The following is a 72,089-nucleotide window of genomic DNA, read 5'->3' as shown; positions in this document are numbered from 1 at the left end:
AGGGGCGGATAAAACCCGTGTATAGAGTCAACAATTGTGCAGGGGTAAAGAAGGAATGGAGTCGGCTTAGCACACCTAATCTCTTAGAAGCAGATTTTACAAGAGATGTAATATGATCTTTCCAAGACAAGTCCCGAGTAAATGAAACCCCAATCAAGTTCGAGGATGGTGCAGGATTAAGCTGAATATTATTAAACATTAGTGGGTACACCTGTGGAAGATTTTGTCGGGTTGATAGGTGTAAGAACTGATAGGTGTGGAGAGTTATAATAATGTTAATAATAATAATAACAATAATGATAATGATGATAATAATAATAATAATAATAATAATAATAATAATAATAATAATGAGGGTAATAACTAGAAAACGGAAGTTGCCAATATCTTTAGCAATAACTCACCACATGACAGGTCATCCGTCTTGTGCATGTAACCTCAGTACCTGATAAGTAAACAAATCTTGAACTTTGACCTTGGCTATGACCTTGAGTTTTGTGTCAGGGTCATTCATACCTGGTAGGGATGCATAGCATCCCATGTTCTATAAATGTTCCATGTTTGGTGATTGTAACTGAATTTTATCTTGATTTTTTAAATTGCTACTTTCAATTGACCCCTGGGCGATCTCAGAAATTACTAGCCCAGATGGGTTCAAATCATTTCAGACCTGCTTCCCTATGTTGGCTATGTTACACAAAACTTTCAAGTCTGGTATCTTTAGTGGCTTCTAAAACCCACGAAAACACTATTTTTATAGGTTTTTGGATGTAACTGGAAAACCAGTACTGGGAACTGGATGATCTATTTATCTATCTATACACCCAGGCTGCTTCCCCAAGGAAAAGGAGGTAGCCGAGACAGGACGACACACTCCCAATTTACTCATCCACTCAAACACATTCATTCGCATCTTAGCCCCAAAGGGGAGAAGGGAAAAGTCCTCACTGCACAACATCGCACGAGGGTCAACTGCGCAGTGCAGTCAGTGACATCCGCAGCAGTGCCTGACAGCAGAGCTGGTTTACCCCTGCCACGTCATAATAGACCCATCCCCTAACCCCTTACTGGATGATACTGGGTCATATGAAGCCGATAGCTGAGGTACTCAGATGGCCAAGTATGGTGGCTGTAGCTTTGAAATTGAATGAATAATAATAATAATAATAATGATAATAATAATAATAATAATAATAATAAAAATAATAATAATTTTGACAAAATATAACCGACCACTCGTGTGGTGAGTTATAATAATAATGGTAATAATAATAATAATAATAATATTAATAATAATCTATCTATCTGCCTATCTATTGCCAGACGCCTCAATCCCGTTCGGGGTGGCCACAAACAAATTGCCTCCACGTCGCCCTGTCCCCCACCATTTCACTGCCCCGCTCCCAACTCACCCCCCCCCCTCTCTTATATACCTCTCCACCCCATCCTTCCATCTCATCCTCGGCCTCCCCCTCCCTCTTCCCCCTTCCACCTCACTCACATACACTCTCTTCGTCAGTCTTTCACCCTCCATCCTCTCCACATGGCCAAACCACCTCAGTGTATTCCTCCTAACGCTTCCTGTCACATCTACATCCACACCACAACTCTCCTTTATATCCTCATTTGCCAGCCTGTCTCTCCATGTGACTCCACAGGCTCCTCTTAAATAACTTATTTCCACTGCTCTTACTCTTGACTTGTGTCCTTCCAGCAACGTCCAAGCTTCACTTCCATACGTTAGAGTTGGTATCACAATACTGTCATGTAGTAACTTTTTCACTTCCATGATCACTTCCCTACTTCTTATCACTGCTTCCAAGGAACCAGCAACCTTTCGTCCCTGCTGTACCCTTTCAAGCACTTCACCCTCCAAACCTTCATCCTTACTCATCACACTGCCAAAATACCTAAACGTACTCACATTTTCCAATTCCTCACCATCCAACCTCGCTGTACATTCACTGACTTCACCTCTCTCAAAGACCATCACTTTACTCTTCCTTACATTCACCTTTAGGTTCCGTTTCTTACACACTCTCCCAAACTCATCCACCAAGCCTTGCAGCTCTCCATCGTCTTCACTCAACAACACAGTATCATCTGCAAACAACAGTACAGGGAGTATCCAAACACTACCCTCTCTCACCAGGGCCACTCCAACATCCACTACCCTACCTTGTACCTCTTTTGTTACCCCATCCATGTACAGATTGAACAACCATGGAGAGATGACACATCCCTGTTTCAACCCAACCTTCAAAGAGAAAAATTCACTCAGTTCACCATCCACATGCACTGCAGCCTTAGCACCATCATACATACTCTTCACAGCATTCAACAACTTCTCATCTACTCCATATAATCTTAATATTTTCCACAATTCTTGTCTATCCACCCTGTCATATGCTTTCTTTCAAATCCATGAAAGCCGCATACAACTTCTTTCCCTTCTCTAGAAACTTTTCCACTAAAGATCTAAGAATGAACATCTGATCTACACAACTTCTTCCCTTCCTAAAGCCTCCCTGTTCTTCTCCAACTAATTCCTCTGTTCTTTCTCTAACTCTGTCAATAAGTATCCTACCATACACTTTTCCTATTATACTAAGAAGACAAATGCCCCTATGATTACAACACACTTCTTTTTCCCCTTTTCCTTTGTACAAGGGAATAATTATACCTGACTTCCAATCCTCCAGGACTCTACCTCCCTCCCAGGCCAATCTGCACATTTTCCACATCCATTTTACTACTATCTCTCCCTCATGCTTCAGCATTTTACCACCCACTCCATCAGTTCCTGGGTCTTTCCCCAATTTAACTTTCTTCACTGCTTCCACAACTTCTGTCCTACTGATTTCTTCCTGTCTTCTCACCTCCCTCCTTCTCCCAGCCATTCCCCAGCCACTTATACTTGCATTACTTCCATCCTCTATGTTCAACAATTCCTTAAAGTGATCTCTCCATCTGCTCACTTTTTCTCCCTTCTCCACTAGTAATCTACCATTTTTATCTTTCACTCCCCTGCTAACTTCACTTCCACCCTGTCTTACTGTTTTCACCTCTTTCCAGAACATTTTCTTACAATCCTTCCACTTTACACTCAAGTTCCTTCCAAATTCCTCATCCGTTCTCTTCTTACTCTCTCTTACTAATCTTTTCACCTCTCTCTTTCTTTCTGCATATAACTCTCTCTTCCGCCTTTCAACTTCTTCCACGCCCCTATTTCTCATCCATTCATTGTATGGCTTCTTCTTTTGTGCCACAGCCTATCTCACCTCTTCATTCCACCACGCTGTTCCTTGCACATCCCTCCGTCTTCTCTTCATCCCACACACCACATCACATGCTGCACATATTTCATCTATGAATATCCTGCACACACCTTCCACGTCCCCCATCTGCTCCAATTCATATTTGCCCAATCGTTCCTCCACTTCTCTCTTATATTCTGCCTTTTTCTCATCCCCTTGTAACCTTTCCACTCTCCTTACAGATACTTCTTCTTCCCGTCCTTCCCTTCTTCTATTTCTCCATCTTAATTGGATCTTGATTTTGGCCACCATCAAGTAGTGGTCAGAAAGTCCACTCCCCCAACCTCTATAAGCTCTTGCATCCATTACACATTTTCGCATCCTTTTAATCACACACACATAATCAATCATTGCCTTCCTTTCATTCAGTTCACCACCCACCCATCTCATCACTCGCCATGTATACCTGTGGATCATTTTGTGCCTGAAGAGGGTATTGGCTATCACCAACCCCCTCCCAGCACAAATGTCCACTAACACACCGCCATTCTCATCGATCTCAGCATGCACACCCCACTCACTAACTGTTCCATCCACCTTCACATTCCCTACTTTACCATTCATATCACCGATCAAAAACACTCATTCCTTCCCAACTTTTCTGTGCACACTTCCACATTTGTCCAGAACTCTTCTCTCACTCTGCTTGCATGATCTTGCGTTGGCGCATACATACACACAATCGCCCACATTTGTATTTCAACTTTCAATCTTATCCACACAATCCTTGACCCAACTGATCCATACTCTCTTATGCTCTTCTTCTTTCTTTTACTCACAGCTATACATACTCCTTCTTTTGACCTCTCATTCTCACCTACTCCTGCACATATACCCCATCCATAGTCCAATTCTCTCACACTCTCACCTTTCCATTTAGTTTCAGTTATTCCGCATACATCAACTTTTGCACCCTCATGCACCTGGACAATCTCTCTCTCTCTTTCACCTCATCATTCGCTCCCCTTACATTCCATGTTCCGATTATCATGTCCTTTGTCCGGTACTTGGTCGTCATCTTTTGGTCAGTCCTTGTCCGAGGCTTATTGTTTGTCTTTTTAGTTAGTTGTTTTCCGGGGAGGGGCACTAACCCTCCGCCAACCCTTTTAGTCGCCTTTTACGACAAGCAGGGATACTGGGGGAGTATTCTTGAAAATAAACCCTACCCCCAGGGGGTATAATAATAATAATAATAATAATAATAATAATGATAATATAATAACTAGTAATATTTATTATTATTATTATTATTATTATTAATGTTATTAGTATTAGTATTATAAAAACATAACTCACCACTGGTGTTGTGAGTCATAACTAGAAAACGGAAATTACTTCTGCAACCTTACATTTGACCACACACATACTCCCCACCTCCCTGCACACCTAACCAAGCGTATAACGGCCCTCACCCCGCCACCCCTTTATATAATGCAGAGACATTAAGACTTAATGAGATCAGTGATATGGAATAGGCAAGTGTGACAGGAATTTAAAAAAAAAACACCACCATTATCATCACCACAACCACCACCACAATCATCACTACCATCACCCTCACCATCATCACCACCATCATCATCACCACCACCAACATCACTGCCACCACCATCGTCATATCATCACCACCACCACCACCACTACTTCCTCCCACGGTGATCAAACGGGATTTTTAAGTACCCAAGGATATATATTGTACATGTACTATATCTTGAGTGATGTGCTTCAAAGATAGAACATAATCCTTCGGTTATCCAACGTAACAGAGCCATTGGCATGTCCGGATACGGACGAAATCCTAATATGGAGCAATACCCTACCTACCCATAAGTACAGTACCCCTCCTGATTGTGGCAGTGTTCTTCGGTTTTTCAGTTATTTCGACATCAAATCACACATGGAAATATCCAGTATAATGCTAGACATTAAGAAACCAATGCATAAATCACAAAAATCCACAAATGCCCTTCCTATAAATGCAATATCCCCTCTAATTGTTTCAGTGTTCGGTCTTTCTTTCAGTTGTTTAGACATCAAAACACATTTGGGAATACCTAATATAACTCTAGACACTCAGAAAACACCGCATAAACAACAAGAATCCACAAATAAATAAATGAAGAAGACAAAGATTGCAATGAAAATTTTAATAAAGTGCAGTACTTACCACCCACTGAACGGCGCATATGCGTCGTTAACTCGCTAGCCTCTAGTTGGTGTACAACAATCTCGTGTGGTCTAGTGGCTAAAGTAATCGCTAGTAGGCAATGTATTGATTCCAAACTATTGATACTTTTGATATTAACTGTTTATCTGCAAGCATCGTTACTGATGGCTAGGTATCAATTGCTCTTGAGTCCTAAAATAGACAATAATTAATTGAAAACATAGTGTTAAGAGGCAGGATTTGCCAGTTACAGTATGTAGTCGTTCTCACCGGTTTCCGATGTTTACCGTAGTTCCAGTACGAGTCAGAATTGCCAATTTGCCTGCTCTTTGTGAACGTAGTTGTTTCGTAAGCTATGAATAAATTTTTGTGCTCTTTTTCTTTATAATGTTTTATTTATGTGATCGTGTGTTAAATTATGCAATTTAATTTAAGTTTGTATGCTAAATAATTTTGAGTGTTATGCAGTTTAGGTGAACTCCAGATGTTTTGATATCTCCTAGCTGGTAACTGTTTTAATTGTTGCCTCATCAAGTGGGTGCTAGAAGTTTCTAGGGTATTGTAAAACTATATAAAGGTGGGTAAGAGACTAGAGCAAGTTCAGCCGGTCGAATTTCAGTTCACCGTGAGTGAAGTTCAGTGTTAGTGCAGTGTCAGTGAAATTTGTATATTTTCGGTACTTGTGAAAACAGTGAAGAGTTGTCATGCACGAAGTGTAATTACAGTTAGTAAAGTTTATATAGCTCCAATGCTTGTGAGAATAGTGGAGTGAAGTTGGAAAGGATTCAGTGTAATTATCTGGAAAATAAAGAAAGTGAACTTAAGAAGCCAGTGTTTATTTACAATGTCTCAGCTGAACTTGTGTACTATACACCTGAAGATTGACCACAGGAAGAACAGCTCACTGGGCAACGTCCTTCCTATACTGAACTATTGCTGTTGGAACCTGTGGCAGTGTGGGACAGGGACGTAATAATATTTTCAAAAATACCATTTCATTGTGAAGCGATGATTTTAAGTTTTCTTAGTGCACTGAATGGCAGTTTTGGTGCTCACATTCCCCTAAAACAGTGGACATATAACTATTTCAGCCCGGACTGAGTCCCCTGTGAGTAATTTTGTTAAATTCTTAGGTAGTTGAGTGTAGTGGAAAGGTATAAATTACGAAACTACATAGGTATCGGTATTTGTAACCGATACCACCGATACTGGGCAACATAGTTATCGGTGTCATATATAAATTTAATCACTGGTATCGCCCATAACTACTGATCACTTATGAAATGTCAGAAAATTCCTTCTCCAACCGTTGGAGCTATAGGCAATGAGTGGGGATGTGTAGTAACTGCCACTGAACACAACATTGCCGTGTCTCTCCTGGCCGGCCAGGGAACTTTGACCATTTGGTAAGGAGGAGGACAGCCATTTCTGCCTAGCTAGTGGGTTACGTTCTTTTACCAACATGCAGCCCAGAACAAGAGGCCGGTCAAGCGATTTTGATCATTCGGTAGGGAGGTGGATGGCCATTTCTCCTCGGATGGTGGGTTACGTTCTTTTACCAGTGCACGGCTCGGCTCAAGAGGTCAACAAGGTGACTTCGATCATTCGCTAGGGAGGTGGACGGCAATTTTTGCTCTGCTTGTGGGTTAGGGTCTGTATTATGCATGCGTGGCCGTTAGTATCCAAGTGATCTGGGCAACCGGGGGGCTTTGACCGTTCAGTGAGAGGGCGGACGGTCATTTTCACTCAGCTAGTAGGTTGCGGTCTACTACCAGAGTGCAGCTAGAGAGGCTGGCTGTCCCCCAGACCGATTTTTGAATTTGTAGGCCACCCATCGATGCTGGAAATTTTATATTCGAATACAGACAAAGAAATCAGGATACAGTCATAACAGAGCCAAGGCCTAACATTCACGTAGAGAGCATGTCTGGATATGACACGTCTAGATAATTGAGTGATTATTGTATATGTGTGTATTAATCCTCCTGTAGGTTAGTGCATACAGATACAGAGCATGTCTGGATATGATGCGTCTAGATAATTGAGTGATTATTTCATATGTATGTACTAATCCACATGTGGGTTAAGAATATTTGGGCAGGGTGCATTCAAATCTCTGGGAAACAAATTTTGACCTTTAACCTTGGCTGTGACCTTGACTTTTGGGTCACGGTCATTCAACATTGGTAGTCATGCACGACATATCAAGTTCTATAAAATGTATCAGTATTGGTGATTGTAATTCCATTCTATCTTGTGACTTTAATTTGTGCACTCAATGACCCAAAACTATTTTCCATTGACCCATCAGCAATCTCAGAAACTACTGGCAAAAATGGGCCAATAGTCATTTTAAACCTGCTTATCGACCTTGGCTATGTCCGAAAAAAAAAAAAAAAATCAAGTTTGTACCTTTAGCAGTTTCTGGGAATCCGTGAACAGACTGCTTTGTATAGGTTTTAGGATGTAACTGGAGAACCAGGACTGGGATGTGGTTGATACTGGACCACATGAAAACGCCAGCTGGGGGACACTGATGGCCAAGTATGAATGCCGAAGCTTTCTAATTGAGGGAATACAAACAATTTGCTTCTTCATAAAAGAGAATAATAATAATAATAATAATAATAATAATAATAAAAATAATTATAATCATGATTATAATAATAATAATAATAATAATAATAATAATAATGACAAAATTAATAAAACTCACAGCTGTGGTGAGCTATAATAATAATGACAAGAACAATATAACTCACCAATGGTGTGATGAGTTATAATAATAATAATAATAATAATAATAATAATAATAATTAGAAGAAGAAAAAAAAAAAATATATATATAACACCACTTATATGGTGAGTTATAATACTAATAATTGTTATTATTATTATTATTATTATTATTATTATTATTATGATGATGATGATGATGATTATTATTACTATTATTATTATCATCATCATCATTATTATTATTATTATTATTATTATTATTATTATTATTATTGTTACTATTATTATCATTATTATTATTATTATTATTATTATTATTATTATTATTATTATTATCATCACTGAGGTATGCAAGATGAAGCTGAGAGGAGTGGGGTGGACTAGAAGAGAGTGCAGCAGTCAGGGAGAAAGACTGAGAGTCGAGAAGCTGAGGATCAAAGAAGTGGCGAATGAATATAGGACCAAGGTAGGGAAGGAGTTAGAATCAGTGAATTGGAATGAAATGGATCCGGACAGCCTGTGGAATACATATAGGGATTACTTATTCAGGAATGCTAAAGGAGTGTGTGGTATGGCAAGAGTAACAACAAAGAAGAAAGGTACAGCATGATGGGATGAAGAGGTTAAGAGAGCAGTGGAGGAAAAGAAGAAGAGTTAGAGCTGTTAAAGGACAGGGGTTCACCTGAAATAACTGAATAATATGAGAGGAAGATGCACGTAAAGAGACAAGTGGAGAGGAAAAAGAAGGAGGTAAATGATGATCTAGGAAGAAAAAAGAATGCAAATTACTCTGATAATAGAAAGTTATTCTGGAAAGAGGCGCAGAAACGTAGAAGTGACTGCAGAAAGAAATGTAAAAATGTAAAGGATGTAATTAGTAGATTATTAACCCATGGGGATGAAGTAAGGACCTGATGGAAAGAATATTTTGAATGCCTGGTGAATGGGAACAGAGAGAGCAGAGCGGCTGAAACATGATTGGTTTTGGAGGTGTGCAGAGAAGCAATGCAGTGCCAGGAAACGTGACACTCTCGTAGGTGAAGAACGATGTGAAGTGGCTGAAAAATAGGAAAGCAGCTGGGGTTGATGAGGTGTATGCAGAGATGATTAACCGATTGGAGCCCGGTGTCCGGCATACTGGACAGAAGTGGGACTTTTCAAGTCCTCATAAAAGCAGGGATCCTCCGGGTAGGGACCTATGAGCTTTGGGACTGTGAGCCGATAGGCGGAGGGCGGTACGCTTAATACCCACCCAGTGACATGCCTCGCCCAGCACCTCTGGGATCCAATGGGTTAATGACTGGCCAACCTATCAGTCTCTATTAACCCACTGGAGCCCGGTGTCCAGCATACTGGACAGAAGTGGAACTTTTCAAGTCCTCATAAAAGTAGGGAGCCCCCGGGTAGGAACCTATAAGCTTCACGACTGTGAGCCGATAGGCGGAGGGCGGTACGCTTAGTACCCACCCAGTGCCATGCCTCGCCCAACACCCCTGGGATCCAATGGGTTAAGTGTAGTGAAGAGAGCGGAATGAAGTGCTTGTTTGAAATATGTAAGAAGGCATGGATGAGTGAAACTATGCCAGCAGAGTGGGAAAAGGCTGTGATTGTACCCCTGTACAAATATAAAGATGATTGAAATGAGTGCAAGAATTATCGTGGCAAAGTTTTTTGAGTGTGAGGAACGTATATGGAAGGTATATTGAGTGTGAGGAAGGTATATGGAAGAATTATTATAGAAAACGCAAGAGAGATATCAGAAGTCCTAGTGAGTGATGAACAGGGTGGCTTTAGAAGTGGTAGAGGACGTGTGGATCAAGTATTTGCAGTCAGACAGATAGTGGAGAAGGCTTGTGAGAAGGATCATAAGGTGTTTAGGCATTTATGGATCTGGAAAAAGTATACGAGAAAGCGGACAGAGAAGGATTTTGGAAGGTTCTGCGCATGTACAGTGTGGATGGTAAGCAGGTAGGTGCCGTGTAGAGTTTTTATAATGGCAGTGAAGCATATGTAGGGGTAAATGGGCATCTAAGTGAATGGTTCACGATCGATGTGGGCGTGCAACAAGGTTGCGTGATGTCCCTATGGTTGTTCAATATATCTGTGGATGGGGTGATGAGAGAAGTAAAGACACGAGTAATGGAGAGAGGGATGGCGTTGGTAATGAATGGTGATGGATGGAAGATCTTAAATTTGTATGCTGATGATGCAGTACTATACCTCATACCAATTAATCTGGCCAGGCATGTAAGGCAATACTGTTCCCGTCAAGATTCTGATTGGCTGGAGGTGTTCGATTTTGTTGTTGCTTAAACCGATACTCTCTTTATTATCAGATATGATACTGAGTTTGTCGACAATACAATCGTCAAAAGCAATAAGAAATCCGTTATATATTTAACAACAATGAAATTTGTGTAGGAAGATAGAAATATGAGTCAACAAAGTATTATAACAGTCCAAGTCAAGGTCAGCATTCGAACAATTTCTTTAAATCTCCGACACTCGGTAATATAACAAAAAATTAAGGAAACCTGCTTAATCTAAGCGTTGGTGTAACACACATTTAAATTTTAAGATCAGTCCGTACTGTGATAATAGAGGAGATATAATGAAATAGTTTTCCTTTGGCCTATTTTGATTTTCGTAATTTTTTCAAACCTCCCTTCCCGCACAAGTCGTCTTCTCATTAGAATTTTTAATTATTCAGAGTTGTGGCACGATTTAAGGGTGCGGAGTGATCTTAAAATTTGAAAGTGTGTTACACCAATGCTTAGATTAAGCAGGTTTCCTTAATTTTCTGTTATATTATCGAGTGTCGGAGATTTAAAGGAATTGTTCGAATGCTGACCTTGACTTGGACTGTTATAATACTTTGTTGACTCATATTTCTATCTTCCTACACAAATTTTATTGTTGTTAAATATATAACGGATTTCTTATTGCTTTTGACGATTGTATTGTCGACAAACTCAGTATCATATCTGATAATAAAGAGAATATTGGTTTAAGCAACAACGAAATAGAACAAACACCTCCAGCCAATCAGAATCTCTGCAGGAACAGTGTTGCCATACATGACTGGCCAGAGTAATTGGTATGAGGTATACTTGCAAATACAGCACAGGAATTTGGTAGACTGGTGCAGAGTTTTGCTAATGTCTGTGAGCGTTGTGCCTTAAAAGTAAATGTAGAAAAGAGTAAAGTGATGGTTACTGAGAGAGAAGGTGAATAATGCCAGTGATATATATATATATATATATATATATATATATATATATATATATATATATATATATATATATATATATATATATATATATATATATATATATAACAGAACGGAGGAAGGAAAAACAAATGGGAAAAAAAAATAATCCATACACCAGATTACTGGTGTCCTCTATTCATAAAATATCTGTAACAGTTAGACTTGAACAGTTGTGGGTTGAAATTTGGAGGAAAACAACTCTGGGGAAGCGAGTTCCAGAGAGATGCAGTTCGGGGAATGAAAGAATTCTGATAGGCAGAAGTTCTGCAATATGGTTGAGTGACATTCCAGTCATGAGCGCTACCAGATGCCCGTGTAGCACGAGGGAAGGCATAGAGAGGTGGCACCATGGACGCAACTTCGTCTGAGCATTTGCCAAAAAATATCTGTAAAATAATGCAAGGGAGGCAACATTCCTTCTTACTTGCAGGGGAGGTAGTTTATATGTAATGGCAGGGTTGTTAATGATTCTAACAGCTTTATTCTGAATTTTGTCTAGTTGTCTTAATGCAACCTCTCCACAACCATTCCACAAGGGTGAGCAATATTCAAGCTGAGAGCGCACATGACTCTTATAAATTATAGCTAACTGCTCATCGGCGAAGAAGTTACGGACTCTGTACAATAATCCAAGTTTTTTTGAGGCGGTTTTAGCAAGTGATCTGACATGAGAGGTCCAGCTGAGGGCACTGTTAAGTGAGATACCAAGAATTTCAATACTTTTGGAGATGGGAATATTAGTAGCACTGAAGGTAATGTACGAATCTGGCAATATCTGTCTATTAGTAAACTGTATATAATTAGTTTTACTAGCATTAAAAGAGACAAGGTTGTTTTGTCCCCATTCACTGATTGTAGCTAGATCTTGATTTATGGAGATGGCTGTACTGAGTTGAGAGGTAGAGATATTAGACTTTGTAAATGGATGTCTGAGTGTGAATGAACTATGTAGTGTTGAGTCATCTGCATATGAGTGAACGGGATTGTGAGTGACAGATAAGAGATCATTAATATGAACCAGAAATAGGGTTGGCAACAGAACCGATCCCTGTGGCACGCCGGCGTTAATTGAGTGGAAATTCGAATATACATCATCTACTTTTACTCTTATTTTCCTGTCACTAAGATAAGAAGAAATCAAAGGAACAAAAGACGTTAGTCCATAGCAAGGGAGTTTGGATTACGGCAAATAGAGAGAAACTGGAATTGGTGAGAGTTCAAATACCTGGGTACAGTGAGATCGAAAAGAGATGAAAATATGCAAAAGAAGTGGAAAGTAGAGTGACACACTGAAGGAAAGTAGCTGGTGTTATGAAGGCCTTGATAATAAACAGAGGCTTGAGTGTTGGAGCTGCACGAGGCTTACATGAAAGAGTATTAGTGTCAACTCTAACATATGGATGTGAAACTATGGTCAGGCATGAAAATCAAAAGTCAAGAGTAACAGCAGTGGAGATGGGACTGCTGAGGGATGTATGTGGAGTATAGGGAGTGGATAAGATACCAAATATTGCGATTCGGGAAAGATGTGGAGTGAGGAAGTCTGTGGAAACCAGAATCGACGAGAGTGTACTGAGATGTTGAGGTCATGTGGAGAGAATGGATAACAACTGAATGGTGAAAAAAGTATATTTGAGCGAATCTGAAGGAGGAAGGAGGCAAGGTAGGCCAAGGAGAAGGTGGAAGGATATGGTGGATGAGGGTGTGAGGAAGAGAGGTATGAAGTCGATGAGGCTAGGGGACTGACAAGAGAGGAAGCTGGCTACATGTATTTTATGAGAAGGCATTGATCAGGGATGTGACACCTCTTTTTAACATGACAGTATCCAGACTGGATATGTTTATGTGAAGCTACAGAATGTGATGAATGTTTTTGGCGTATCAAATACAGCCAGGATTCCGGTGGCTTGAATGATGAGTGAATGAAGCGTGGCCCATTGGATTTTGCAAACTTGGGGTGTCTAGACGTGCTACTCCTCACTCTGCCCTAGGGTGGGAAAGGAAGTCCGCATGAAAATGATGATGATGGTGATGATGATGATGATGATGATGATTATGATTATTATTATTACTATTATTATTATTATTATTATAAAAATAACAATAATAATGATTAATAATAATAATAATAATAATAATAATAATAATAATAATTGTAATAATAATAAGAAGAATGATAACAATGATGATGATGATGATGATGATGATCATGATGATGACGATGATGATGATTATGATGATGATGATGATAATGATGATAATAGTAATAATAATAATAATAATAATAATAATAATAATAATAGTAACAACAACAATTAGATAATACAAACTGCCATTAGCACTCTCAATAACTCACCACATGACATGGGCAACATAGAAAATATGCAGATTTTGAATTTTTACCTTGACTGTGCCCTTGAGTGTTGGATCAAGGTCATTCATACATGGTAACCATGCATAGCCTGTCAGTTTCTATTAATATATCAAGTTTGGTGATTGTAGCTGAATTCCGTCTTAGTTTTTTTTCTTTTTTTTTATTGTGCAATTGAACTTTGACCTTGGCTATGTCCTTGAGTGTTGAGCCAAGGGCAATCATACTTGGTAGCCAGAAATTTACCACATGACAAGGTCATTCCATTTCTTCCTCAGTTCGGCTGCAGAGACCAATTTATTCCCCACTACCCATCAGCAGACCTAGTGATTTGAACAGGCTTCATATAGTGTTCCATAAAAAATAAAAGTGAACTTTGACCTTGGTGTGACCTTGAGTTTTGGATCAAGGTCATTCATACATGGTAACCAGCTATAGCAAGTCAAGTTCAATATATGTATCAATATTGGTGACTGCAGATCAATTGTCTTTTTTTTTTTTTCTAATTGTGCACTCAGTGACCCCTATTTACTTTCCTTTGACCCCTGGTGATCGCAGGAACTACTGGCCTAAATGGGCCCATGGTCATTCCAGACATGCTCCGCGACCTTCGCTATGTCGCATAAAAGTTTCAAGTCTGTACCTTTAGCGTTTTCTGAAAATCTACGAATAAACTATTTGTACAAGTTTTTGGCTGTAACTGGAAAACCAGTACTGGAAACTGGATGATACTGGGTTCATATGAAGCCATCAGCTGGGGGACTCAGATGGCCAGATATAATGGCCGTAACTTTGAAGTTTAGCAAATACAAGTAATTTACTTTTTTGCAATAATGAATAAAAAAATAATAATAACAATAATAATCATGATAATATATATATATATATATATATATATATATATATATATATATATATATATATATATATATATATATATATATAATAAGAAGGACTAGAAAACTGAACTTGTCATTAGCAATTTCAATAACTCACCACATGACAAGGTCACCCAATTTTTCCCACAGTTTGACTGCAGGTTCCGAGTTATTCCACAATGTCTCAATGGCTATCACTTTACCTTGTGATTTCAACACCATTCACACAGTGAGCAACTCAAATAAAGAGTGTTCAGAAACTACTGGCCCAATTTGGCCCATAGTCATTTCAGATCTGCTCACCAACCTTGGCTATGTCCCACAAAAATTTAGAGTCTGTACTCTTAGGAGTTTTTGAGAATGTGCAAACAGAAATTTATTTTAAGCTTTTGGATGTAACTTGAAAACCAGTACTGGGACTGAATGGTACTGGATCATATGAAACCAGAAGCGCGAGGACTCAGAAGGCGAGGTATGATGGACATAGCATTAAAACTGAGTGAGTGTGAGCAATGTACTTCTTTGAAAGTAATAATAATAATAATAATAATGATGATGATAATAATAATAATAATAATAATAATAATAATAACAACAACAACAATGTAACTCAAAACGGGTGTGGTGAGTTATAATAACAATGACAACAACAACAACAACAATAATAATAATAATAAGAATAATAAGAACAATGTAACTCACTATTGGTGTGGTGAGTTAACAACTAGAAAACGGAAATTGCCATTAGCACTTTATATAACTCTCCACTTAACAGGGACATCTGCATCTCAGTTCGACTTCAGTGGCCGGTTTCCTCGCCAATGTCCCTTCATTATAGCTTTTGCTGGACCTGGTGATTTGAAAGCCTTTCATATAGGGGGAAATTCTAAGTGAAGAACTGGAGTAGTATGGCTCCCCTAGAAATGTATGAGACACGGTGGGCAAAGGTGAAGGCAACAAGATCCTCACAGAGCAATAATGACTGAGCCCAAAGTACTTTCCACTGACCCCTACGTGATCTCAGAAACTACTGACCCAGATAGGACCATAGTCATTTCAGACCTGCTCCCTGTCTCTGGCTATGTTCGAAAAAAATTTCAAGTCTGTACCTATAGTGATTTCAGAGAATGTGTGAGTAGATTATTTTAATAGGTTTATGGATGCAACTGGAGAACCAGTACTGGGAACTGGATGATAATTAATACTGTGTCATATGAAGACGCCAGCTGGTGGACTTAGATGACAGTATTATGGCCATAGCTTTGAAATTGAGTGCCTACGAGCAATTTACTTATTTCAGGGAAAAGTAATAGTAGTTGTAGTAGTAGTTGTAGTAGTGAGAATAATAATAATAATAATAATAATAATAATAATAATAATAACAACAACCACAATGAAAAGAAAAATATAACTCACCAGTGATGTGTTGAGCTATAATAACAACAACAACAACAACAATAATAATGATAATAAAAATAATAATAATAATAATTATAAGTATATAATGGAAATTGCCATTAACAGTTTCAATAACTCACCTCATGACAGGGTCATCCATCTTATGCATGTGACCATAGTACAAAAAAAGCAAATTCTGAAGTTCAACCTTTGCTGTGACCTTGAATTTTGGGTCAAGGTCATTCATACTTGATACCCAGCCATGCATGGCATATCAAGTTCTATAAATGCACAAAGTTTGGTGGCTGTAGCTCAATTCCATTTTGTTTTCTTAAATTATGCAATTGAACTGTGACTTTGGCTGTGACCTTGAGGTTTGGGTCAAGGGGATTCATACCAGGTAGCCAGCAATTCACCAAATGACAAGATCATCCAGTTTCTTTTTCAGTTCAACTAAGGGGACCGATTTATTCACCAACATCTATCTCTGGACCTGGTGATTTCCACTGGCTTCATACAGTGTTCCATAAAAAATAAGAAAATTTTGAAATTTGTCCTCGGCTCTGACCTTGTGGTCGAAGTTAAGGTTGTTCATACTTGGTGAACATGCATAGCATGTCTAGTTCTAAAAATGTACCAAGTTTGGTGATTTTAGCTCAATTATATATATTTTTTAAAATTGTGCATTCAATATCCCCCAAACTCTTTCCATTGACCCTTGTGCGACCTCAGAAACTACTGGCCCAAATGGGTCCATAGTCATTTCAGATGTTCTCCCCGACATTGGCTATGTCCCACAAAAATTTTGAGCCAGTGCCTTTAACAGTTCCTGAGAATCTGTGAATCAACTACAGTATTTTTGAAGTTTTTTGGCTGAACTTGGAAAACTAGTACCGGAAGCTGGATGATACTTGGTCATATAAAGCCACCAGCTGCTGGGCTCAGGTGGCCAAGTATGTTGACCTTACCTTTGAAATTAGGTGAATACAGTAATCCCTTTCAGATCCAGATGCCCTAGTCCCAGACACCCCCAGTCCCATACATTTTGGGCTTGGGTCTTTGGAAACCAAAAATAGCAAAAAAACATAAAAAACAAACAAAAAAGACACGTTTCCAACCCTACTTTGAACTTCCCGCATGGCAATGAACAGCTGTGTTTTGGCACATATTTCCTCCGACATCCGGCAGAGCTCCCATGCCTCCTCCCCTTTTCCTGCCTACCGACCATTGTGACTGCACACTCGTTGCTATGGCAGCCCACGTGCTCGCTTTTGTGGTGGTACCCTACCTTTTGCAGGCCCTGCTGTTGCTCTGCTGCCTCTTACTCGTGTGTGTGACGATGGCCCTGCTTCCTGAGAAGAGAAAACGAGTGGTTCTTTCTCTAGAAAAGAAGATGGAGATATTGGAAAAGGTGGACGTGAGATGGTCGACCTCCCGCATCCTCCAAGAATTCAACCTGGCCTGCTCTACATGGTTCAGTATCAAGAAATCCCGGGACAAATTCACCCAGTACACGGCTGACTTCGGATCGAAGACCAAACACAATGTGCAGAGGAAGATTATGTACCCTCCAAGGTTTGCAGAAATTGACCGCTCCACGCTGATTTGGTATCGTCAACAACGTGCTGCTGGTGTGCTGGTGTGTGGTACGGAGCTGAAGGCTGCAACTTAGAAGTTCACAAGGTTACATGACTCCCCAGACTTCAAGGCATCTGAGGGTTGGCTCTTCGCTTTCAAGTTACAGCATTGACTTACCAACTGTAAGGCCCATGGCAAAGCTTTGGATGCCAAGTGAGGATGGAGTAGTAGAGTTTCAGCAGAAGGTGAAGGGCTTAATTGACAGGGAGGGCCTCACTCTCGATCAAGTCTACAGCGTTGACGAAACTGGTCTTTTCTATTGCTCGCTACCCACCAACACCCTAGCAGAGGAGACAGAGAACCGTGTACCTGGACACAAGCTCTCCAAGCAGTGTATATCTGCTTTGTGTTGTGCCGATGCTAGCGGCATGCACCGGCTCATGCCCGTTATTGTTGGCCATGCAAAGCAGCCTCAGTGTCTTCGTGAGGTGATGGATGTCCTTCCTATCATATGGTACCATTCCGTGAAGGCTTGGTTCACAGCCAAGATCTTCAAAGACTGGTTTACCAGCACTTCGTCAAGGAGGTCATTCATTATCAGATGAAGACACTGTGAATCCCACACAAGCTGGTAAAGGCTCTCATTCTCTTGGACAATGCACCTGTGCATCTGTCCGACAAGGAGTTGGTGACTGAGAATGGCCACATCAGGTGCTTCTTTTTGCCACCTAATACAACGCTCTCATCCAACCAATGGACCAAAGAGTGATCATGGCAATGAAGAGGCTGTACTGTTGGAAGTTCCTGGATGAGGTGATGGTTGTCCTCAAGGACGAGGACAAGCACAGGAAGGGATGGGACACGCGAGGCTGGTGGACTGTGGAAAACCTTTGCTGCTACAACCCCAAGTCAGCCATCTTTAAACTGGGCCAGTGCATGGAGGGAAGTCTCTGTGAAGACTCTGGGAAGTGATTGCGGTTGTGTGCTTCTCGGGGCCAATGTAGTGGACAACTTTCTAGGTTTTGATGTGGATGACTTCCATGCATGTCTTCATCCGGCTTGCGATGAGGTGGATGTGGACGAAGTGCATGAGTGGTTGGATGACAGTGAGGGTGATCCTGGGTATCAGATCATGTCTGATATCGAGATCGCATCTTTAGTTGCAGGTACAAGTACCCAGCTGGAAGATTCCAATGAGGACAGCGAGGATGATGCGGACTCCTCTCAGTGCGCCACTACTCCAGCCATTCCCAAGCTGAGTGCACTTCAGGAGTGCATCGAGTTCATTCTGGACTACCTTGAACACCTGGACTGCGACAGGGAGATGGGGCCCCTGGGACTTGTGGAGGAAGTGCCACTTTTAGGCAGCGCATCATCACTCACTAGAGTCTCTGTTCCTTATGTCAATCAACCATTGACTCTTTCTTCAGGTTCGTGACCCCTGCCGTGCCCAGCCCTGCCTCCACACCAATGCCTCACCAAGGCATGTTTTCCACCTCTGAGCCACAGCCCAGCACATCAGCCACACTGGAGTCTCCACTGGACATAAGTTTGCGGCTATCTTCAGAGTTGTGTGCAGTGGGTAGCCCATCATCACGTCCCAGCAACGCGCCCTTAGCCCACCTCTAACGCCTACTGTCTGACTCTGACAGTGAATAAACAGCAAACCTCGCCACTAGACCACATGGGAATTTACAGTGTTGTGCACTGTGAAGAACAGAATGTGCAGTGTTAAGAAATTAGAATCTACAGTGCCAAGGATTAAGTGCTGAGTGCAACACTGGTGAGTTTCAAGTGCAGCGCAAATAAGAAAAGAATGTGCAGTGTTAAGAAATTAGAACTCAGAATGAAAAGGATGAAGTACAAAGTGTAACACTGGTGAGTTTCAAGTGCAGTGCAAGTAAGGAAAGAATGTGCAGTGTTAAGAAATTAGAATTCAGAGTGCAAAGGATTAAGTGCAACGCAACACTGGATTACTGTATGTGCTTGAAGAGCACCTTCGTACTGTCAGAGTCTGAGAGGAGGCGGGTTAATCTTTGCGATGGCCATGGACGTGTTGTAAGTACCCTGTACACTCTGGGCGATCTCAGAAATTATAGGCCAAATTAGGCTCATATTCATTTCAGACGTGCTTCCCGACATTGGCTATATCTTCCAAAAATTTCAAGTCTGTACCTTCAGCGGTTTCTGAGAAGATGAGAAGAGACTATTTATTATAGGGTTTTGGGTGTAACTGAAAATCCACTACTGGGAATTGGATGATACTGGGTCATATGCAGCTGCCAGCTGGGGGACTCAGATGACAAAGTATGATGACCGTTGCTTTAAAAGTGAGCAAATCTGAGCAATTTACAAATTCTTAAGAAAGAATATTAATAATAATAACTAGAAAACGGAAACTGACATTAGCACTTTCAAAAAATCGCCAAATGACAAGGTTTTGTGTCTTGTGCATGTGACATTTGTACATGAATAATAAGTAATTTTTTAAATTTGTCGTTCGCTTTCACCTTGAGTTTTGGGTCAAGGTCATCCATACATGGTAGCCAAGTGTAGCATATCAAGCTCTATAAATGGAACAAGTTTGGTTATTTTAGTTCAATTTTATTTTTATTTTTATTTATTTTAATTTTTTTCACTCCATGACCCCAAACTCCTTTCAATTTGACCCCTGGGCGATCTGAAACACAACTCTCCCAAATGGGCTCCTAGTCATTTCAGAGCTGGTCCCTGCCCTTGGCTGTCTCCCACCAAAATTTCAAGTCTGTACCTTCAGCGGTTCCTGTGGATACGCGAATCTATCATTTTTATAGGTTTTTGAATGTACAGTAACTTGAATATCGGTACTGGGAACTGGATGATACGGGGTCATATGAAGCCGCCAGCTGGGAGACTCAGATGCCCAAATATGATGACCGTAGCCTTGAAATTGAGTGAATAGGAGCACTTTACTTCTTAAGGAAAAAGTATAATAATAATAATAATAATAATGACAAGAACAATTTAACTCACCACTAGTGTTGTGATTTAATAATAATAATAATAATAATAATATAATAATAATAATAATAATAATTATTATTATTATTATAAATTTGAAGTATGATAAAATAATTTATGTCTGTTATTAAACTTGGATGACAATAACAGCTAGAAATATACAATGTTGAAGTTGTACCTTGAGGGAGCTGAGCATAAGTGGAAACATTAATACAGCAGTAGCTGAAATACTGACACACTGTAATGCCACGTTCTGTCGAATAGGTTGACCAGTCACACAACATCCTTCAGTGCAATCATGTACAATACACACACACACACACACACACACACACACACACACACACACACACACACACACACACACACACACACACACACACACACACACACACACACACACACACACACACACACACACACACACACACACACACACACACACACACACACACACACACACACACCGCTCGCTGGCTCAGTGGTAACGTTATCGCTTGCCATCTAGTAGACGGGAGTTCGCGCCTCGCTCAGGATGCGAAATTTTTTACTGACGAAGTCGGTGGTTACTATCCCCCTTAAGCAAGGGGACGGGTGTGTGCGTGTGTGAAGGTCAAATCTTTCCCTTAGATCAGACTATATGAGCTCTCAGCTCCCTTCCGGGAGGGTAAAAGCTGATGATCACGAATCAAGTGAGCCTGACCTACCCGGTGAATTATATACACTCACCAGTGATCATGTGGTCAACCGATCCGCCTTTGTTTTCCCAGCCAGAAGCAAGTAACATCTCTAACCCTGACCCTTCCATCACCTATGTAAATCCTTTGTCACTGACAACAGTTTTTCTGTTCATGTGTTGTTTTTAAATGTCTGAAATAAACATATACCATACAGTTTACCAGAGTGTTCTTCATCCAACAAAACGTAGTATTTTCGTGGGCGTAAATGATTTTAGCTATTCTTATTGTTTCCTCCTGTGCTCAGCTTCCTTAAGATATTCCTTTAACTTAGTATATTAATAGTTGTTAGAAGAGCCTCTCGGTTCAATCGGGCTACAAAGCATTTGCTCAAAAGAGAGTCATCTCTGAACAGTTACCATCACTGTCATGGTTACAACAACTACCTTCAACATCACAGTTACCACCACCAACACCACAGTTGCCACCACCAACACCACAGTCACTATCACCATCATTATCATAGCCGCCATTACTGCTACAACTACAACTACGACCACAGTTCAACAGAATAAAATCGTCTGTTCCTAGCAATAATAGAGTAACAGGCATCGGAGTGTAAGTGTACAACTTCTCTCTCACTCTCTCTCTCTCTCTCTCTCTCTCTCTCTCTCTCTCTCTCTCTCTCCTTGTTAAGATATATGAAACTCCATGGAGATCCCCGCCGCCTCTTCCACGTGCGCTTATTGTATCACCAGTGGAGATAATTATTAGGAACCAGAATACCCCTTCATAAAATTTCGTTCGAAATGGAACTGGCCAGTCTAAGAACTATATCCAACCATCCTGCCAAGTTTCATATAAATCCATTTTCCAGCTTACCCCCCCCCCCCAACACACACACACGATTATATTCGCAATATACTAGACTGTCACTTTTCACACGAAGTTCGATTAGGAGCTTAAATGATTTTATAGTACCCAAAATATGCAGTAATATTAACAAATACTACTACTTCTAATACTACCACCACCACTGCTACTACTACTACTACTACTGCTAATAATAATAATAATAATAATAATAATAATAATAATAACTAATGATTTATCATTATTATTATTATTATTATTACTATTATTATTATTATTATTGTTATTATTATTATTATTGTTTTTATTTTTATCATTAGGTCTGATGTAAGGAGATACTGAGAGTCGTCGCCAGTAAAGGTGTTCCTACATTCCCTGGTATTGATATCCTTATTTGTCTTAGTCTTCTAAACAAACAGCCAGCCATTAGTATATTTATTACATTTAGTATACCTATCTGCCTATCTATCTCTGTCTCTTTATAAATCAATCTATGTACATATATACCGGCATACAGTATATATATATATATATATATATATATATATATATATATATATATATATATATATATATATATATATATATCCTACATGCCCTGGTACTGATGTCATAAAAGACTTTGTAGTTCCTTTGTGGTTACTTGTAGTAGAGTTTTATATATATTAGACTTGTGGACGAGCGGTTATTATACTGGAGTAGCTTCGTGAGTAGCTAATCTTCTTTCCCATTTGTCATGTAGTGACAGGAGAGGTAAAGAATAGTATGGGACTATTTTTATTTGTCTTGGAAAAATTAACAAGTCTCTCACTCACGAGTGAGTTGAGCAGAGTCCCTGTCTCCCTGTCTCGCTCTCTCTCTCTCTCTCTCTCTCTCTCTCTCTCTCTCTCTCTCTCTCTCTCTCTCTCTCTCTCTCTCTCTCTCTCTCAAGTTGCTAAGCCCTTCTCCCTGCGACCTGTCTCTTCTATCGCCTGTCTCCTTCTGAGCTCTCTTTCCTAAATTCTGGTGTAGCAGGGGTTGTGTCACGTGTGTTCCTTGTGAGTGGAAAGTTCTAGAAGCCTGTGTGTGAGTATGTGTGTATGTGTGTGTATGGTCACTAAGGCTTTGTTCACCGGTGGATTGCTGACAACTAACTGCATCATCTTACTGGCCACTGTCGTCAGCTTTCCTCAGTGTAATTTGCAAGCTCATTTCCCATTCCCAGGCTCGCATAGAGCTGTCTATCTATCTATTTATCTATCTATTATGATTTGTAACTACAATATGGAGTCCCAATACACTGATATCCTTATTTGTCTTAGTCTTCTAGAAAAACAGCCAGCCATTAGTATATTTATTACATTTAGTACATCTGTCTGTCTATCTATCTCTGTCTGTCTATAAATCAATCTATGTACATATATACCGGCATACAGTATATATATATATATATATATATATATATATATATATATATATATATATATTTGTGTGTGTGTGTGTGTGTGTGTGTGTATACATATATATTTTGATAGACAGCTAGACAGATAGATCTTCATGAATCAATATGAAATGGCTGCTGATAATAAGTGTGTGTGATCGCTGGCCCTGTGTGCCACATCATTAACATAACAATGGCTGGCCCTCATATAAATGTGAGACCTGAGTGGCGCATGGTAACGGTGGTAGCACAGAGAGAGATGCGATGCTCAGCATGTTTATTGTTCCTACCCCTACCTTGGCATACCTCTATCCTAATCTAATACGCATATTTTTTATCCCGTTACTTACAGTTATCTTCATTCGCCCCTCCCATTCATCCCTTCCCTTCATTTTATTACAATATCCCTTCACTTTTGTCTTAACATTTTTCTCACTTCCCCCTTTTCGTGCATCTGCCCTTATTCGTTCTTTTTTGTACCCTTTCTTTGCCTCTTCCTTCAGCTCTTTCATACTTCTTCCCTTAATTTTCCTCACCCCAACCCTGTAGCCATCATCACTCACAAAGGTGAGAGCTAAAGGGCAGTGTGTCCTTGTGTAGACGAAGGTAGAGATGAATGTGCTATTCAATATGCCAAATGTTCTCACTCCTACCTAGACTCTTTGCTCTAGCTTGTCCTATAACTACCATCACTCCATCCTCATAACAGAACCGCAAAATTAGATAAACACATAGATATGATGCGAGTCACGAAATGCCAAAAAAAAAAAAAAAAAAAAAAAAAAAAGAATGTAGATTCGTAGCAGTGTCACTTGGCCACTGATCTACGTGAAATTAGCTGCAAAGGCACATAAATATGGTTCACGTCAAGGTACGTGGACTATAGTCTTGATTCTGCTCCCATTTACTCCTTTCTTCCCTCTGCTCTCACCCTTTTTCCTTGACACATCTTCCTTTTCCTTTCCTTTGGTGTTCTCTTCCATGCCTTACCATTAATACATATAATTTTTGTCTAAATTGTGTTAATACTTTATTTTCCTTTTCCTTATCCTGTTTCTCTGCTTCTTTATGCATTTGCCAACTTGGGTCTCTCTGTATTCACGCCTTTCTCACCTTCTCTTCCCTCCTTTTTTACATCCCTGATTGTTTCTCTTCTCATCCCTTCCTTCAGCATCCCTGCTTTCATCATCCCTCCTTTTCCTCTCTTCTCATTTCTTCCTTTAATACCGTAAATTTTTAACTCGTCTTTCTGCTTCTTTTCTTTTGTCCTTATACCTGCCTTAACATTGCGCTTATCTCATCCGTATTTCTTTCCTTAGGCTTAGTGTCTCTCACCCTCACTCAGCATGACCCTTACCTCGCCTCAGCCTCAAAACTGGTCTCGCCCCCATAGTGGCCTCACCATTAATTTGCTTCATCCCTACCCTGTCTCACCCGTACATTGCCTCACCTCTCCCACCTCTCACCTTTACCTTGCTTCACTTCTACCTTCCCTAATCCCTGCCTTTCCTCACCTCACTTTTTCTCACCCATACTTTGCCTCAGTTTTACCTTGCATCGTCCCTACCTTTCCTTACTCATATATTTCCTCATCCATACCCTTTCTCACCCCTACCTTGCCTCACCCATACCTTCCCTCAACCCTTCCTTGTTTCACTGAAGGTTTGGTGGGTGCGTGGGAGCTTTCCTGCTTTTCTATCCTTGTCTTTAGCTGATAGAATAGTTTTGTTAAGTATAACCTTTCCTATACCAAACAGCCACTAGAAGACCAACAAGTCTGTTGCCGTTTGGTTCCACTTGTACTCCATTGTACCTTGCCTTTCCTTATATTGCTTCACTCCCACTCAATTTTTCTTGCTTCAGTTCTACCTTCCTTCATCCATACTGTGCTTCAATTTTACCTTGCCTCACCCCTGCGCTGTATGTCATCACCCTCCCTTTATCCTTTATTGTTTCTTTCCATAAATTTCTTCACTCCTACCTTGCCTCTTCTCATCCCAATTCACTCACCCCCCGTCCCATCGACCCCCAACTGCGCCCCCTATTTGTTACTCTCTCTTAAAACTGTCGCATTTATAATCTGGTCAGAATTTCGCGACAACGTGCTGACAAGTTTATGGTCAGTTAAAATTAACTGATAAAATTCTGCCCATAATGGTGGGCTATTCAGGTCAAAACTTAAACCTAGTTTATCCCAATATAATACTGGCATAAAAATATTTAGCTCGTGAATTTTTAGCTCCTTGACTTGGTGAGTACTGAATACAGATGCATATTAACATTTATGCATGCATGTGTTGCATATGCAGTACATATATGTACGTACAATTCAAAGAAGACTATCTATGTACTCTCTATTTGAAGAGTTATAAAACTCATCCACATTATTTTGATAAGTTTGAAAGGCGTCAAAGATCGCATCGCTGTGTTTCAAAAATTATTAATGTCCCGTTACTTATCGACATGTATATGTACACTGTTAAGCCTCATTTCTGCTCATTCTCTTCCCTTGCACTTTACTGGAGGGAAGATGTAGACACAGTGACACCGAACCAAGACCTGCTGTCCAGTGTTAAGGTGGAAGTTAGAAGCTTTCTTAGACAGCACCAGGAACAGTGTGCCGCGACACTGTTAAATCCTGCAGTTTAGAAAAGCTTTGAACAACCAACAGCAGGTTTTGTTTCAATGTTTACGTGGTATATGGAAGCTTTTCTATACCACAGGAGTCAATGTTCACAATGATGCTGTTACTTGTGCATTATAGAAAAACCTATAACTACCGACAGGTGGGGCTCTTTTGGCGTTAAACAGACTTGTTGCGCCTGAGACAGGAGAAAGTGAGCATAAACTATGGTTTACCGTCGTACACGATTTATCTGTGGTTGTGTGTTGTGAGATGGGAAGCAAGAGTGAACACAATGGTTTACCACTGAACAGACAGAGAAAAAGTATCTTCCCAAGTTTTGACGAATACAAAATGGAAAAGTCGGACCATCTGAGCTACGCTGAAGTAGAAATGCCATTCTCAATGTGCTTTGTCAGATGTAAATTTTCTTCACGTGGGACGGGAAAGATAGTTCTTTCTTTGACTGTACATTATACATCTGGGGCGGAATTCTGTTGAATTTAGGAGCCTCCCGAGCATATGTTCCTTATTGTCTTATTCTGCACATTCCACATCAACATTCCCCTGTGTGTTATTATAGTATTTATTTTGAGCAGTGCACATAAATACTCGTCTGTTTATTATTTTAGTGCGTCCTTCTAATCGATTTATTTTCCACATTCCAAACAAATGCTCCCATGTGTGTTAATCAAGCCTTTTTTTCAGCATAGAGTGTATAAATAACAATGAAGACAATGTGGTATACGCAGAAATACTGGTATGGAAAAGGTGCCGTCTAGCTTCCCCAACCTACCGGATTACAACCCGTGGACTACGCCAACCGATCCACGGCTCTTTCTTTCGTCCACAAAATGTAGTGTTGACCACTTGCGAGGTTTGGACTACAAAGAAAATGAAAATATCGACATCGATAATGTTCGTATTATTAGCATAAATCATCAAAACAGATTTAAAAAAAAAAATGAAAATATCTCTCACATTAAGTACATGCTGAACAGTTATTCTTCAGAGTACCCGTAAATCAGGAAAATCTATCTATCTATCTATAGCCTGACGCCCTAATTCCGCAAAGGGTGGCCGCAGACAAAACGCCTCCAAGTCGCTCTGTCACCCACCATTTGACTACCCTCCCCCCAACTCACCCCCCCTCCCTCATATACCTCTCAACTCCATTCCTCCACCTCATCCTCGGTCTACCTCTCCCTCTCCCTTCCTCCACCTCACCTACATACACCCTCTTAGTGAGTCTTTCATTCTCCATTCTCTTCACATGTCCAAACCACCTCAGTGTATTTCTCCTAATCTTCTCAACCACATCCACATCCACCCCACAGCGTTCCTTCACTTCTTCATTCGTCAACCTGTCCCTCCACGTCACTCCACATGCTCCTCTCAAGTAACTCATTTCCACTGCTCTCACTCTTTACTTGTTCCCCTCTTGCAGGAAAATAATAAGCCATTATTATATATATATATATATATATATATATATATATATATATATATATATATATATATATATATATACCGAGAAGAAGGACGGTCGTCGATATAGCATTTTCCTTATATAGAACAAAATAGAAACATCCAACATTGTTCAGTAATTACTTGATATAAGACAAAACTATTGTCACACGATATCTGTCTATTTTAAACACAATATTTACTCATACAGGGAAAAAATAAATGTATATAACTATATTCAGCTTTCTTGTAGTGCAAAGCTCACAAGTGGTCATTTGAATATTGCCATCATTAACACAAACGAAAAGAAATGAGCGAGGTTGGTGCATAAGAGTGGACAGGACGGGGGAGTTTTTCCTGTGAAAATGGCCAGTGCAGGTTACTTGGTAAGGTATGTCATACATTTCTTCTACAAATTTAACAAAGGTGAAATAATCATTAGGTCCATTGCCATGATCTGATATTCCAGAGATCTTTTAATATAACCTTAACGTCTCAGATATTCAATGTAATTTTACCCCTAATTCCTCGTATATGATAGGAAAGGAAGGAAGACACCATGAACGGAGGGAGTGTGTGGTGAAGTGCTGAAATACTGAGAAGAGGTAATGACGGATTGGATATGGAAGATGTACAGATTGGCCTGGAGGAAGAATGAATCCTGGAGGACAGTAATTTTACAATAATTGTTTCCCTGAACAAAGGAAAAGGGAAAAGAGAAGTGTGTGGCAATCACAAGGGTATTTGTCTTATCAGAATTATAAGAGGAAAAATATAATTATGGTAGGATACTCATCGATAGTTATGGTAAGAACTATGGATTTAGGGGAAGAAGAACAAGGGGATTTCGGGAAGGGAAGAGGCTGCGTAAATCAGATATTCGTCCCCAGATGTTTAGTGGAAAAGTATCTAGAGAAGAGTAAGAAGTTGTTTTTTGCCTTCACGGAACAGGAGAAAGCATATGACAGAGTGTATAGACAGGGAATTTAGAAGGTACTAAAAGTATATGAATTAGATGGAAAGTTGCTGAATGATGCGAAGAGTATATACCAGGGCAGCAGGGATACAGTGCGTCTAGATAATGAATTATGTGAATTCTTTGATCTGGGTGTTGGACTGAAGCAGAACTGTCTGTCATGTCAGAGAAATTACCAATATGCCGGGAATCGAACCCGGGACTCTCAGGTCAGAGCCAGGCAGCATACCACTACACCACGACCAGGTAAAAGTTTACTCACGTTGTCACAATCTTGTAACCAACGTCCCTCCGTCCCCCACTGTGGGCCTGAAGAGGGTGAGTTAACCCCCTGGCACTCGAGCAAGTAGATGCTTTTAATCTATCCCAAGCACTTACGGCAAGTCAGAATGAAGAGAGAACCTGTATTTTTACACAGGAAAAATCATCAGAGAAATTACCAATATGCCGGGAATCGAACCCGGGACTCTTAGGTAAGAGCCAGGCAGCATACCACTACACCACGACCAAGTAAAAGTTATCTCACGTAGTCACAATCTTGTAACCAACGTCCCTCCGCCCCCCACTGTGGGCCTGAAGTGCTTGGGATAGATTAAAAGCATCTACTTGCCCGAGTGCCAGGGGGTTAACTGACCCTCTTCAGGCCCACAGTGGGGGCGGAGGGACGTTGGTTACAAGATTGTGACAACGTGATTTAACTATTACCTAGTCATGGTGTAGTGGTATGCTGCCTGGCTCTCACCTGAGAGTCCCGGGTTCGATTCCCGGCATATTGGTAATTTCTCTGAAGATTTTTCCTGTGTAAAAATACAGGTTCTCTCTTCATGTGTGTCATGTCTTTGTGGTTGGTCAGTTTGTATATGGACTGAGTTTTAAAGGAGATATTAAGTAAGGCAGTGGATGCTGGAGTGTCTCTAATGAGAGAGGGTAGGTTGTGGAAACTTCCTGTACTATTAGCTGTTGACCGCACTGTATTATTATGGGAAGATGAATGCGAGCTGCAAGGCTTGATGAATGAGTCTGAGAGTGCATGTTGGAAACGGAGTCTAAAAATGAATGTAGATGTGGTCTTTGAGTGAAATGAAGTCACAAGATGCACTAAGAGGCTGGATAGTGATGAAATGGAGAATATGAGTGCGTTCATGTACTAGTAATGTGATGAGTATGGATGGAAGTTTAAAGGAAGAAGTGGTTAGGAGGAGGGGACTGAGCATTCAAGTAAGAGTCACTGCATGACAGTACTGTGATCCTCACTCTTAACATACGGAAGTGAAGCTTGAACCCCGTTACAACGACACATGTCAAGAGTGTGGACAGTGCAAATAACTTATCTGGGAGGAGTATGTCTGGGTATATGGAGGGACAGATGTACGAATGAGGAAGTAAAGAAGCTCTGTGGTGGGTGTGACCGGAAGTGTTAAGTGTAATACTCTGAGGCGGTTTGGCCAAGTCCAGAGGATGGAGAACGATAGACTGACAAGAAATTGTAAGTTAGTGAGGAGGAAGGGGAGAGGAGGAGGAGGAGGAGGAGGAGGAGGAGGAGGAGGAGAAGGAGGCCAATGATGAGATGGAGGAATGGGATGGAGAGATAGATGAGAGGTATGTGTGTGAGAGTTGGAGAAAGGACAGCCAAATAGCAGAGTACAATAAGACGTAGGGCAATCCTTTTCGGGATTAAGGTGACTGTGAAATATTGCAAAATTGTTGAACCATGTAATTGAATATGATACCATTAAGAAATGATGTTATGAGTCAGGTCATATACTTATCTGTAAAGATATGAGTAAAATTAAAATTTCTTACTCTAGTCAAACCTATATCATACTGTCACGGGGGGTTTCAAGGATTAGAAGTAAATAACCAATTTAATGGTTATAAATGACTAAAATATATATATAGTCAATAGATCGCCACTGACACGAGGGCTATCGACGTATGAATATAGTAGCCTTTACTTTATGCTAGCTTATCGCCGATTCTCTAAAGATGAGAATTTTATAAACTTTCTCAACAGTACACAGCGGAGACCAATCACTTATTATTCCGGCCATACCATTTTAGCAAGATTACGTGAAAGCTGTTGCAATGAAGGGCTTCATGAAGGATTTATTTCCAAAACTATCTTTTAAGCAAAAATTTAAAAAGAAAAAATAGTCTGCACGCAGCAAAAATGAAAAAAAAAAGACGTAATTGCACTGAAAGGGTTACCCTGCATGAAATGTACTCGATGGCTTGTTTGTGCCTGATGGAGCTGGATCACTGTCACAACTTGAATACTACACCCTTCTTATTATAACTTGGCCTAAAATTGACAATTTCAATCTTGAATACCGAGTTGTAATAATACATCAGCACTAGATTATGGTACTAGTCACCATGAAGCATTATGGGCAAGAGGCAGTGCAGCAGCATTGTCTCTCTGCCACTCAGTTATGTGAAAAAAAAAAAAAAAAAAAAAAAAAAATTGGTCAAGTTAAGGTTAAATGACCATATGCTTCCACCCTGCATAGGTAAACTCTTTCGCGTTTGTCTGTCAACGTGTACCTTTCCATCTTCCTGGAAGTTTCCTCTCATTCAGCCTATCCCAAAGAAAGGTGACCATTCCCAACCCTCAAACTATCGCCCAATTCCTTTAGCATCCTGTATTTCAAAAGTTTTTGAGTATATTAACAAGAAATTTTTAAGGCATCATTCCTATCACAACCTTCTTTCCGATCGTCAGTATGGGTTCCGCCAGGGACGCTCCACTGGCGATCTTTTCACCTACCTTTCAGAATCCTGGTCATCCTCCTTTCGGGACTTTGGCGAAAGCTTTGCCACTGCACTTGACATCTCAAAGGCTTTTGATCGACTCTGGCATAATTCTTTAATTTCCAAATTGCCCTCCTACGATTTCTATCCTTCTGTCTGTGGCTTTATCCCTAGATTCCTTTCTGATCGTTCTATAGCTGCTGCTGTAGATTGCCAACGTTCTGCTCCTAGAGCTATCAGTAGTGGTGTTCCTCAGGGCTCTGTTCTATCACCAGCTCTCGTGTGTTCATCAGAGACCTTCTAAGCTGTAAATCTAACACTATCCACTCATACATTGATGATTCTACCATTCACCTTTCCATTCGTTTCCCACAACGTCCATCTCAGCAGTTACTTCAACAAACAAGGGATGAGGCTATGGCACACCTAATGTCTGACTTGGCTCATATCTCTGATTGGGTTAAAGTAATCTCGTTTTTACTGCACCAAAAACTCAGTTCTTACATCTATCAACCCGACAAAATCTTTCACAGAAGTACCCTCTAATTTTCAGTAATATCCAGCTTAATCCTGCATCATACCTTAGATTACCAAGATCAGGATTTGTACATGAGTGGCAAGGTGGTACCTGATTCAGTACCAACTTTGGAAAATGAAAATAAATATGAAAATGATATAGATTTTGATTACAAATTTATTTCAAGGTAATGCAATGTATTTGCAAGAGTTCTAACCTAAAAGTACTGAAAAACAAAGAAAAATATAATTTTTATGAACTAAGCAATGGGCAACTTTGTAGCAGCAGGGACGTCGGACTTATCCCTGGGCACCATCACACATCAACCTCCTCCTCCTCCTCCACTCCCCCCCCCCCCTGTATTGAATGTTTCTGGTGTTTACCTTCTGTTTTATAACACTCTTTTAGCTGCAAAATAACACACACATAAATACATATTTTGCATAAGGCCATAAATGCCATTTTTTAAAAATGAGATAGTCAACCCAAAGTTAGAGAAGTGTCACGCAAAATCTATCAGGGCTATCACAGTACGATTTGTATTATTGTAAAGTTTAGCTATTCCAGTTTTTTTGTCATATGAATAAAAAAATTCTGCATTCACACAAGTGTGCACTGAACAATGAAATTGCAAAAAAAAAAACACACATCTTAGCTCTCATTAGTTTAGAATGTGGTGTTTCTTATAATTTTCAGGATGAAATAGGAGGGAAATACTCTATCAACAGGTAAATGTTGTTCACTAACATGATTATATCGGCATAAAGTTTGACTGTTTCTTTAACTGTTTGTTTGTTTATTTGTTTTTGTTACAATGAAAAATCTTGGAGATGATGATTTCTAGGAAGTAGTTAAATTAGTAACTTTTACCAAAGGGTTGCAGTGTCATACAAAACAAGCAAACAAGCACACAAACAACTTTTAAGTGATAACACTATGAAAACCTTCGGGGTTAAGAAAAAAGCACAAGCTCTTCAATCATTTTAATTTCAGTTTAATAGTGCTGATTCTGAATCCGATAACCATTGACCTGAAGGATGCCTCATTTTGTGTAATAGCTTCTTAGGCTTTCATAGCACAAACGATTGCAAAATAATGGAAAAAGTAAAGAGAACAATCAAACCCTTTTCACACAGAAGTCATTAATAAGCTCTATGTCAAAAATCTAATCCCAATACATTATATCTTGATATTTTTATCCTGCTGCATTACTTTTTAGCAACAACAGAAGCAAACAAAGGAACAAACAGCCTAGGAAATCAATGTCGATAATATGAATAATATTAATGATAAAACTGGCAAACATAGAATAAACAATGCATAACAACAATAATGATGAAGAGGGGTGTTTATTTATTTCTTTTTATTATTTATTCTTTTTTTTTGGGGGGGGGGAAAGGATTCTTTCTCTCACAAAGAATGGTAAAAACATTGTGAAAAGAAGACCTTATCAATACTGGGTATTACAGAATTAATTACTTTTGATTAATTTGTAAGTGTTAAACACAGTAGAAAAAGTAAAAAAAAAAAAATAGGCTATCATTTTCCAGTATTGCTTGTTGTGACTGTGACTTTAATATGTACTTGCAATGAAAAAAAAAAAAATCCCCGCCATAGAGTTGGTGACTGGAGGTTAGGCTGGGCGTAGGATTAACCCCTTAACCGTGGGGCGTCACTTTTGTGACGCTCGGGAGCAAGGGATCATACCGCAGGACATCACATTTGTGATTCTGTGTTATTTTTAATTCGCCTGGGCTTTCAAGTGGTGGCTTGTATCATGTATCAATACTACCAGTGTCCAGCTATACTCAGTTTTGCTAATGTCACCTGTACTCCCATCCACTGTTGACAATTTGGCCATTTTTCTCCTGTTCTTGACTCCCCACCCTCCTTACCTCCCCTCCATTACCCTCTCCTCCCACCTGACCAGTTGCACTGCGCTATACAAATGCTGGACGGATTTTTCCACTCATTTTATCCATCGAAATGTGCCCTTTGCCCTATTCTTATACAAAATAATATATAAAAGAAAGAGAAAAGGTAATTGATAGTGCCATACATCTGGAATGGGCTAATTATCACCTGGCAACACCTCACGTGCACTCGTTCGCTAATTTCCCTGTTTATTTCCCCTTGAAATATGCCGTATGACCTGTTCTCATAATAAAAATATATATAATAAAGGAAGGGAAAAGCCTAAGTGATATTTACATTCACCTGGAACTACCTAATTTCTTATGGATTGTCTAGATTTCCTGCCAATCATTTCATAGCGTATATATTAGCAGCTGTCACCATGCTGACATTGGCAGCCCTTCACTGCCCCTAGGCAACACCATTCAGTTTACTGTCGTCTTTCAAGATGAAACCACGTCGGATTCACAGCTGTCCATTTCCGCCGCTTTTTAGCCCTATGCAAAGGGCCCTGTGACCTCTATCCCCTACTAAACCTCGTGTGGAAAGGGGTAAAGGGCTAAGTGACTGCTGTGGAATGTGAACTGGTTAATTTATCAATGATAATGATGGACAGTGACTACGATCTTTCTGGTGACTCTAAAACAGTGCAAGTGGAAATGGAAATAATGTGTAAATAATGTGTAAACAGCAAGTGAAAGCAATGAATGTAAATATAACTGAACAGTGAAAAATAGTTTTATAAGATACTGCAAGTGACAGTGCATAACATATTGTAAATAAAATAGAAATGTAAATAATATAAATAAAATATAGAATGTAAATAGAAATGTAAATAAGTAGTAATATAAGAATACGAGTATATATACTAGGAGTAATGAAAGTGAAAGTTTCACTCTAGCATGTGTGATTACTGGGAGTTATGAAAGTGAAAGTGACAGATTCGTTCTCCACGCTAGTATACAGGACGAGAAAGTGAATGCTACGTATTTTACTGAAAGAGAAATTGAATGCCTACAGTGACAATAAACTACTATTACTGAAGGAAACTTATGGATAAAGGCTGCAGATATATATAAGTGTTATATAGTAATAGGAATATAAATTGTGAGTGTTTTTATGAATAATAAATGACAGAATACCAGGGGGGAACGAGCGCAAGTGGGAAGCTCGTACGCGCTCGTAATTTTCATTGCTTTCACAGTGTGTTTTTTTTAGAGCATGGATTCCAAACTATTTGAAAATCATAGAATAGTGTTTCTAGTGATAATATCAGGCTGTGGTAATCATATTACGGGGTGTCTGGAAGTGTAAAGTGAAGACTTCATTACCCAACATCAGAAGTCTCCACAAGTCCTATGGTACTCGAAGAAGGCTCAACAAACATCCCAGGAGAAAGCTGAAGGTATGTGCCATATGCATATATAATTATAATATTCTAGGGCTAATAACTGATTTTTGGCAAATATCTTTATTTGCCAAAAATCAGCTATTTCAGGTCAGATGTGGGTAAGGGGATGAGTCTGTTATGATGTGGCAGGGGTAAACCAGCTCTGCTGTCGGGCCCTGCTGCGGATGTCACTGATTGCATTGCACAGTTGACCCTTGTGCGGTGTGGTGCGGTGAGGATCTGTCCGTTCTCCCCTTTGGGGCTAAGATGCGAATGAATGTGTTTGAATGGATAAGTAAATGGGGAGTGTGTCGTCCTGTCTCAGCTACCTCCCTTTCCTTGGGGGAAGCAGCCTAGGTATATAGATATAGATAGAGATTTTTACAAAATATGTCGGAGCGCAAATATCCTAGCGGTATACACAAGGAGCGCCAAAACAACCCTGCGGTTTAGGGGTTAATCATAGTCCACCAGGTGGTCATCCTCATCCACCTCTTCAGTGTCGTGTGGGTATTCTTCAACTCCATTTCCCTCTTGTTGCTGAATAATGTCATGTAAGTAGGCTGCTTTGCTGGCAGGGGCAATGTAGTGCATCAGGTACTTCAAGTCATTCAACTTCTCAGGAGCTAATTGAATGGGGCCACTGTACTTGGGTGGGAGTGCCACTGGGCCAAGGTTGAACAGGGTCTTCGAGTAGCCTTTCCTGCCTGACATCAACTGAACTCGGAGGGTGACACTATCATCAGAGAAGTCCATCTTCATGCTGAATCCTTCATTCTTGTCAAAATCATACAGCAGCAGGACATCACTAAAGTTAATAGTCTTTGAAGTGCGCCTGGTGATTTTATCCTGCATTACAGCAAAGTCAAAAAAGTCCACCTTATGCATCTCGACCAACTTTAACCCGCCCCATCCCGACCACTTTTCCACCACTGACTCCTCCCAATCCCGACCATTTTTGGATTTTTTTTTTTTTTTGGCTCAAACCTCCGCATTTGGTGAGAAACATCAAAAATTCATAGAGAAATTGCTCACCTGAGGTTTTAAATACTCGACCCAGGTAGGAGTACCTCCTTACCTTACAGGGTTTTCTATCAGGCTGGCGGCAAAGAAAACGAGTTCTATGGGAGGATAACTATTCCACACCACTCATAAACGGTATTTATTTATTTATTTGGTACGAATTTATATGTAGTACGAGAGTATATTGGTTTTCAAATGGTAATATAGGCATTATAAGCATTGTTTCACTCACTAACTCATCACCATTCCTGACCTTTTTTTGCCACATTACCTGATCATCATTTCTGACTATTTCTTCCTCTAATGTTTGTCCTCCACATTGTCATCGATTGGGGAATCACTCTGCCCCTGAGTTTCGTACTGTGGCACGACATGGCTTTACTGGCCAGGTCACTGATAACAGGTGAATTGCTGAGAAAAGGGCATGCAGGGAGGGAGGGGATCATGCTGGGTAAGGCATTGTCCCTGCCTGGCATCTTGTAGAGGAAGGTGTCCCATGTATACGTGCCAAAAATCACTCGCGAAAATTGAAAATTGTGCAAATTAGGGACCTTGCAATTGATTCGCGTTTATGTACATCGACGGGATTGGCAGTGACAAAACGTGTGGACGTTAATTCACGTCGACGGGATGCCCCGGGTTAAGGCCTCATGTGTGGCATCCTTAATGAGCAAGACATAATCATGTTTTGTTTCAATATTGACATAGCTACGTAGCTTGAATTCAATGAGACCAAACACTCTGTCACAGGGCATGTAGGAGTGACCTGGTACAAGGAAGAATTGCTTAACCCACCGCGTCCCAACTGATTTTCCGCCACTGACCCCCCCAATCCCGACCAATGTTGGAAACATTTTTTTTTGGCTCAAACCTCTGCTTTTGGTGAGAAACATTGAAAACTCATAGAGAATTGCTCACCTAAGGTGAGCAGCACCCCTTACCTTACTGTATTTTCTATCAGGCTGGCTCCAAGGAAAACGAGTTCTATGAAAGGGTAACTGTTCCACACCACTAATGAACGGTATTTATTTATTTATTTGGTACGAATTTATATGTAGTACAAGAGTATATTGGTTTTCACATAGTAATATAGGTAATATAAGCACTGTTTCACTCACCAAACGCATCAACATACCTGACCTTTTTTGGCAACATTACCTAATCATCATTTCTGACCGTTTCTTCCTCTAATGCTATGTAAACTTTTTCCTCCACATTGTCATCAATTGAGGAATCACTCTGGCCTTGAATTTCATGCCGTGGCACAACATGCCTTTATTGGCCAGGTCACTGGTAACAGGTGAATTGCCGAGACAATGGCGTGCAGGGGGGGGGGAGGTCGTGTGGGGAAAGGCATTGACCCTACCTGGCAACTTGTAGAGGAAGGTGTCCCATGTATAAGTACCAAAAATCATGTGCAAAAATTGAAAATTGTGCCAATTAGGGACCTTGCAATTGCTGCACGTTTATATACGTCAACGGGAGTCACAGTGACAAAATGTCTGGACGTATATATATGTCATCAGGAATCGGCGGGTTAATGTGGAAGAAGGACTTACTATGCAATATTCTCACACACATGAGCACAAAACTAATATTGTTCTGTCCACTGCTATTATCTGAGACAAGCACTAGGGTTTCAACATCTGGGTCATTATTATCCATAATCCACCTGTGGACACAACTTGCAACCTCAACACTGCCTTTTTTCCCTGTTACTTCATCCCACACATACTTGGTGGCCTTGTTTGTTTTCAGATTAACAATTCCAAAGTTGTATGTCCACATCTTTCATTTATAATAGGCCACACTGCAGGACAACCTAGGTGTTGGTAGGGTCTGTTGCAGGTCAAACCATATTGCAAGAGTTTGTGGGTTATTGTATGGGCCTTGTTTGAAGTGGGTCAGAATATCTTGCCCCTTCTGTGCTAGGTGGAGGTGTTTGTTTAGCTCTTCTTCTACACCATTGGCATAGTCCTGCTTTCCTTCCTTCTGGAAGCTCTTAATCTTCACTTTAAAAAGGTCACACCCCGCTGCGGGGGGTCACCTTGACGTGGTGGTGGGGCTTGAAGCGTGGTTGGCTGTGCCACCTACTTTGGAGGCATGCCTACCTTTGTAGGGTTCGGCATTTGTCGACCACGTGGACCAAGCACCCCCTACATCACTGGTGGAGGAGGCCTGCTGGTGATGTTAGTCCCTGCCCATTTGCCATCTAGGGTGGGACTGTTGCCTCCCCACGTGTTTGCGGTGCGTGGCGTCCCATAATGCTGGGAGATGGGAGTCCTGGAGGTTGAGCAATGCTGCACGATATGCCCTGCAGCTAGCAATATACCTCTTTGGTCCCTTATTCTGGCTAGATGGGTGTCCTGGTTGGACCCGACCAGGTCAGTCCACTGATCATGCATTGGCTAGGGTCAAGTGGGCACTGGGGGACCTGCTGGCTCCTATCGTCCTGGAGTCACCCTTGCCCAGGTCCCCCAGTGGTTACCTGCATACAGTATACTCTCCCACAACCTCTGGGGTCGTCAGTGGTGTTATTCCTGACTTTTGACCTCCCCTTGTTGGGCTCCATGGTGGGTGGAGGGGTGGGGGAATGAAGTTTATGGTGTTACATGAATGGCTTTTCTAGCTAAGAATAAAACTCATGTTGATGACGCAGCATCCGTCCCCGACCACTCATCAGATTCCACCTCTCAAAAGTTTTTGAGTCAATTCTTAATACAAAAATTTTAAAGCACCTTTCCTATCACAACCTTCATTCTGATCGTCAGTATGGGTTCCGTCAGGGATGCTCCACTGGCGATCTTCTCACCTACCTTTCAGACCCCTGGTCCTAACGGGACTTTGGCGAAAGCTTTTCCATTGCACTTGACATCTCAAAGGCTTTCGATCGAGTCTGGCATAAATCTTTAATTTCCAAACTGCCCTCCTACGGTTTCTATCCTTCTAGCTGTGCCTTCATCTCTAGCTTCCTTTCTGGTCGTTCTATAGCCGTTGTTGTATACGGCCATCGTTCTTCTCCTAAATCTATCAACAGTGGTGTTCCTCAGGGCTCTGTCCTATCACCAACTCTCTTCCTCTTATTCATCAATGACCTTCTAAGCTGTACATTTAACCCTATCCACTCATATGCTGATGACTCCACCCTTCACCTATCCATTCGGTTCCCGGAACGTCCATCTCAGCAGTTACTTCAACAAACAAGGGACGAGGCTATGGCACACCTAATGTCTGACTTGGTTCGTATCTCTGACTGGGGTAAAAATAATCTGGTTGTTTTTAATGCTTCAAAGACTCAGTTTTTACACCTATCAACCCGACAAAATCTTCCACAGGTATACCCACTAATGTTTAATAATATTCAGCTTAATCCTGCATCAACCTTGAACATGCTTGGGGTTTCATTTACTCGGGACTTATCTTGGAAAGATCATATTACATCTCTTGTAAAATCTGCTTCCAAGAGATTAGGTTTGCTAAGCTGACTCCGTTCCTTCTTTACCCCTGCACAATTGTTGACTCTATACAGGGGTTATATCCGCCCCTGTGTGGAGTACAACTCTCATGTGTGGGGAGGCTCCCCACATACAGCTGTTCTCAATAGGGTGGAGTCAAAGTCTTTTCGTCTCATTAACTCTCCTCTTACTGACTCCCTTCAACCTCTGTCTCTTCGTCGCACTGTTGCATCTTTATCTCTTTTCTATCCCTACTTCAATGGTCACTGCTCCTCTGAACTGTCTGCATGCAGTCCTCCTCCTCTACGACGGGCGTGTTGCACCCGTCTAGCAGCAAACTCTCATCCCTTTTCTGTCCAACTCTCTAATGCAAGAGTTAACCGTTACTCCCAGTCTTTCATTTATGCAACAGGTCAGCTCTGGAAATGTCTCCCTCTGTCTGTATTTCCTGCTTCCTATGATCTCCAGTCATTCAAACGCAGTGTGTCCAGGCATCTCGAAATGATCAGATCTTGAATTTGGCTCTCTCTTGTATTTTGTTTTTCTCTTGGAAGGAACAATAATTGCAGGCTCGTGGCCTTTGGTTCCTTCTTCCTTGCATAAAAAAAAAAAAAACTCACTCATTGCCACTCTGGAACCTTTCCAGGCTGCTGGTGGTTATCCTCCTCTGCCCCAGTGTTCTGCTGGATCAGGGAGGTACTCACTTCGGGTTGGTGGGGCTCTGGGGCTAGGCCTAAAAGAGTCTGAGCCTGAGACTTTTGTTAAGTATATTGTTTTGAAGTCTTCTGCTGGTCAGTCAGTCTTGGACATTGACATTTTTCATCTCCACCGAGCCATAGTGTCTGCATGTGGGAGGGAACCAAAAATCTCAACACAGGGGGATGGAAGCATCCTGGTTGCGGTATCTCCCCCAGAAGAGATTTCCCGCCTAATGGCTCTGACGTCCGTGTCTGGTTCTGATGTCTGCTGTATCCCACATGCTACATTTAACAGGTGTAAGGGAGTCATTTTTTCACGTGACCTACTCCGATATTCAAAGGCACGGTTGTTAGAGGAACTATAATCATTTGGGGTGGTTAAAGTTGAGCATCTTCAAAAGAAAATAGATGGTGTCCTGAACCCTACTCCTACTTTGTTCCTGACCTTTAATAGGTTAACTTTGCCTGCGTCAGTGAAACTCGTTTGGCTGTCACTTCCAGTGAAGCCTTATGTGCCTACCCCAAAGCGATGTTTCCACTGCCAAGGTTATGGCCACGTTAACAGGTTTTACCGCAGAGCACAGGCTGGCCTTCCTGGTGTATGTGTCTCCTGTGGCGGACCAAGCCATACCAATGACTGTCCAGGCCCGTTTAAATGCTATCGTTGTGAGGGTCCTCATGCTGTGAATTCTAAAAACTGCCCTTGCTACTGCCTGGAAATGGAGATTTTGTCTATTCGAACAACTGAGAGGGCTTCATTTCCTGGAGCAAAAAGAAGAGCCCAGACACTCTTCTTTCAGCCGGGGGTTACATATGCTTCTGTCCTTTCCAGAACACCAGTGCGTCACCCTGTATCTCAAAGGCAGCCTCGACCCATTCCAGTACCCATTCCTTCAACTCATGATGTGCCGAATGCTGTCCTCATGGTTAGTACTGTTCGTGAGACTGATGCTTGCCCAACCAATACTCCGACTGTTTCCACCCCCACTTCGGTGACTGACGACTTGCACACTTCTGTGGTGGTGGCAGATGTCTATGTCGACCAGACTCCTATTCCTTTCATAGCCAGTATGCCTGAGGCTCAAACTGTCCCTGGCAAACATCATCGTTGTTCATCAGAGTCCTCTGAATCTGAAGACTGGCCAACTAAGGTCTCTGTTGTTGACCCTTCTGTTGACACTTTTCTTGTTCCCTCTGTCCAGCAGGCTGAGGGATCTAACCAGGAGACACCTGAAGCTGATGCTTCAGCTCTGGTCCAGTCCCCTCCTGGGGATTTTGGACCGCTCGTTGGTGTTTCAGATCTGGAGCATAGGATGGCCTCCTCAAATGACTCTAGACCTGTGGGCTCTACTCCTACTTCTGGGGCTTCTGGTGGAGGCACTGGCCATCCTACACCTCCAAAGACAGCCCCCAAGCCACCTTCCAAACAAACTGGTATGCCCACTCCAAGAAGGAGTGTTATAAAACTTACTTCCACATCCTCACGTTTGTCTTCAGATGTTAGACAGAGGGTGCGAGTTTCTGGTGCTGGGCAGGCTCCTGTCAGGGGCCTTCATAAGCATCAATCGAAACCCGCTCGCTTGTCAGGTGTACAGTCCCACACTTAATCATCATTCCTCCATTATGGGTTCCATCATCCAGTGGAACTGTCAGGGTTTACGTGCCAATTATGAGGAACTGTGTCATCTAGTTTCTCAATTTACTCCTCTGTGCATGTGTATCCAGGAGACCATGGTGTGATACTGTTCCTTCCGGTCCTTCTGACTACCATGCCTTTTATTCTAATCCTGTGCTGGGCCAAGGTCATCATGGAGGTGCTGCTATCTTCCTTTGCAAGGATATTCCATACAATCATCTGGACATCTCCACTCGTCTTCAGGCTGTTGCTGTCCGGATATTTTTACATCGGCAATACACAGTTTGCAGTCTTTATCTTCCTCCTAATGCTACTGTTGAAAGGGCGGATCTGGAACGCCTTATTCACGAACTTCCTTCTCCCATTCTGTTACTAGGAGATATGAATGGTTACCTCCGCTATGGGGAAACAGTGAGGCCAACCCTCGGGGTGTAATGCTGGCCTCTTTAGTGGAAGATGAGGAGTTAGGCATTTTCAATGCCAATAAAATGACTTATTTCCATAGTCAGACCAGAACTTTTACTGCCATTGATTTATCTTTATGCTCAGCTGATGCTGTTTTAGGTTTTACCTGGGATGTGTTGCCAGACCCCTATGGCAGCGACCATTCTCCATTACTTTTAACTGCTAGTGCTGGTGGACCTCAGCCACGTCTTCCTCACTGGCTTCTGGATAAGGCTGACTGGCCAAGTTTCAGGGAATTAAGTTCCATTTCCCTTTCTGTCAACGAGTTTGGCTGTCTTACTAAGGCTGTGTCATATTTCAATACTGTGTTGCACTCAGCAGCCCTGTTATCTATTCCAAAAACGAAGGGTCAGTTTCCTACACGTCCGATTCCTTGGTGGAAATCTGAGTGCAGTTCCGCAGTGAGAGCCAAATGAGTCGCCTTCTCTCGACTAACCGTGGGGATCCTCAGTATTTGATGGCATTTCAGAGGGCACGGGCTCATATGAGGCAGGTTTTAAAGGAGGCCAGGCATTCATCCTGGAAGGGTTATGTTTCCTCCATCAATACGAGGACTTCCATCACCCAGGTGTGGAACAGGGTAAGGAAAATTTCAGGAAAATTTATTGTTCCCTCCCCTCCTGTTTTAACTGCAGCAGGTGAAACCGTGGCTTATCCACTTGCTGTTGCGGAGTTGCTTGCTGATCATTTTGCCAGTGTGTCAAAGAAGGATGCAGATACGCCTTTGGCTTGCCACAGTCGGCGCCTAAAGTCTCGTGGTCTCAGTTTTGCCTCTGCTGGGGGAGAGGCTTACAATGTTCCATTATCAATTTCTGAACTCCAGGCAGCTCTGTTGCAGTGCCGTGATTCCTCTCCTAGTTATGATGATATTCCTTATGCCATTTTACGCCACCTGTCTGATGAGTCCCTGTTGTTTTTGCTTTCACTGTTTAATAAGATCTGGTGTTCTGGGGAGTTTCCGGCTTGTTGGGGTGTTGCTGTAGTTATCCCCATCCCCAAACCAGGTAAGGACCACCTACAGGCGACGAATTATCGCCATATTTCTTTGACATCTTGTATATGTAAGGTTTTGGAAAAGATAGTCAATGTTAGGCTTGTGTGGTTTTTAGAGGGAGGTGACTTCTTATCCCCTGCCCAGTATGGTTTTCGAAAAATGTGATCTACCTCCGATGCACTGCTATCCTTGGAATCTTCTGTCTGTGAGGCTATCTCCATTAACCAACACCAGGTCACGGTCTTCTTCGAACTGGAGAAGGCATATGACACTGCCTGGTGTCATGCTACAGTATTTTACTCTTTCTTCATGAGTTTGGTCTTCGTGGACGCTTGCCCATTTTTATTCAACAGTTTTTATCTAACCGAATTTTAAGGGTGAGAGTAGGAGGAGTGCTTTCTACTGCCCGAGCACTAGAAGATGGAGTACCACAGGGGAGTATCCTTAGTGTTCCTCTGTTTGCTGTAGCCATTAACAGTGTCATTAGTGTACTTCCTGACGGTGTACGGGGATCACTGTATGTCGATGACCTCTCGATTTCCCTCACAGCGTCTAGAATGTCTCTGATAGAGAGAAGTTGCAGCTGGCTCTCAATCGAATTTCTGACTGGGCAGAAACTCGCAGTTTCCATTTTTCTTCAACAAAGACAGTGGCTATGCATTTTTGTCATCTTCGAGTGGTCCACCCAGACCCTGACTTGTATCTCTATGGTAGGAGAATATCCTGTGTGAACGAGACGCGGTTTCTGGGTCTTCTGTTTGATAGACGACTAACCTGGGTCCCTCATATTTGTTCTGTTAAGGCAGCTTGTCTTAAAGCTCTGAGTCTTTTGAGGGTTAGCTTATACCTCTTGGGGTGCTGACTGTCAGACCCTCCTCCTCTTGCATAGGTCTCTTATTCTTCCTAAACTTGAATATGGGTGTGAGGTCTACTCCTCTGCAACAGATGCCTGTCTCCAGTTGTTAAATTCTGTGCATCAAGCTGGTGTACGTCTGGCAACCGGGGCATTCAGATCATCCCCAATTCCAAGCTTATTGGTGGATGCTGGTGTACTCCCCTTGGATCTGCGATGCCAGTTGCTAATGATGAGATGTTTGTATTGTCTTCACCGCATTCCAGACTCAGTTTCTTGTGCCATCGTCTCCCAGGATTCCCAATCTTCTGTTTTTGACACCCGTCCTAATTTCCCAAAGCCATTTGGTTACAGAGTCCGATCACCGCATTCCAGACTCAGTTTCTTGTGCCATTGTCTCCCAGGATTCCCAATCTTCTGTTTTTGACACCTGTCCTAATTTTCCAAAGCCATTTGGTTACAGAGTCCGATCTGTTATGTTAGCCCTCTCTGTTCCAAGACTGGCAATTTGTCCACATCGGATCCCAAGGGTGGGTTCTTGTCTGCTCCCTCGCGTGACATTCTGTAGGTCCGTTGTTGAAAAAAAGGGCTCACTTCCCTCTCAGGTGTCCCTCTCCCTCTTTTTAGAACATGCCTCCATTCATGAGGGTTCTGTCCCCGACTATAATGACGGGTCTAAGACTGATACTGGAGTAGGATTTGGTGTTGTATTCCCTTCCTTTAGTAGGGGCGGTAGCCTCCCTGGCATTATTTCAGTGTATGCGTGGAACTGACTGCTGTTTTATATGCTGTTAAAATTATTTTGACTCTCCCCCAATCCTTTTTTGTTATTTTTAGTGACTCGTATAGTGCTTTGACTGCACTTGAGTCTTTTAATGCATCCCATCCATTGGTCTTATAAATTTTAGAGTGGCTTTTTCTTCTTGGCCGTTGTGGCCGCCATGTAGACTTCTGTTGGGTACCCGCACATGCTGGTGTGGTGGGCAATGAGAGGGCAGATACTTTAGCTAAAGCTGCGTCTTATCAACAGCCCCCAACCGACTACCCACTTCCTGCTTCTGATGTAACACCTTACTTACGGTACATAATTCGTACATGTTGGCAGAGACAGTAGGATGTTGTTTCTCACAATAAACTAAAAGAAATTTTTCAGAGAGTGGTTGTGCCAAGGGTTCTTCCCTCTGTGTCTCGGCGATTGGAGGTGGCTCTTGCTAGGCTTCACATTGGGCATTCGTGGCTTACACATGGGTTCCTGATGAATGGTGAATCTCAGCCATATTGTGATGACTGCCTTGTTCCCCTTACTCTCCGTCACTTGCTGGTCAATTGCCCGAGTCTGGGGGACCTACGTCAGAGATTCCTCCATAGGCATAAGGGGGTAGATGGTGCCTACTGTTTGTCCTCGATGCTTGGTGAAGCCTCTAGTGATTTTAGTGATGTTTTTAGTTTTCTTCAGGAGGCGGGCCTCCTTCCACTTTTATAAGTAACTGATATTTTATAAATTATTTTTTTTATATTTTCAGTGTTTTATTCCTACTAACAGATTTTAACTTTAATTTGAATATGCACTTTTTCTTTTGCTGTGTGTTTTACTTTGTCATCCGGCGGCATATGACCCTGGCATTTGCGCCGCCAGATTTTTAAATTATTTGCAATCAATCAATCAATCAAAAAGGTCACACGTACCGCAAGTGTCCACCCTGAGCGGTGTAAATCCAATATTATATGTGTGGAGCTCCCTGCAATAGTAGCTCTCTTTAACTTTTTCCTCATCTGGGTACTTTTCTCTCATTAATTCCCTGTAGAGACGGTATAAAGAACTCTGTTAAGTTCTGTGGAGAGGTACTTCCTGTTAGGCAACTTAGTTCATGAGTAGTGAGAGGATACAGTAAGTAAACTTTCAATATGATCAGTACTGTGTACAGTACAGGTTTCTCCCTTTTCAATATGATCTTTAACACACTGAGCCTTCATTCCAACAAATTTTTGCCTGGTTCATGTCTCCCATGCTTGTCTGGTATGGGGGTGCCAGTAGAGGTCATTTCTTTCAACACATTTCTCACCCGCTTTTCACCTATCCCGAAAACAGAAAGGAAGGCTTTTAGGCACACACGGGACTCATTATTGTTATATTTTATCGTGTATTGCAGTCTGCTTCCTTGCAGGTGGATCAAGCCCTATAGGCTTGCGTTGGCATTGCACAGGCATAGGGTGTAGGAGTGTTTGCAGTTATGCCGTCTGTTTGTTGTGGTCACCCAGGGCCCAGTAATTTTTAAGCACTTCTTCAATTACAGGCCTAGTAAGTTTATTGAAGCACCCATCATTACATGCTGGCCCTATTTTACATTTTCCTACAGTCTTGCCTGTGTTATGACTGACATAGGCCTTACCAGTATTCTAAGAGTCTTGGCCACATTCATTTTCCAGCCAGCCTCACTTCGTAGTCATTTTCTAGGTTAGGAAGGACCTGACTCACTTAAGGCTTCCTCCATACCTTCACCATTCACTGACGAGTCTTCAGTGTCACTCATGATGCCTATTATGCATCAAATATACGTAAAGAGTGGCAAAATATGGAGGGAAGCACAGATATTTTCAAAAAGTGCCGCCAAACTGGACGAAGCAGCTTTGTTTATCAACAAACAAGCCAAAGAGAGTTTAGACTGAGCATGATGATTGGCTAATAATCAGATTCATGCCGTGATAGGCTGTAGCTTTGAAACACGCACATTTATTGGGCAGGGGTGGGGCGAAGGTAGCGGCCCAGGGAGTCAATGGGAGAACGTTACATCACCCTGGGCCCCTTCTGCCCTTAGGCTAGTGGAGGGGGAGCCATGTGACTCGACTCCCAGTGTTACGGACTAAAAGTTACCTCTGCTCTTCAGGATTTTCAATCATATTGCTATGATCACATGGCCGTATATCTGTTCTCCTGGGATAAAAGAAGGATTGAGGAAGAGAATGGTATACCTAACTCCATACTGGCCACGGTGGCATTTACGGCCTTATGCTAATCCACTCCTGAATTATATTATCTAGTAAGCGTATGCAGCCTCGACCTCACGTTAGTGGCAAGGTGGTACCGAAAAATGGACCAAGAAGCACAAAACCAAAATTTTACACAGGAGCAAAACCTACCCACCATGCACGACCACAGCAGACCTTGAATTGAGAATACTGGGGAGGGCGGCCACAAACACCCATAGGCGGCAGCATGCTAAAGTTGAATAGGCCTGTGGAACTGACTTTGGTGCCAACTTGCTAATCTAGAGGTTTCATTCTCTCAGGATTTATCTTTGAAAGAACATATTACGTCTCATAAAATCTGCTTCCATGGGATTAGGTGTGCTAAGCCAACTCTGTACCTTCGTTTCCCCCTGTGCAGTTGTTGACTTTATACTCGGGGTTTATTCACCTCTGTGTAAAGTACAAGTCTCATGTGCGGGAAGGCTCCCCACATACAGCTCGCTTCTACAAGGTGGAATCAAAAGCATTTCGTCTCATCAACTCTTCTCCTCTTACTAGCTCCCGTCAACCTCTGTATCTTTGCCGGTCCGTTGCATTTTATCTCTTTTCTATCGCTACTTCAGTGGTCACTGCTCGTCTGAACAGTTTGCTTGCATCCCTCCTCTACTACAGCAGGCGCGTAGCACCCCTCTAGCAACAAACTCATCCCTTTCCTGTCCAACTCTCTAGTGCAACTGTTAACCGTTATTCCCAGTCCTTCATGTATGCAACAGGCCAATACTGGAACTGTCTCTCTCTGTCTGTTTTTCTTACTGCCTATCATCTCCAGTCTTTTAAACAGTGTGTCCAGACATCTCTGTCACAAGACGTTTATACATTTCTGCTGCTGGTTGAGTAAAACATTCTTTTTCCAAAACAAAACAGTTTATTTACAGAAGTATATACAGTCCTGAATAATAGCCACTTCGGTATCAGGAAAGGTATCGTTTCACCACCTGGCGTCTTCAATAACTAAGTTCCCTTCTGATCCTGTCTTGGCGATGGTCTGCCTTAATTTGATCCTGCTCTCTAGAGGGACTGTGTCATTGAATCTCCTAAAGTTAAATATGAATAATTTTATCTGCATGAAGCCTTAACGAATCTGCACAAAACCTTAGCAAATATACTTAACTCATCACCGAATTAACCACAAAACATCTACTGTAACAAAGTTGCCTTTAATACAAGAACAAGAGCATAACGTTCATGTATGATAAATATAACACAAGTTTGTTAATTAACAAACATTTTACGTGAAAAAAAAATTACCAAAGCTCAATGAACTTTAGATCAAAAGAAACCACTCAATACGATGCTTCATGAATCCTTGTCTTCGGATAAAAAAGAAAAAAAAAACGGATAAATTTCATCCATATTACTTCTCAAACATCCCGAACAAATATCAAAGCAAAGTTTATAAATATCCTAAAACTAATGAATCACTTTTTAAAATTAGGTATGCCCATCCAATTTCATTAAACTGCATAACTAACAATGTCATTATGTCATTATGTTTTGAATATGAATCTTCCTAGAACACAGTATCAGGATTCTCACAGACTGAACCTTGTGATTCTTAAATTATGTGAGCATATATAATAAACAGAATTGATTCATCTTTATCAATACATTGCTCTGATGAATTTAATATAAATCTTACGAATGTGACATGCCCCCTCACACTCTCACTACAGTGTGACATCAAACTTCACATTTGACTTAAGAAATCAGCCAGCAGCATATCTTTACCTTCAATTAACAAAAAACAAAGGAATAGGGCTGTATAAACAATGACCACCTCCGTAGTCTAGAATTTTCTTACTTTTTCTTATTAATGTAATCCAATGCAGAGTGATCGGTACACAAAATAAACTCTTTGTCATATAAGTATTGGTCAGATATTTCAGAGCAAAAATTGTAGCAAGACCCTCTCTTTCTATGCCTGAATGCTTGTTTCCCGAGGTTGCATCTTACGACTAGCATAGCAAACAGGGAGAAGACAACCATCAACCTCCTTCAGCAAACAGCCCCAACAGCGTAAGCTGAAGCATCGGTCTGCACTATAATGGGTTTACCAAAGTCAGGTGCTCTGAGGATAAGAGGTGACGTTAGCAATCTCTTTAACTGATCAAAGGCATCCTGATCTCCGTTCCATAAATGTAGCTTGTTAGCACACCTTGTCTTCAGTAAGTCCGTGAGAGAAGTATTGTGAGAGTATTGTGGTGAGAACTTCTGATACTATCCTATTAAGCCTAGAAAAGATCTCAACTGTTTCTTAGTTTTAGGGACAGAGGTCTTCAGGGTCCTTTCTATTGCGTTATCAAGAGGAGTTATCTTTCCTTGGCCTGCAGTGTGACCTAGAAGGTCTACAGCAGCGTTTCTTAACCTTTTCCACCTCAGCATCCCCCCATATAATAAGGCCTCAGTCCAGCACCCCTTTACATCAGGTTACTAGGACTACAGTTGCTACACTATTAATAGCAGGGTTAAAGTGAAGTGAAGTACTGCCTAACAGATTATTTTAGACATTCTCAAAAAAAAAAACAAAGATATCAATACTAAGGAAAACCAATAAGGAAAAAAAAAATCAATAATACAGCATTTTCCAGCACCCCCTAAAATTGATTTCAGCTCCCATGGGGGTGCTAGCACCCCGGGTTAAGAAACGCTGGTCTACAGTTTCATACCCAACAAACATTATGATGGTCATATTGTTATTCCCGCCTCTCTTATTCTTTGAAAAAGTTCTCTTAAAAGAGAAACATGCTCATCCCAATTCACAGTGTCCAAGCACATCATCCACGAAATTATCCACATTAGACAGCCCCTTCAGTAGTTTCCTCAGCAATCTATTACGTACTTGGAGAGTTTGCTAGACCAAATGGCATTCTCAGAAATTGATAACACCCACTTGGAGTCACGAAAGCTCTTAATGACTTATTGTTCCCCCATTTCTATCTACAAACACCCTCTGCTAAAGTCAATCTTTGAAAGCACTTTCTTACCTTGTAACAGTATAAGGATATCATTAGGTCTATTCATAGGTTCACAGTCAAACTTACAGTAGGGATCTTATATAATTTCTTAAAGTTCACAGAAAAGTGAAACGATCCATCTGGCTTCTTAACAAGTACAATAGGGGCACAATAATCTGAACATGATCTCTCAATGATTCCTTCGTCCAAAATATCTATTACTTCCTTCTCTACGGACTCTTTTATGGCAAATGGAAGAGGATAAGGTCTTTCCCTGACAGGTGTAGAGTCTGTCACTTGGATAACATGTTTAACAAGAGAAGTGTCCTGGCTTAACTGAGAAAATGTCCGAGTACTCTCTGACTAATCTAGGAGTCTGGTCTTTAGTTCGGCTAACAAATGCAGGTTTACTTTGACATCTATGGAAGCCTCACTGCCTCTAACTTCACTTATTTCCATGGAAATGTCTGTCTTCCATGTTACTATTCTCTGTTAATGATGTTCCTGCTGTTGCATATCCAGTCACACAACCAAGTGTCTCGGACCTAGTTTCATATTTCTTCAAAAGATTAACATGAAACACTGCTTTTATCTTCATTTATCTTAATCCTCTAATCTAGTTCTCCAACCTTCTCAGTTACTTCAAAAGGGCCTTTCCAGTTCAACAGGAGTTTGTTGGAATCGGTAGGTAACTGCAAAAATATCTTATCACCAACTTCAAATGACCTTTTTCTAGCCTTCCTATCATAGTGCTGTTTGTATTTATTTGCAGCTTTCTGTAGGTTTTCATGGAATAGTCTGCAGGTATCTTCAAGTTTATTCCTTGGGTTAGTGATGCACTCTTATGTGTTACATACTTCTTGCTCCTGTTCACTTGTCCACAAATCTTTAACCAAACTAATGGGTCCCTTCACATTGCGACCATATAACAAGTCGAATGGTGAAAACCCAGTGCTAACTTGAGGGACTTCTAAAAAGGCAAATATGATTCCTGGGAGGTACCTGTCTCTGTCCTGAGATCTCTCCTGACACATTCTCTTTAACATTGCTATAAAGGTACCATTGAAATTCTCATTTAGATCATTTGCCTTGGGATTATAAAAAGTGGTGAAAGCCTGTCTAACTCTGATAAACCGGCAGACCTCTTGCATCATCTCCGAAGTGAACTGGGAGTCTCTATCACTCAAAATCTCTAGGAAATCCTATTCTACAGGAAATATTCAAAAGTGCTCCTGCCACACTTTCTGTATCGATCCCAGATAGAGGCACAGCTTCAGGCCATCTAGTTGCATAGTCTACTAAGGTTAATATGTACTTACCATCCTGTTTTGAGGCTGGACTTATAGGACCCACTAAGTCAACCCCTACCTTCTGGAATGGGGTTCCCATTATAGGGGTTTTACCTAGTGGTGCCTTTGATATCCTACCCCTTGGTACAGTACGCTGACAAACGTCACAGCGTTAACACCATCTCTTCACTTCTTCACTGACTCCTGGCCAGCAAAGCTTCCTAGAATCCTGTCTACAGTTTTCTGAACACCCATATGTCTTCCCATCAAGGATTCATGTGATAACGTCAGTATTTTCTCCCTACATTGCTTCGGTAATAAGAGCTGCCTAGTTACTTCTCCCCTTCTACTTGTGTGTTCTCTGTACCACAAACTATTTTCTCCTTGAAAAAGCTGGAATTCCTTATCACTATCTTGTTTTTTTCTGGATAAATGTACGGAGGGACTCATCTGCTTCTTGTTCTTCCTGGGAGACAGGGTATTCCTCTATGGTGGGGCCAGCTGTGACCACTCTCAAGGGTTGGATGGGCCTAGTCCTCTGTTGCCGCTGTCCTATTGTTACCATTGCGGCCGAAACATCCTTTCCCTCCTTGGCAGAAGGACTCACAACAAAGGGTGCAAGATCCACTCCCTCTGTCATCCTGCCCTACATGTGGAACTGGAGAAGTTCGTTAGATGAAGCCTTCATTAACATCAACACTATAGGAGATTCCCCCTCCCCCCAAAAAAAAAAAAAAATGCAGAAAAAATTGTCTGTAGGCTGCAAGAAAAAAATAAAGAAGATATTCTTATGATGAAACTGTTAAAGAGTATTTATTCCCATACAAATAAGAGCCCGTCACTCTAGTTTACGGCTTTCATTTTCGATTTACATTCCAGAGCAGCAAATATTTGAAGGCTTGGATGATTTGTGAATGACTGCTTGAGCAATTTCATTGGTCATGCTGATCGAATGTTCCCTTACTATTTTGCTTGTTCTTGCATAGATGCAAATTTCGATTTGAATGATGAATTTTCATGAATAATGATAACGATGATGATGATGATTATGGTGGTGATAGTGGTGGTGAGTGTCAGGGTGTTGGTATTGACGATAATAAAGCCAGTGATGTTAATAACGATATAATGATAATGACTATGCCGGCAAACAGGTGATGGTGATGATGATGATGATGATGATGATAACACTGGACAACAACAAAAAATGTTTGTTACTAAGGAAAAGACAAATGTTCTAAACAAAGTTTAGGCTGCTGACTTTAAATGTCAGATATTAGCACGCATGTAAGGTTTGCAAATTGCTTACATGTATTAATAATACCCAGTGTGATAGTTAAGAGATTATCTATAATAGTAAAGGCGAGTGTCTGTATGTTTGTTACGTATAAGCTCTGCTCCCTTAGGGTCTAACTCTACATAAGATACATATTCTGAATCAGCATGATCCAGGGAGTGTATTAGTATATAATCTATTAGGATTAATTGTATGCTGAAAAGTTACATTAGGTATATTGGCCGAAGGCCCAATCAGCTCTCCGCAGGAGCTAGCCGAAAAAGTCAGCCTCGAGGGTGGACCTTTTCGGCTAATAAGTATATATAGCCAATTTGCGCACCCAACAGGAATGCTTAGAAAATTAATTTCACATTATTCATGGATAGGAGTTAGCGATATATAAATACTCGTCCCCAGTTAGTATTATGCACGCTGGGTCCACAAGCAAGTTATTAATTAAAAAGTAATGTACAGTATTTAGTGTAAGCAGTGTTGGGTAGTGTCTCAAGAGCCTGAGATAGGTATTCTTGCACTTGTATATGGAAATCATCTCATACTGTAGAAACCATCAGCAATCACTCATCATGTCTGAGTTAAATCGAACTTAATAGCAGGGTTCCGTCACCGAAATGTCTTCGTGGAACCTAGAACCACATTACTCATTGCTTATCTCACCCTGTTTAGATGGAAAGAAGTAAAGGCAGGAATGCATGAAGTATATTTTACGTGACATTCTACAGCCCATTCGCTGACATGCTCTATGGTTTCCACTAAAGTTCTGCACAACTAACATTGATGCTTTCCACGCGGCATATAATCATGTGTGCATAGTTTAGCTTTTTAACTTGCAATCACACATCAGTTCAAGGTCAGAGGAAAATGTCGGTTTTGTACTAATCATCAGTTTTCCCTGCATGAAACAACTTTATAAGTACCTGTACTAGAAGCCATTACCGTCTTGCTTCAAAATATTTACAGTTTTTGATAAGGCCTGGTTTGATGTGACGTGGTGAAAAGTCGACTTCCCGAGAATGTACCAATAGCTTACACTGGAATTTGCACCTGCCAGCTGTGTTCATGTCTTTTATATAAGTTTTTATAGCGTAATGATTGCCGTCGTCACGGTACGCTTTATGGTCACATGAAACACATGCATTTTATAGAACCCGGCTGCTGTTCAAAGGTGGATATCGCCTTTAAATCACAGTAAATTAATTTTCCAATTATGACTTGAGTAGGCACATAGATGCAGCAGCATTCTTAAAAGGGGCTCATAGTATTGAAAATATTTACAGTAATGTCGTCATTAAACCAACCACACTAACTTAACGCTTGCCAGATTAATTTCAGACGATAATATTCATAACCAAAAACCCTGACGTGATGGGATAATTCTGACTATAGATCCAGAAAGAGCACACTCGACTTAGTCTAGAACACATGTTTTTACCTCACTAGCAATCTTTGTTGGCCACTGTAATCAGTCCATAAATGCTTTCAAGTCCAACATTGCCAGTAAAGAATAGCCTACACCACAGGATATGATAAAAATTTCCCAAGAAGGAGGATGCTATGAAACAGTAGCCTGGGACAGTATCACTTCCTAAACAGAGTGGCTGAAACATCCCCACTTTTACAATCACTGGACAGGACTTTCAATTGGAATAAGTCAAAATAACAATACAGTATATAGATGAAATAGCTTTTAATTATCTTTTTAGGACTTTAGAATACAGGTAAATTAGAAAAGCAAATAATTATGGTATGGTGCAAGATTAGTTTGTCGGAAAGTAACTAGCCAACCGGGAATCTGGAAGCAGAAATCCTTATTTTCCAAAGAGAATGTGCTTTGAAAATTCTCTAAAATGGAGAGGTTCCAAATATTCTCTATAAAGACATGGATCAGTAAATTTACTACAAGAAAATAGTCCTGAAAATCCTCAGAGACAAACATTTCAAACAATTCCCTTCCTGAAGCATCTCTAAGAATTCTTCCAAGTTATCTAAAACAAAATGGTTTCAAATTCTTACAAAGAAAAGTATTCAGATATCCTAAAAAACGAACCAAAGTGTTCTTCAAACGAAGTTGTCCAGAAAATTCTCCTCAAAATATATAGTTCTGAAAATTCTAAAAGTAAAAAAAAAAAAAAAAAAAGGTTGAAGAAATACATATTACGGAGAATATCCGAAGATTCTCTTCTAAAATAAAAATTAACAAATCCAAAATCAAGCTACCGGTACTCTCTGAGTCTGGTAAAAGAAAACATCCCACAAAACTCTTTAAATAATTAGTCCCATTTTCATATAAGAAAGAGTTCCAAAAATGTCAAAGCAGGATGGTTTAAAATTTTCTCAAATTAAATGGTACCGAAAGTTCTCTCCTAAAAACAGTGTGAAGAATGCACAACAAGAATTCACCAAAACGTTTAAAGTAGCCTGCACTGAAATAGGGATGGCGCTTGAAACGGTAATAATGGCAAAATAAATATAGACATTATATAAGCATATCTTTGTGTAAAAACTTTAAATGTCATTTACATAGTGGAAAAGAAAGAAGGAATGAAATGTTTCCTTTCATAAGTTTAATGAAATACTTGGCGGTAACAAGAAAGAACGACTTTGTCATGCTGAAAATGCATCACAAAATATCCTTAACAATAATTATATAAAATATAATAGGGTCACGAATTAAATCGAAATATTATACGGGGATATCTTAAGGTAAATAAATTATTGCCATTTACGTAACGGAAGAGTGGATGAAATGTTTCACCACTATTTTAAACAAATTAAAAAGCTGACCCTATTAATGGTCAATGTTTCTAACCCGTTCACAATTAACAGTTCTCACGAGGCTAATTGAAATTGTTTGGTGATCTCGAGAGAAACTAAAAAAAAAAAAAAAAAAAGATAAAACATGACTAAACTGAAGGAGTTACAGACTAAGGAGAGACAGTAGTGTCACGAGAGAATAACAGAAAAATAGCCACTGTGTTAGTATATACATATGAAAAGGAAAGGTGTTATATGTAAAAGTTAAAAAAAAAATAATCTTACAAATAAAACCCTTTTGTGGCTTCCATAGCAGTAAGGTGTCGATGAAATACCTACTGAGAGGTAGTAATTACATCTATACATGCAGTTTCCTTTAGAGTAAATAAAATCATATTGTGATCAGAATATAATGAAAAGGACAAATAATTTAAAGATATGAAAGGACAACAGTACATTAATTAAAAAAAAAAAAAGAGCTAGGGCTGTGCTGGTGTTTAAAGAAATAAATGAACTAAATAAATCAGGGAATCATGCGGGATAATTCAGCTGCAAAAATTGTGCTGTGACTGACGCAGCAGTAAGGGAGGCGTGGATGGCGTGTTTGCTGAATGATTAACCCACTGACTTCGATGACGCCATCTATACTTTATTATTGTTTCCACCAGACAGTATTATTCTGCTATGGAGAGACGGCTGGTTGCGAAGATTTTAGAAACGCTCTCTAATAAATCTTTTTCCTACATAACAAAATTAAAGAGGAAGACTTAAATATCATACTGTCAACTCATGCAATCGAAAATTCTCATGTGATCTCCATACTTCTAAAGGAATAGTGGATGAAAACACTACCCAGGATAATAAACCAGAAGACTCACAAAAATGTTTCATCAGCACAACAATGCACACAGACAGGGAACGCTCTTGACATGTGAATGAGAAAGGAGTATGGGGGCTTTGTATGTGCGTGCCAGGAAAAAAAAAAAAGCACTGAAAGTTTTTTTTTATGGTTGAGCGAAGCGAAATGCAAGAGAGAGAGAGAGAGAGAGAGAGAGAGAGAGAGAGAGAGAGAAGTGCAAAGGAAAAGAGGAGGAAAGAAAATGGGAGAGAAAAGAGAAAGGAAAGAGTGTAAAGAATAGGTGAGGGAGAGAAAGGGTTGAGGTGGAGGGGTGAAAGTGGAAAATGAGAACAACTTTGGACATCAGGAGGTGGTGAGGGAGTAAGAACAGTAAAAGTGGAGTGGTGGGCGAAGTTGAGGTTAATTTTATCTCTCGCTCGTTCCGCTATTATCCCTCGTCCGGTGGGCTAAATTTGACTCAAATTTTGCATGCAGGATTTAAGGACATTCAGCTGCAAAATAACCAATACTTAGCATCACAATAACATCATTATCATCATGACCACAATATCAGCAATGCTACTACCATTACAACAACAACAGCAACAACAACAACAACAACAACAACAACTACTACTACTACTACTACTACTACTACTACTATTGCTGCTGCTGTTGCTGCTACTGCTGCTACTAATACTAGCACTAGCACCCTATCATGACACCATCACAATCGTGAGTAAATGAAACCTCAAGCATGTTCAAGGATGATGTAGGATTAAGCTGAGTATTATTAAACATTAGTGGGTATACCTGTGGAAGATTTTGTCGGGTTGATAGGTGCAAAAACTGTGTCAAATACTATTCATATTTGAGTCCTTAAGTTGTGTCATAATCATGTAACCTAATAACCATATACAACATATATCTTGAACAAAACCAGTATATCTCATTATCATTTCTTTCACCAGATACGATCAGCAAAACATCTTTCACGTGGCCAGGAGTGGACACGTGACCGTGAACGTGTGGGGATGGGTCAGCATGCACGGAATGGGTGACATGCACCACATAGAGGGTCTGTTCAATGCCCAAAAATATCTTGGAAATATTGAACAACTTTTTTTTTGCCCTCCTTTAACACCAGGAACCACCCCTTCCTCCCTGGTCAGGTATGCTTTGTCCACGACCGCTGCCCAATTCATCAGGCTTCTGTTGTGCAGGAGTGGTTTGAAGAGCAACCCAGTTTCAGCTTTTGCCTTGGCCCAGTAAGGGGGCAGATTGCAACCCCATAGAAAATATCTGGGGGTCTATGATAAACACGTGGGAACCTGGGCGGGAGCGCCCACCCCAGGAATACCTGGATCACATTCGTGAGGTGTGGGAGGTATTTCGGGCGAGGCCTGACCATGTCAGACGCAACACAGCGAAAATGCCACGAAGACTTCAGGAAGTCATTGACAAGGGTGGTGGATGGACAGGATACTGAGGTGAGAAATGTTAATGTATTTGAGTGTAGCCCATGTGTGAAATATACCGTATATATATATATATATATATATATATATATATATATATATATATATATATATATATACCTAGGATGCTTCCCCCACGGAAAACGAGGTAGCCGAGACAGGACGACACACTCCCCATTTACTCATCCACTCAAACACATTCATTTGCATCTTAGCCCCAAAGGGAAGAAGGGACAGATCCTCACCGCACCACACTGCACAAGGGTCAACTGCGCAGTGCAATCAGTGACATCCGCAGCAGGGCCCGACAGCAGAGCTGGTTTATCCCTGCCACATCATAATACACCCATCACCTTACCTGCACCTGACCTGACTAGCTGATCAGACCAAATGAGGGAGAATATTCCCTCAGGGCTGCATCATCATTTATTCATTCACAATTTCTCTCCATTTATTTCTGTCATGCACAGCCACTCTTCCTTGCTCAACAGACATCGCTCTCGCATCCAGCGCTCTCTTCACACTGTCCATCCATCCTTTTCATGGTCTCCCTCTCAGCCTTACGCCTCTGACATCAGATCTAGTTATCTTTTTTACCAGTCGCTCATTATCTATTCTCTCCATATGCCCAAACCATTGCAACATCCTCTGCTCAACTCTCTCAGCCATCTCCCGAACAACTCCAGTTCTCCATCACACTTCATTTCGCACTCGATCCATATGCGTCACTCCACACATACTCCTCAGACACCTCATCTCGATTACATTCAAACTTTTCCTCTCTGCTACACCCATATTCCATGTTTCAGCCCCATATTACGCAGTCGGTACCACAACACCCTCATACAGCCTTCTCTTTACACCCATTCTAAGCAAACGACATCTAAACACCTTTTTCATTCCTCCCAGCAGCTTTCCGACTTCATTCATTCTAAACTTCACTTCTGCATCTATTCTTCCATCCACAGCAACATGTGACCCTAAGTATTTAAAACACTCTACCTCCTCAAGCAATACACCATTCAAAACTATATCCATCCCCCTACCATCTTCCAACCTCGCACACTTCATCACTTTACTCTTATTCTCATTTACTTTCAATTTCCTCCTTTCACACACTCTTCCAAACTCCTCTACCAACTGTGTCAGTCTCTCCTCTGAATCAGCCACCAGTGCAGTATCATCTGCAAACAGTAACTGCTTCAGATTCCACTCTCCACCATCAACATTCGCCAGACTCAGACCTCCACCTAAAATTCTTGCATTCACCTCCCTTACAACACCTTCCATATAAATATTAAACAACCAAGGCGACATCACACATCCCTGTCGCAGCCTCACACTCAAAGGAAACCAATCACTCACAGCATTTCTCACTCTTACACACGCTCTACTACAGTATTTACATAAAAACTCTTCACCTCTTTTAGTAACCTACCATCAAGTCCATACAATCTTATATATATATATATATATATATATATATATATATATATATATATATATATATATATATATATATATATATATATATATATATGTATGTATAAATGTAATGCCACAAATTTAGTATTCATGTATATGTTTAGAGGTACTGTAATTTCTAAGTTAGATAGGGTGTAATCTGAATACTAGTCTATAAGGCTCCTGTCCTAAGTAGTAGTTCATGTGCTAATGATCGATGTAGGGATAACTTTATTTTTATATGTATACATCTCTGTATCTATGCATAGGTAGTGTAACTGAAGTGTTGAGCTATGGGAGTAACGAATAACAGATGTCAGCAACGTCCCCCCCTTGCTTGTGTGTCGTTGCCGGGCGCCAAGTTTAAACCTTAAACAGAATAATAATGGGTATGCAATTCTTTCCGTATCATTGTAGTGAAATGCTTACTAATGAAGCTGCTAGAATCCAAATATGTGAAATTAATAGTCAATAAAGGCCAAGATAATGTAATTTGTGAGGAACAAATAGTCCCGCTTGCCTTAGCCGTCACTAGATGGCATAAGCTACCCCAAACTCAAGGCGGGATGGCAGTAAATTCAGTATTTAAATGTAGTAAGGAATGAATCTCAAATTTTCCCCAATTCAATCAAAAGTCCTAACGTCATGTGTACTCTACTATATAAATAGTGAAGAGAATTAAACCTCACCATATCGCAAAAACACAGTCTCATTTGATCTGGCAGTGGCGTCCCTATGTGCCCGACAAGCCACATTGGCTACCCAGGCGTGGTGGATAACAGACGTTGATTCAGGTGAGCTGTCCACATTCCTCCTTTCTCCCCCCCCCCCCTTGCTTGTTTAATCCTTACTTGTGAACATTATGAAGTAATGTTGTTAAAAGCTTAATGTAGACATTCGCTGCCCAGACGTGGTGGATAACAGACGTTGATTCAGTTCACAGACACCGTGACTTTGGGGCGTGCACGAGGCCATCATGTGATATTGCCCATAGACTTGTCGTACACACACTCTTATGCTACCCATGAATAGTTTTATAAACTGAATGTAGTAGAAATTGAATTATGAATCAATCAGGTGAACCTTTTTTTTTTTTTTATTGTAGTTAAGGTACAGAATTTTGAAAGTTAATATGATCATGTAACGGAAAGGCAAATTCAAACTCATCAACCATTTTCTTTTCTCTTCTATTAATAGGTTGGGAATATTGGGAGTGTTGAAGTGAACTTGGTGGTTGTAAGAAAGATGTGATTTTTGAGTTGTTCCTCGAGGCTAAACAAGCCCGAGTGATTATGAATTATTAGTGATTATGAATTATTGGTGATTATGAATTATTGGTGATTATGAATTATTAGTGATTGTTAATTATTAGTCATTATGAATTATTAGTGAATTGTGTGATAAGTTTATACTGCCCCAACGAAGTAGAACAAGAGTGATTATTTATTTTTAGTTCGAGGCTATGCCAGCCCGAAAAGACAATTCATGCCAATAAATGTCCCAGTCTTGAGGCTATTGACGAGCCCAAGAATGACCGATAGTGGGGAATGTGGTGTGATTGACCTCAGAAGTCACTGTTGAATATTCAAATTGTTTCGCTTGGTAACAGTACTGGATGACTTTCGCCCAAACTATGGCTTAATTTACAACCCTTTTACATATGATTAAAGGTCATGTAATTCAAAAATGTCTGTTGATTAACAAGTATAGAATTATTAAAGTATATGTAGTTTTTGATACCCAACCAAGGGAATTATGTCCTCTCATGCATAACTCACTCCCCTTCCAGTTCAAGATTCCTCTGCTTTCGGAACGACTAACACACGTGGTACTGACTTATTCTCGACTCGGCCAAAACTACAAACGCTACCAAAAATATCCGTTAAGCAATTAACCTTTATCATTCAAAGTCGAAGTACTTCCCCTCCTTTGTTTTTACTGAGGTGAATACTTTATCAGTCATTGAGGGGAGACAAAGTTGAGTACCATTTGTATTATCAACGAGTAAGTTAAACAGAACCAACAACGATGGGAAATCCAATTTCTCACCGTTACACTGACAACAACGGTGGGATATATATATAAAAAAAAATCAGACCATTACATAAACAGAAGGGAGGATGGAAAAACAAATGAATAAAAAAAAATAAGCCATACACCAGATTACTGGTGTCCTCTGTTCATAAAATATCTGTAACAGTTAGATTTGAACAGCTGTGGGTTGAAATTTGGGGGGAAGCAACTCTGGGGAAGCAAGTTCCAGTGTGATGCTGTTCGGGGAATGAAAGAATTCTGATAGGCAGAAGTTCTGCAATATGGCTGAGTGACAGTCCATTCCTGAGCACTACCAGATGCCCGTGTAGCACAAGAGAAGGCATGGAGAGATGGCACCATGAACACAACTTCGTCTGAGCATTTGCCATAAAAATATCTGTAAAATAATGCAAGGGATGCAACATTCCTTCTTACTTGTACGGGAGGTAGTTTATTTGTAATGGCAGGGTTGTTAATAAATCTAACAGCTTTTTTGTCTAGTTCTTTTAATGCAACCTCTCCTCATCCATTCCACAAGGGTGAGCATTATTCAAGCTGAGAGCGCACATGGCTGTTATAAATTATAGCCAACTGCTCGTCACTGAAGAAGTTATGGACTCTGTACACTAATCCAAGCTTTTCTGAGGCGGTTATACAAAGTGATCTAACATGAGAGGTCCAGCTGATTGCATTGTTAAGCGAGATGCAAAGAATGCCAATACTTTTGGAGATGGGAATATTAGTAGCACTGAAGATAATGTACGAATCTGGCAATATATGTCTATTAATAAATTGTATATATTTAGTTTTACTAGCATTAAATGAGACAAGGTTGTTTTGTCCCCATTCATTGATCGTAGACAGGTCTTGATTTATGGAGATGGCTGTATTGAGTTGAAAGGTAGAGATATTAGACTTTGTAAATGGGTGTCTAAGTGTGAATGAACTATGTAGTGTTGAGTCATTTGCATATGAGTGGATGGGATTGTGGGTGACAGATAAAAGATCATTATTATGAACCAGGAATAAGGTTGGCGCCAGAACTGATCCCCGCGGCATGCTGACGTTAATTGAGTGAAAATTGGAATATACATCATCTACTTTTACTCTTATTTTCCTGTCACTAAAATATGAAGAAATCAAAGGAACAAAAGACGTTCGTCCATAGCAAGGGAGTTTGGACAGCAGGGAACGGTGCCACACTGTCGAAAGCTTTAGAGATATCAAGGGCTACTGCATGAGTTTCTCCATGTAGGTAAATTGATTGATGATAGCATAAGTTAGGAGATTGAGTATGTCAATGGTGGATCTTTCGTGGCAAAAATCATATTGTCTATCACTAATTAAGTTGTTGGATTCAAGATGTTTAACAATGTTCTTATTAATTAAAGTTTAAAATATCTTACCAAGAGATGTGACAGCTATTGGTCCGTAATCAAGGGTCAGAGGAACGTCCTTTCTTCGGAATTGGGTGGATATTGGCTTCTTTCCATAAATTTGGGAATGAAGAGGTACGTATGCATAGTCTGAATAATTTAGCTAGAACAGAGGCAAGTTCTGGGGAACACTTTTTCAAAACGATTGCCGGACTATTGCTGTCTTGGCTTCAAGGCCGTTTATACGGGTGGACTCTCGGGGCTTTAACCCTGAATCTTGTTTGTGTAGCCCAGAAACTGTGTGTGTGTGTGTGTGTTGATCAGCAAATCTATCTATCTATTGCCAGACGCCTCAATCCCGTTTGGGGTGGCCACAAACAAATCGCCTCCAAGTCGCCCTGTCCCCTGCCATTTCACTGCCCTGCTCCCAACTCACACCCCCCTCTCTCATATACCTCTCCACCCCATCCCTCCATCTCATCCTCGGCCTCCCCCTCGCTCTTCCCCCCTCCACCTCACTCACATACACTCTCTTCGTCAGTCTTTCACCCTCCATCCTCTCCACATGGCCAAACCACCTCAGTGTGTTCCTCATAACGCTTCCTATCACATCCACATCCACACCACAACGCTTCTTTATATCCTCATTCGTCAGCCTGTCTCTCCATAGGCTCCTTTTAAATAACTCATTTCCACTGCTGTCACTCTTGACTTGTGTCCTTCCAACAACGTTCAAGCTTCACTTCCGTACGTTAGAGTTGGTATCACAATACTGTCATGTAGTAACTTTTTCACTTCCATGCTCACTTCCCTGTTTCCTATCACTGCTTTCAAAGAACCAGCAACCTTTCTTCCCTGCTGTACCCTTTCAAGCACTTCACCCTCCAAACCTCCATCCTTACTCATCACACTACCCAAGTACTTAAACGTACTCACACTTTCAAATTCCTCACCATCCAACCTCGCTGTACATTCACTGACTTCACCTCTCTCAAAGACCATCACTTTACTCTTCTCTACATTCACCTTTAGATTCCATTTCTTACTCTCCCAAACTCATCCACCAAGCCTTGCAGCTCCCCTTCGCCTTCACTCAACAACACAGTATCATCTGCAAACAACAGTACAGGGAGTTTCCAAACACTCTCCTCTCTCACCAGGGCCACTCCAACATCCACTACCCTACCTTGTACCTCTTTTATTACCCCCTCCATGTATAGATTCAACAACCATGGAGACATGACACATCCCTGTTTGAACCCAACTTTCAAAGAGAAAAATTCACTTAGTTCACCATCCACATGCAATGCAGCCTTCGCACCATCGTACATACTCTTCACAGCATTCAACAACTTCCCATCTACTCCATATATTCTTAACACTTTCCACAATCCTTGTCTATCCACCCTGTCATATGCTTTCTCCAAATCCATGAAAGCCGAATACAACTTCTTTCCCTTCTCTAGAAACTTTTCCACTAAAGATCTAAGAATGAATATCTGATCTACACAACCTCTTCCCTTCCTAAAGCCTCCCTGTTCTTCTCCAACTAATTTCTCTGTTCTTTCTCTAACTCTGTCAGTAAATATCCTACCATACACTTTTCCTATTATACTAAGAAGACAAATGCCCCTATGATTACCACACACTTCTTTTTTCCCTTTTCCTTTGTACAGGGGAATAATTATACCTGACTTCCAATCCTCCGGGACTCTACTTTCCTCCCAGGCTAATCTGCACATCTTCCACATCCATTCTACTACTATCTCTCCCCCATGCTTCAGCATTTCACCACACACTCCATCAATTCCTGGGGTTTTCCCCGTTTTAACTTTCTTCATTGCTTCCACAACTTCTATCCTACTGATTTCTCCCTGTCTTCTCACCTCCCTCCTTCTCCCAGCCATTCCCCACCCACATATACTTGCATTACTTCCATCCTCTATGTTCAACAATTCCTTATAGTGTTCTCTCCATCTGCTCACTTTTTCTCCCTTCTCCACTAGTAATCTACCATTTTAATCTTTCACTCCCCTGCTAACTTCACTTCCACCCTGTCTTACTCTTTTCACCTCTTTCCAGAACATTTTCTTACAGTCCCTCCACTTTACACTCAAATTCCTTCCAAATTCCTCATCCACTCTCTTCTTACTCTCTCTTACTAATCTTTTCACCTCTCTCTTTCTACATATAACCCTCTCTTCCGCCTCTCAACTTCTTCCACGCCCCTATTTCTCATCCATTCATTGTATGCTTTCTTCTTTTGTGCCACAGCCTGTTTCACCTCTTCAGTCCACCACGCTGTTCCTTGCACCCCCCTCCGTCTTCTCTTCCTTCCACACACCACATCACATGCTGCACATATTTCTTCCATAAATATCCTACACACACCTTCCACGTCTCCCATCTGCTCTAATTCATATTTGCCCAATCGTTCCTCCACTTCTCTCTTATACTCTGCCTTTTTCTCATCCTCTTGTAACCTTTCCACTCTCCTTGCAACTACTCCTTCCTCTCGTCTTTCCCTTCTTCTATTCCTCCATCTTACTTGAATTCTAATTCTGGCCACCACCAAGTAGTGGTCAGAAGGTCCACTCCCCCAGCCTCTATGTGCTGTTGCATCCATTACACATCTTCGCATCCTTTCATCCACACACACATAATCAGTCATTACCTTCCTTTCATTCAGTTTACCACCCACCCTTCTCATCACTCGCCATGTATACTCGTACCTGTGGATCATTTTATGCCTGAAGAGAGTATTGGCTATCACCAACCCCCTCCCAGCACAAATGTCCACTAACGCACTCCCATTCTCATCTATCTCAGCAGGCACACCCCACTCACTAACTATTCCATCCACCTTCACATTCTCAACTTTACCATTGATATCACCGATCAAAAACACTCTCTCATGCCTTCCAAACTTTTCCATGCACACTTCTACATTTGTCCAGAACTCACTCTTCTAGCACGATCTTGCGTTGGCGCATACACACACACAATCGCCCATATTTGTATTCCAACTTTCAACTTTACCCACACAATCCTTGACCCAACTGATCCATACTGTCTTATGCTCTTCTTCCATCTTTTACTCACAACTATACATACTCCTTCCTTTGCCCTCTCATTCTCACCTACTCCTGCACATATACCCCATCCATACTCCCATTCTCTCACACTTTCTCCTCTCCATTTAAATATATATAAAAGTATTTAAAAATTACACTATACTGTATTTAATTCCATTCATAATTACTGTAATGTTTGTATGATTTTATACGACACCAGACATTTGTTAGCCTACTACTTCCGTTACTGTACACACCATTACACATCCAAAGAAATTTTTAAAAATTTGTTTGATAAAACAAAATCCAGTACTGTATTTTAGACTGGTTTCTTCGTTCAATTGCTTTCAGATGTCAGGAAATACTGTCAGAGATAGTCTGAATAGAAAAAAAAAATCTCAGGGAGCATACTCCCAGGCCCACATAGAACTCGTGCCTTCGTCGCTTGTGATTCTACAGAACTCTAAGCTAAGCCCCCTATGTCATGAATGTCTAGCAATGGCCCTGCTTGACTCCACTTCTCGTATATATGCTTATCCTGAACATGCATACAGTGGGAACACTACTCTGTTATTTAGTTTAACAAAACACTGGAGATAAATTGTGTGCTTGCGTTTAATACAGGCGATTTCTGTAATTAATAGCACTGTTGTTGTAATATGCAACGTGCACAGACTGGAAAACTGCATACATTACAACCTTGTTCCACCATGTTGGCTCCAGGATTTGTGAAGGAATGCTTGGGTCATACCACAGTTGCTCAATATGAACCTAAATATTAGTAATAACCACTGGCAATGTGTAAAATCAACACTCAAACAAGGCATATGGAAAACGGTAACATAAACCTGTGTTAAGTACCGTAAATCCACCTTTATTTTACGTCGGTGTCATACAGATATTAATGAGACACACAGAGACCCTCATTACTGTCAGACTGTTCATATTTATTGGTGATAAAGGAAAAACTACATAGGCCTATCCCTACTCTGTTTACGATATCTCCATGATGATACTACGTAAATCCCCGTCCACAGTAGCGGACGGGGACTGGCGGCCGCGAGGGAAACTGTATCAGTTTGTGGCAAGTTTGACAGGCAAACCAGCGGGCAGTCCGTGTCCATTGTTGAGTGAAATAACCAGACACTTCCTTTTTTTTTTTTTTTCTATTCCTTTTTTTGTCCAATAATTATTGTTCTATACAGTGCTATTTTTCGCACACAAACTGTGTTGGCCATTGTCATACCTCACTCAGGCTCTGTCGACTACCTACTCACCGGTCACCTACTCCTCACAGTTTGGACAACATCGCAGTCGTGCCCGACAGACTATGTCAGGTGTGGACCCAGCCCGCTAGTGTGAAAGGGACTTTAGGCGGCAGGAATAATTTCCAATCACTATAAAAACAGCTGTAACATCTGACATACTGTAGGGACGTGTCATATATTTGCACATTATGAAACAGTCACCATACTCATAGTACAGGATACTGAGCCATCCAGTGGAAAGTATCGTGAATTGTTACAAACCATGCCAGTCAATAACAACACATGGCAACGTCAGTATAAAGTTTCATGGCCTGACTATAAACTGCCATATTCTCCATGAAACAATGAGTTGGCCCAGTCATCACCTCGTAAACTATCCGTCCAATTGAAACTCCTGTCGTCTACCGAAGTCCACGCCCCCTGCTTCATCACCCCTCCAATCTAGCTCTCATTTCGGCCACTATTGTCCCCTTCCTCACGCTCATCCCTTCTCTTGTCTTTCAGGTTCCCCACCCCCACCCTGATGCCTCTTGTAGGCCTAGTGCAACCTCCTGTATGTAGTAAAATTGCTTCAATTTTAGAGGTCTTCCATTACCAATGTCATGTTCCCGGTTGTAAGGATGGGCGTCTTGATAATTTTCTGTTCATTAATAGTTGTGGGGACCCTGAAAGCTATGACTTATATAAGGAACTGTTAACTGTTGCATGGTTCATAACTCGAAACTAAACCAATCATGAAATCCGTATCATTCCTTATACCTGCCATTATGTAGAGGGTGTATTGTGTGACAGTTTTAAAAAATAACCATAATAATGACATGGTATTATCCCTATATTTTCTGGCGGAACATTGCTTACATATTCTATTACCACCAATAACTGAGCACAGCGGCAGTGGTCACCACGTTCGATTCGTCCTAGCGACTGAACGAAACCTGGTGAAATTCCATATCTAACAGTGTTACCAAATGCCGAGAACATCACACCACCTCGCTAGCAGAAGGGGTGTTTCTGTTTGATATGTCCGCAAATGTATATAGTAATACGAAAAAAAAAATTAAGGTGAACAATCAGTAATTGCTTTCTCCCTTTGTTTCCCCAGAACACAGCCCTCAACAGTGTGGCATAATGAAGGTCCCCAGCTGGGGTTCAGTAGGCCAACAAAGGTAAGGGGGAAACAAACTCTCACAAAAAAAAAACTTGTCCCCCCAAAAATATATGTATACGTATATGCTAGCTGTGAGGTGGAGGTAAACTTAGAGATAAAATTTAGCCTATTATTCTTCCATTTTCATTTCTCACTGCCTTCCGGAAGCAAACCATCTTAAAATGAGAAATGGATAATGTATATATATATATATATATATATATATATATATAGATAGATAGATAGATAGATAGATAGATATAGATATATATAGATATATATATATAGATAGATAGATAGATAGATAGATAGATAGATATATCCTTACCTTCACTGTTAGTTGCAGTGTCTTTTTTTCTTGTATTCTTTCATTCTTGTTTAATTATGGCTGGCACTTTTACCCTTCAGAACTATTTCTGGCCAATCATGGACACAATGACCAGCCTATGACCTAGATGTGTCGGCAAGGTTTTGGTTGCTAAGCAACTAATCGTTGCTTAGTAACGGCCCCAAAACAACTTTTTTCATAGTTTTAACATTTAGAGCTGTAGAGGCATTATTAATGGCCGTAGAAAATTCTTACTCCTTTAGGCCTAATCTTGAGCCCATTCCCTATCGGAAGTGTTCCGTCCATTATTTCCCTCTCTAGTTTTCTGGTGGCAACCCTATGAAAACTGGCTTCAGTGTCCTTAGCAGTCTTGTTAACTTGTGGCAGGCACTTTTGCCATTCAGAATTAACCAATTCCAACCAAACCTGGACACAATGACCAGCCTTTGATATAGTTGTGTCCAAAAGGTTTTGGTTGCAAGGCAACTTCTAGTTGCCCAGCAACTGCAAGCTTAGCCCCTCCGTGGCCGTCGGTTCGAAAATTGTCAGGAACAAGTAGCCGACCCTGGCACCATTTTGGAAAATCGATTTTTTTTCTTGCCCAATTGAAAAGAAATGTAGGGCTCACCTGACAATGCAATTTTTAGCTCCTTAGATCCATCCTGTGCTTTGGATTAGATATCTGTGTTGCTAACAAAATCAGTACAAAATATGGGAGGTTTCATTAAGAAAATGGTTTGTTTTTCACATTTTTTATGTCTTTTGTTAATGGAAGTGTCAAGTTATTTCTGTAGTGGTAGGTGGGGCTGCCCATGATCCACTCACTTAAGTGTGGCGGTACTGTGTTTTAGGATAGCTCCACATTCAGTGACAAGCCAAATGATTTCCTGTAAGCCAAGAAATCAATTACAATGCTGTGTGGTAACCTTAAAACCAACCAACACGTATTCCCTATGTGACCACAAGTGGGTTCGAAAAGGGTTAGTGCCCCTCCCAGGAAAACAACTAACCAAGTATACAAACAAGAAACCTCGGACCAAGACTGACCAACAGGTGATGACTAACGACCAAGAAAAGGACATGGTACCAATTGTGACATAGGAGGCAAATGAGTAGGTGAAAAAGAGAGAGATTGACCAGGTGCTTGAGAGTGCAAAAGTGGATGTATGTGGAATAACTGACACTAAATGGTGAGGTGAGGGTGTGGGAGAGTGGAAGTATGGATGGGGTTTATAAGCATGGGGGAGGTGAGAATAAGAGGGCAAGAGAAGTATGTTTTATTGTTTGCAAGAGATGGAAGGAAAATATAAGAGAGTATGGATCGGTTAGCTCAAGGATTTTGTTGGTAAGATTGAAAATAGGACTACAGATGTGGGCGATTGTGTGTGTGTGTATGCGTGCAAGTAGGGTGAAAGAAGAGTTCTGGGCAAATGTGGAGGCATGCATGGAGAAGTTTGAAAGGATTGAGAGAGTGTTTTTTACTGGAGATATAAATGGAAAAGTAGGGAATGTGAAGGTGGAAGGACTAGTTGGTGAGTGGGATGTGCCTGCAGAAGTGGATGATAATGGCTATGCACTAGTGGCCATCTGTGTGAGGAAGGGGTTAGTGATAGCCAATACCCTCTTTAGACACAAAATGATCCACAGGTATAAGTGGCAAGTGATGAGAAGGGAAGGTGGTGAATTGAATGAACGGAAAGCATTTATTATGTGTGTTTGGATGACAGAATAAGAAGGTATGTAATGGATGCAAAAGCATACGGAGGTTGGGAAACCGGACTTCCTGACCACCATTTCGCAGTGGTGAAAGTCAAGGTTCAAATACAATGAAAGAATGGAAGGATAAAAAGAAGTAGTTCATACAAGAAGGTGGGGGAGAAAGCTATGCACAGAGAGTAAGATAAAGGTGAAACGATTAGTAAGAGACAGTAAGAACAGTATGGATGAGGAACTTGGAAATAATTTTAGTGTAAATTGGAGGGAATGTAAGAAAATGTTCTGGAAAGAGGTAAAGAGAGTAAGACAGGGTGATAAGAAAGGTAGCTGGAAAATGAAAGATAAAAATGGTAGATTGCTAGTGGAGAAGGGAGGGAATGTGAGCAGGGGAAGAGAAAGCTTTCAGGAACTGTTAAACATAGAGAATGAAAGTTATGCGAGGATAAAAACTGTGGAATGGCTGGGAAGAGGGAGCTGAGAGGAGAGGAAGAAATCAGTAGGATGGAAGTAGTGAAGCAATAAAGAAAGTCAAAATAGAAAAAGCCTCAAGAATAAATGAAGTGTGTGGTGAAATACTGAAACATGGGGAAGAGACAGTAGTAGAATGGATATGGAAAATGTGCAGATTGGCCTGGGAGGAAGGTAGAGTCCCGGAGGATTGGAAGTCAGATAAAATAATTTCACTATACAAAGGAATAGGGGAAAAAGAAGTTTATGGTAACAATTGGGACATTTGTCTTCTTAGTGTAACAGGAAAAGTGGATGATAGGATACTAATTGACAGAGTTAGCGAATAAAAGAGGAATTTGTTGGTGAATAATTGGGAGGTGTTAGGAACTGAAGAGGTTGTGTAGATCACATATTCATTCTTAGATGGTGTTGTAAGGGAGGTGAATGCAAGAGTTTTAGGTGGTCTGAGTCTGGTAAATGTTGATGGAGGAGAGTGGAATCTGAAGCAGCTGCTGTTTGCAGATGATACTGCACTGGTGACTGATTCAGAGGAGAGATTGAGACAGTTGGTAGAGGAGTTTGGAAGGGTGTGTGAAAGGAGGAAATTGAAAGTAAATGAGAATAAGAGTAAAGTGATGAAGTGTACGAGGTTGATAGATGGTAGGGGGGATAAATATAGTTTTGAATGGTGAGTTGCTTGAGGTAGATTGTTTTAAATTACTAGGGTCACATGTTGCTGTGGATGGAAGAATAGATGCAGAAGTGAAGTTTAGAATAAATTAAGTAGGAAAGGTGCTGGTAGGAATGAAAAAAGTGTTTAAATGTCGTACGCTTAGAATGGATGTAAAAGAGAAGGCTGTATGAGGGTGTTGTGGTACCGACTGCATTATATGGGGCTGAAACATGGAATATGGGTGTAGCAGAGAGGAAAAGTTTGAATGTAATGGAGATGAGATGTCTGAGGAGTATGTGTGGAGTGACGCGTATGGATCGGGTGCGAAATGATGAAGTGCGAAGGAGAACTGGAGTTGTTCGGGAGATGGCTGGTAGAGTTGAGCAGAGGGTGTTGCAATGGTTTGGGCATATGGAGAGAATGAATAATGAGCGATTGGTGAAAAAGATAACTAGATCTGATGTGAGAGGTGTAAGA

This window comes from Coenobita brevimanus, chromosome 19, assembly GCF_032717465.1.
Source record: "Coenobita brevimanus isolate Jiangsu-jjx chromosome 19, ASM3271746v2, whole genome shotgun sequence".
Lineage (NCBI taxonomy): Eukaryota > Metazoa > Arthropoda > Malacostraca > Decapoda > Coenobitidae > Coenobita > Coenobita brevimanus.
The sequence above is the reverse complement of the archived record's forward strand: the minus strand, read 5'-3'. Positions refer to the sequence as shown.